The sequence below is a fragment of the Enhydra lutris genome, unplaced genomic scaffold, assembly GCF_002288905.1.
Source record: "Enhydra lutris kenyoni isolate GAN:26980312 unplaced genomic scaffold, ASM228890v2 scaffoldscaffold12, whole genome shotgun sequence".
Classification (NCBI taxonomy): domain Eukaryota; kingdom Metazoa; phylum Chordata; class Mammalia; order Carnivora; family Mustelidae; genus Enhydra; species Enhydra lutris.
Genome location: NW_019154096.1, coordinates 32,807,083 through 32,877,982, shown reverse-complemented (window position 1 = coordinate 32,877,982; position 70,900 = coordinate 32,807,083). Strand labels below are relative to the sequence as shown.

Genomic DNA, 70,900 nt, shown 5'->3' with positions numbered 1-70,900 from the left:
TCTGGGTAAGGTGTGTGGGTGCTCGGTCACGGACAAAAGGGTCCACAAGGGGCCCTGAGCTGGGCCCCAGAGAGACTGTCCAGCTGCTAATGTGCTCCGCCCCCTTCCCTACCCCACTCCCCGCCCAGCCCCCAACCCACCACCCCACCACACTCCCCCCCCTACCCACCACCTCAACCCTAGTCACCATTACAATGCTCCATTGTAATTGTAATCCTGGAATCATCTCAACCATTTACTCATTCAAGTTATAACTGTGAAGCAAAGCCATTAAGAAGACTCTGGAGCCAGACGGCCTGGATTCAAACCCTAACCCTACCCCCTTGCGGCTGTGTCACCCTGGGCAAGTCACACACATCCCATACTGGAGGTCCCTTCTCCGTAAAGCTGGGATAACAATTGTGGCCCTTCATGGGGTTGTTTGTTCCCACTGCTGTGGTGATGATCACAACACCAGGTCCCTCACCCCCGCTGTCCCAGGGCCCCAGGAAAGGACTGGAAATCGCACCCGCAGTCAGTGGCGGTTGAGTGAGCAAATGAGTGACTGGATTTCAGTCCTGCCTCAAAACATGGGACCCGACCGCCTTCTCGGGAACTTGACTCAGCTTCAAGCTGGACTCCAGAGAGAAACAGCCAAATTTTCTTTGAAATATGCCAATGGGCACAGCCTGTGGCCTTGATCGCCGAGCCGTGGCCTCCTGCTGCCCTCTGCTGGCTGTCTCTAGGATCAGGCTAGCAAACTCCAAGAGATAGCAGGGGGAGCAAAAGGGGGGTTCCCAGGGGGAGCAAAGAGGGGGAGCTTCTCAGGAGCCCTTTGCTACTTCCGAAGCTCCTGCCTTCTTCCTCTCCTCTTTTGCCCTGGGGCTACACCCCCTTGGAATGTCTTTCCTAAACGCCTCTACCTCTCAGGCCAGACCCAGATGCACACTCTCTCTGCGTGACAAGTGTCCAGCAAGCCCTCAGCACTAGTGGGATTCTCCGCTCCTTGTCTGCGTGTCTGTCTCATTTCCGAACCTGAGTTCTTCAGGTTTGGACCCACGTGTCACCGCCACCCTCCTCCTCTGCATCCAGGGCAATTTCAGAATCCCCTCAGGGACAGGACCTCAGGGCTCACCCTTTGGAGGCTGGGTTTGTGGGCTTCCAACTGGGCTCCCCGTGGACATTCTGGGTACCTCTCTCTCAAGGTCAATCAGAATCAGGCCCTGGGCTTTTTAGACCCCATTCCTTGCTCCCCTGCCCAGCAAGGAGGTTTATCTGTGGTCTTGGTAGTGACCTCTCATCCTCTCAAAAGTACTGAGGAGTGCAGGCTGAGGACCTGCAAGTAAGGAGACTTGGGAGAGCGCCTGGGCACCCCTTGGGCACTGGCAGAGGGCCCAGCACACAGAGGGATGGGGGATCCCCTGCGGGTCTCGAAGACAGAAGACCATGCTGTCCACCCGTCGGACAATCTACGGGGTGATGGCTGTCCTCCTAAAGCTGGCCACCCAGCTGGTGGGAGCACCAGGAGTCCTGCAGAAGTTCAGAAAGGGCCTTCGCTTGGCTCCCCGGTGAAACTCAGGGGCACCTGCCTTGCGGGGCTCCCTCAGGTCCTGCAGAGCAGTGCCCCCCACTAAGGTAAGAATGGCAAACATCAGCACCCTAGGCTCTCCTCCCCTATGTCTGGGCAGACAAAACGCATCAAGTATCTGCTACTCAGCCTGAATGAGACCCAGAAAGCCATTTAACCCTGCCATTCTCACCAAGGGATCTGGATGGTGTGTGCAAAGTGACTTCCTGTCCACTCCGGTCTGGTGCACCTGCCAAGTCCAGCTTCCTGTTCACCTAAGACCCCACAGCCTCAGTAATCACAGAAGGACTATCCAGTGCCTTGTGTGGGGTTGCACGTGTGACCCTCATCCCCAGCAAGAATGGCCTCTGGGGAGCTGACCTTGCCTGGCTGGGCTGAGCCCTTCCCGAGCTCTGTCTGGAAGCCATTCCTGGGCCATCATCGCCTCCCCCTGCCTTCCACCGATGAGATCTGGTTGCCAAGCACTCCAAGGACTGGCATCAGAAAAGGTAGTGTGCATTTTGGCCTCACTGCGGAAAGGAGGTGTGGGGAGTCTGGAGGTGGAGGGCAGCTGGTTTCGTCACAGATGGCTTAACATCGCACTTGCTGCTGCTGGTCATTGTCAACCAATGCGCCAAGGTGATGTGCTAAGTTCCCGGTCAGAGAAAGAGCAGTCTCGTCTTCCCCCTCCCTAGCTGGGATGCTGTTAACTGCCGCAGCCTCGGGGCCACCCTTGTGGATCTGGACCCCAAGCCACAGAGTCCAAGGGAGGGAGGGCTGTGGAGGGATGGCCATGTCCATTTGTCTTAGCTGCCTTTAAGCCGGGTCAACACCGAAAAGAGTGAATAGATTGCCTTCAAAGTTCTTTTAGTCTTTTTCGTATCTATGGTTATAGTGCCTTTCTTACTGCTGGAGAGCTGACCCTTGACTAGCAGACCTTAGGGACACTGACCTCCCAAGAAGTTGAACCCCCATGTGTAACTTTTGTCTTCCCAAATCTTGACTAATAGCCTACCGCAGACCGAAAGCCATACGCATAACACGAAGGCTCAAGGAACACACGTTTTGTATTGTTACACATATTATACACTGTATTCTTGTAACAGAGTAAACTACAGAAAAGAAAATGTAATTCAGCCATCAGGAAGAGAGGGAACATTTATAGTACTATCCTGTATTTATAAAAAGAGAATCCGCATATAAGTGGACCCACACAGTCTAAACCTGTGTGGTTCAAAGGTCAACTATATGGTGCATATTGGTGTTTTGTTGTGTTTTTTTTCTTATATAGATTTATCAAGATGTGTGTTTCCCATTTGGCTTATTAAAAATCTGATTTCTGGGTTAATTTATCATCTCTATCATTTTTATGTACTTTATATTTTATCAGTTTCACTTTGTTTTGTCCTTCCTTTGCTTTTTGTTGCTTGAGAAATTTGTTTTAAATAGATGAATACTTAGTTCAATTATTTTCAGTTCTTGCTTTAAAAAAACTTTTTGTGGGGCGCCTACTTGGCTTAGTCAGTTAAGCATCTGCTTTCAGCTCACATCTTGATTCCAGGGTCCTGGAATCAAGTCCTGCATCAGGCTCCCTACTCACTGGGGAGTCTGCTTCTCCCTCTACCCTTTCCCTACCCTGCTCCTGATCTCTCTCATGCTCTCTCCCTCTCTCAAATAAATAAATAAAATCTTAAAAAAAATTTTTTTTGTAATAATGAAAATAAAGCATATGTCCCTTGAATATAGATTTAACTCTATTCTGTAGATTTTGGGACACGTGGTGTTGCTGAATTTAGTTGTTTTTTTTTTTAATTACTGCTAAGATTGCATTTTTTCATGTTTCAATACTACTGGACATAAGTATTCCTTCTTTTATGAATTTTTTCTTCTCATTCTAATCCCATTTTTCCTTATTCATCAGTTTCTTACTGTTTTTTCTCTTATGTGCTTTACAAATAAATCAACGTCTTAGTTTTCATTTATGTTGGGTTTTACTTTTTTTTTTTAAAGATTTTATTTATTTATTTGACAGACAGAGATCACAAGTAGGCTGAGAGGCAGGCAGAGAGAGAGAGGCAGAAGCAGGCTCCCCGTGGAGCAGAGAGCCCAATGCAGGGCTCGATCCCGGGACCCTGGGTTCATGACCTGAGCCAAAGGCAGAGGCTTTAACCCACTGAGCCACACCAGGCGCCCCGGGTTTTACTTTTTGACAGAGAAGTTTTATATATTTTTTGTGTTGTCTGACGTATCAGTAGTATCGTTTTGGATTTTCTTCTCTGTTATCACCCTTAGATAGCTTTTTACCCCTCCAAGACTATAGAATCATCACTTCTATTTTCTTCTGATTTTGATTTTTATATGTAACTAAAAGCATCTGACTTAATTTTTTCTCTAAATGCTTAACCATTATTAGCTGAGCTATCATCATTTTCCTACAATTTTGGTATTCTATTTTTATCATGTATAGATGATACAAATGTGTACATACCCATCCTTGGACCCGGGTTGTACTTGTGGGTTTTCACATCATTGTCTCTATCCCAGCATCACTAATATACTAATTTGGTTAGCTTTATAAAACCTTTTAACATAAGATGGCCAAGTCCATTCTCATTATTTTTTGTTTATTTATTTATTTTAAAGATTGTGTTTATTTGAAAGAGAGAAAGCATGTGTGAGTGGGGGGAGGCGAGAGGGAGAGAGAGAGAAGCAAACTCCATGTTGAGCATAGAGCCAGACTCGGGGCTCGATCCCAGGACCTGGAGACCATGACCTGAGCTGACATCAGGAGTCAGATGCCCAACCGACTGAGCCACCCGTGCATCCCCATTCTCATTATTTTTTAAAAATTTTCTCACTGTTCTAGGATGTTTATTCTTTCCTAAGAGCTTAGGAATCACTTGATGAGGTCCTTAAAGGACTTGGGATGGAGTCTCCGGCAAACTCAGGCATCCAGAAGGCCAGGCATCAGGCTGGCTGAAAACCCAGCCCCGGTTGTTCCCTCCTCTTCTTGTCCTGACCCAGCCCTCTGGTCACAGGCTGCCCGTGCTTGGCCCCAGGCTGCCACCTGACCTCTCAACCCTGGCCTGGGCCCAGCCACACACACCCGAAACGCAGTGTTCAGGGATCTCAAAAAAAGGGCAGAAAACCTGGTGGTGAAGACGCAGCGCTCTTTCCTCAGATCAAAGTGCCTGGAAACATCTTGAAAGCACTTTATTGAGCCCTACAAACAGACTTGCAAGTAGGAATTGAGGATTTCATTCACTCAACTCTTTCATGTATTTACTCCATTCATTCTGCCGACGTACTAAAAACAATAAAAGTACCATTTTGCTCAGGCAGGGCCCGCATGCGTCCCTCTGGGCTCAAAGGGATTTGAGGCAGATGGTCTGAAAGATTACACTGCTCAAATAAAGGGAGGGCACGGAGGCTACTATCTGGTGTGCCGTGGTTAAGGATGGGCTATGGATGCTACCGTTACAACCCGCAAATCTCACTGGAGCCCAAGCGGATGCAGTGATCACCTCGGATGCACAAGGACAGCTGTGCTCCGTGAATCTGCTCGGGTTTCCAGAATGCTGGATTGTACAGTGACCGGCTAGCCACTGATGCCTTCTGTGATCACAGTGGCAGCAGAAAAGAGGGGACTTGAGGGGTGTGCACTGTTCCTCATCTGCGTCCTCCCAGAGGTGACACATGTCACAAGCCTTCCTAAGGCCTCCCTCATTGAAATATTGGTGGAAAACGGTAGAATCTACAAAACATGACTGAAAGGCCTCAGTCACAGACAATTCCCCTGAACAATAGCGAGAGTCTGAGGAGCCTAGAGATTGCGCATGGAGACAGCTCCCTATTCTCCCCCTTAAAGAGTTTTAGACTCGCCCACTCATTCTGATTCAGTTAGATTCTAATGTAATTCTAATTGTTGAGCATCTTGATTGCCCATTGCTGGAACACAGTCTGTGGCTTACCTCTAATGTTAGGGATGTGCAGAGCTGCGGCATCTATGAGAGTGGGACCCACCATTTCCACCTTGTATCCAGTGCCTGGACAAATATTTGATAAATAAATTCCTATTTTACTCCTCCTGATAGAAACCTGGTTTCTCTGCTCTTGTATAGAAGACACGGGTGACTTGAAAAGCCAAGCACACTCTACCCTTGGGTAGACTTGGGACTTGCAAAAGATAAGAGTGATAGAGAATGCCCTCAACATAAGCTATTCTCTTTTATATCAAGGGAATTCGGAAGGAAGCTAGGATTCTGGAAGAGCAAACGTCAGAGGTCTCCCCGCTGGCTCTTCATTGTGGGTCGTGGGCTAGTTTGGCACCAGGAGGGTTGAGAACCGGGAAGTGACTTGAGAATCTTCTGTTAAACTGAGCAGGGCCTTCCCTATGAAACTGCTGTGGTTGTCCCCCATCCAGATGAGGAAGGATCCCAGCCTGCTCCCATGATGTCACCTGGCACTGTGAGGGTCACAACATCTCCTGAGAACCCAAGAATCACACAGCCCTGGCTTTACTTGGCACCTAGGCTACTAAACCAGGGACCAGGGCTTCTGTGGTTGGGATGGGGCTGGTAAGGTTTAAGATCTGTGTTGACTTTTGCCCTTGATAGAAGTACTTGCAAGGGAAGCCTCTACACTCAGAAATGGGCTCGGGCCTGAATTCTCTGAAATACTTGCCTCAGTCCTCTGCATGAGTCAGGCTGTGTCTACAGACCCCGAATAACCCTCCTTGCTTGTTCTCGAAGCTGGAGAGCAAACCAGCACCCTGTGGTCTCGTGGTGCTGGTAGATCTGCCACCTGTTTCTAGTGTCTGGGGTCTTGGCATTCCTAGCCTTCAACACCACAGGAGATTTCTTTCCTTCAGACTGAGTCACATAGTGCTGCACTCTTTCCTTCTCTCTTGTCAAGAAATAGCCTCGGCTTGAGTGTTGGGATGGGTACTGATCCCTTTTAGAGGGTCTGCCCAAACCACCATTTCCTTACATGGATCCCAGTGGCCATATTGTTCCATGCAGACCTACCCTCCAGGTTTAGGTGATTGGACCAGAGGCGGGCATCTGAGACAGACTCATTTCGAATTGCTATCAAGCGAGAGCTTCTCATCTCTGCATGGCAATCTCTGGGACACACGTTTCCCCCTACATGGGCAGTGGCGAGAGTGGGAAGAGGAAGCTGGGGTGGAAAGGAGGACGAGGAGAGGATGCAGAAGCCAGGGAGACAGCACGACGTTGTCTCCCATCTCCCTGTCCTCCTTGGCCAACTCAGAACTCTCTGTTCTTAGAAGAAATGCTCCTATGTCGCTTAAAATTCAATTTCAGTTGCTCTCATTTGCAATTAAAAAAACCCAGAAAGACCTTTCTAAGCCCCCTTAGCGAGTGTGTCCAGGTGTGGCCTGTGTGCTGTCAAGTTGTTTGCTCTTACTCTGGAGCTGACTTATATTTCCGAAGCTGCCAGGAATTGGGGATTTTTTTTTTTTTTAGTAACAGGAGAAAGATCATGGCACAGAGCCTGAGCCATGTGCTCGTGGGAGATGAGGTTTTTGTTTTCAGACATGCTGTCCTATGTACGAGACGTGGCTGCAGGAGTGTTGGGCCCCAACTGGGGAACCCACTGAGGAAGGGTCTGAAAGGGCAGAGCTTGTGATGTCTGGGAATAAGGGACAGAGCGGTTGGCTTTCTGTCTAGGGGAAGGGGATCGCCTCCTAGGAGCCTGTGCTTCCCTCAGGTGTCATTCCAATTTCTTAAGCATGGGTGTCATTTACTTCTTTTTTTTTTTTAATGCCAAAGAGAGAGAGAGAGAGAGCACAAGTAGGAGGAGCAGCAGAGGCAGAGAAAGAAGCAGGCTCCCCGCTGAGCAGAGAGCCCGATGCGGGACTCAATCCCAGGACCTTGAGATCATGACCAGAACTGAAGGCAGACGCTTAACCCGCTGAGCCACCCAGGCATCTCTTGTTTACATTCTTTGTGGTGCTCATCCTGATGAGCACAGGGTGATGTACCGAACTGCTGAATCACTCCATTCTACACGTGAAACTAATGTAACATCGTATGCTAACTAATTGTAATTAAAAAAACTAAATTTGAAAAAAAAAAGAAAATACCAAGAAAAAAATTTTTTGGACTACCATGTCAATAAAATCAACTAAATTTATACAGAGGCCTTTGACCTAAACATTTACTGGCCCAAAGTCTAAGCTCTGAGGTCCGATGACCTTTTTCACGGGACTGAGCTGTAGTGCTGATCCTGCCTGTGGCCTGGCGTGCTGCCCTGCCCGCTCTGCGTCCTGGTTTCCATAGCTGTAAAATGAGGAGCCTTTGACGAGATCACCTCTGAGGTGGAGTGGGGAAAGAACCTTCCTGGCATTGCCAGGCCAGAGGTGGGCTGGGGGGATAAACGTGAGCTCGGCTGGACACTGTCCATGCCTGAGATTGTGGATGGGTCTAGGGTTGTGTGGCTGGAACGCCCTCCTGTGGACCAAGAGGCGGTCGTATGACCTGAAGAGAGAGAAAGATCCGGAGCTGTGTAAGGATGAGGCCCAGTCTACTGGGCATAGGGCCATACAGTCGGGGAAGCAGACACTCACTGACAGGTGAGTCCTCTGCCTGTCCCCTGTCCTCTGCCACTTCCTGGGCTCCGGCCTTGAACTAAGAGGCCCACCAGCCCTGGCACTCCAGCTTGAATTGGCTAGAGGGGCCTGGGGTTCAGGGAGAGGTCCCCAACAGGGATATGCATACGGGAGCCATCAGGAGAAGGAATTGGAAGCCTTGGACAGAATGAGTCCCACCCGGAGTGAGAGTCAGGCCAGAAGAGAACGGAGGGAAAACAGAGGCCAGCACGGCATCATGAAGCCGTCAAGAAGTGGGAGGGAAGAGAAAACATGGCTGATGAGGCTGGGACGAAAGTCAGCAAGAGTGCGGCTCTGGAAGCCCCAAGAGGCAAGAGGGAAGGGCAGGGCCGGTCAGCTGGTCGAACGTGGCTGACAGCTCGAGGAGGAGGAGAACAGCCGAGGAGAAGCCACTGGACTTTGCCATGGGGAGGTCTTGGGGACCCAATTTTATTCCTTGCAACTGGGAAAGCAGCCGGCCCCTTCTTCCTCTGACAGGTCTTCCGTGTGCAAAACTGTTTGACTCTGAGAGAGGCATTGTGCGGGGACCTGCCTTCATGCCTCTGCCCACAGCTCTGTGGAGAAGCCCTGGCCAGCAGGGGCTGCCCCATCTGACCACGACATTGGCAGCACACAGGCCTGGGCCCCCACTCGCTGGCCAGGCTCCCCGGTGCAGCCCGCATCCCGGCGGCTCAGAACTCGCAGACCACCAGGCGCTGCTCCCCGCAGGACTTGTCATTCCACTTGCCGTTGGTGAAGATCTCCACACAGTCCTCTGAGTCACCATTGTTGTTGGGCTCCCCAGGGGCCCAGTTGGAATAGGCCAGGGGCTCCCCGCTGGGATAGATGAACTTGCCCTCTGTCTTGATGTCGGTCATGCTCAGGAAAGCAGCCTTGTTGTGAGCAGTGGCCAGCTGCTGCACGGCCTCATTCTCGGCTGCAGAGCGTGGGGAGGCCATCTGTCCCCCGGCCTGTATACACACCAGCTGTGCGTCCTCAAAATTCTTTTCAAAACCTCCCGTCTTGAAGATCTTCTCCCCGACAGCTCGGCCATTGGGGAAGAGGTCTACTAAGAGAAGAGGAGAGCCAGGTTGGGGTTATGGCAACACCTGGCCTGAGCTCAGGGGCTCCAAGAACTTTGTGCTCCAACTGGAGCTCCCCACCAACCCCAGGCCGCCCCTATGGGGTATCAGGGCACCAGATAGGATAAAAGTGAGGCACTTGGGTCCAGAGCACCCCTGACTTCACAGTGCATGGTAGGAGAAGGTCTTGTGGTCTGTACTTATAGGTGAGGACCCTGGAGGTCTGGGAGGTTAAGTAAGGGGCCCAAGGTCACAGGCCCGCCAAATGTAGGGTTGGGATTAAACCTTGTTTGCTGGGACCCTAGAGCTGGAACATGCCCTTTCTACTTCACCCCACGTCGTGTGCTGTGGCCAGTGGGGATTGGATCGACTTTGGCCTGGGAGATGAGTGTGGCGGCTGGTGCACTTTCTGAGAGTGTGAAAAACGGACCCCGCCTAGGAACGTGTCTGGGGGTTGCCGTGTGATGGGTGGGGGGCAACAGGGGGCATATGAGAGATGCTCTCATCTCTGCACTCACCACAACCCCATGTTGGCCCCTTGGTACGCATGTGGGTGAGGGTGATGCCCCAGCCAACCAGCCTTCCCGGGGTACTGGGTGGGAGGATGAAAGCACCTGAGCGGAGGCAGGGGGAGGGACTCGGGAGAGCTCTGTCTGGGAATCTGAAGCCAGGTGTTTTGCCCCAACCTGGCACTGGCTGTCTAGACGGGCAAAGGAAAGTCACCCCCCCCCCTTTTCACGGTTTCTAATTCCTTATTTCTAAAGTGGGCGTACACCTCATTAAAGCATCACCCACGTGACTTACCAAGCATCTCTCTTTAGTCCATCCCATCCTCATCCCTTTGGCTTTTGGGCTCAGGGATGAAAGTCCTCTGGGCTCCCTAGAGGGCTGTGCCTTGTCCTCCCTGGGCCTCCCTCCTCAGTAGCTTCAGCCTGGGCTCGGGGAACGGATGCTCCCCAAGGATGGATTGGAGCAGTGTGGCCCCTGGCGCTGGCCTGCACAGGGCCCGCATGAGGGTTCACGTTACATTCCTGCCTCTGGGCACATAGCCCAGATCTGGATGGTAGCACGCACCATCCAGATAGGTGTGCACGCCTCTGCTCGTGCTCATGAATGTCACGGTGCGGGCTGAGCGATGAGTACACACACATGGCGGGGGCCTGCGGACATGTTCTGCTTGGTGTGCAGCGGTGGGCATAGGAGTGAGTGAACACATGTGCATGTTTGTGGAGGGAGGAAGACATACCCAGTGTCTGAAACTCTCGTCCTTGCTACTTAGGTACTTAGGGGCCGACCCTGTGTCTTACCCAGCCAGGACCCTTTATGCTTTACTCCTTCAGAAAACGTCTCTCTCTCTCTCTTTTTTTTTTGGATCAGGGAGATTGGATGAATGATGCAGACTTAGAGCTGAAGTAAGGTCGAGCAGATGAGAACTGGGGCAGTCAAGGACTGAGGTGGAGGTTCCGAAGGGCACAGGGCACTAGGGTGTGTGTTCCTGGGGGCCCCGACTCAGCAGCATTCCAGAGTGGCTGAAACACCCGGACAGGTGCAGGCAGAGCACTGGCTGGAGCCCAGAGGTGGCCAGCCCCCTGCCAGGACCATAGGCATGTCCAGGTGAGGCACCTGATGGCCACATGGCAAGGCCAAACCCCCACCAGCCTTGTACCCCAAGGACAGCATCCCAGCCCCAGCTATCAGAACAGCGTCTGGATTCTCTGCTGCCTTGGGCTGTGAAGCAACGCCCCTGGGCACGCGCACACAGGGTCCTGCAGACATAAGAAATGCACCCTACGTTGGGTGTCCACAGTCTATCACAGGGACCGACATAGGGTAAGCAGGGTTCAGGGCATTGGCCACGCCACAGGTGGCTGTGATGCTGGGGGGCATCTTGGCACCTGATAACGTCCATCCTACTTCAGTCACCCTGTTGAACTGGTGATATGGCCACATCCTCTTAACTGTCTCTTGTGTCCACTTGCAGACCCCGGGATATGCTCTGTCCCAGTCCTATTCTCTGCCCCAGACCCCGCCCCAGAGCCAGGTCGAGCCCTAAATATGGTCCCAACCCATTCCAATCCTAGACCCAAGCCCAGCCAATGCCAAAGCAAGGCCCAGACCCAGTCAGGGGCCTAGTCTCAGTGTCTGGCTCCATTCAGGTCCGGGAACTTACCTTTCCTGTACTGAGAGAAGGCGTTCTGGAGGTGCTGTACCTGTCCACGTAAGGCCTCCACCTGCTGCCTCAGAGCAGTGATGTCTGCCGAAGATAGAGGCCGAGGGAAGGTGAGCCCAACAGAGTTTGGGATCAGCCCAGATCCTAGGCCTCCGGAAAGGGTGACCAGCTGCAGGCACATCCTGGGGGTGGGTTCTCAGAAGCCCACATCTGCTGACATAACTGGCCCCTGTTGCCCCCAGATTTCCCGTGGTTCTACTATGAACAAACTGTCCCACAAGCAGGTCCCTGCACCTTACGGACACTAACCGCATGACATTTGAACTCCAAATTCTGGGGGTCCCATCGCACCTCCTTTTGGGGGTATGGGAATATTTCCCATCCATTGGGTTATTTGATACTCTGAGCTATCCTTTGAATTGGGAAGCAGGATATGCTTTCCCCCGGTGATCAGATGGAAAATCGCTCAGGGTTGCCCTCCAGGAAGTAAGTCTAGAACCAGAGCCTAATTCTCCTGCCTTTGTGTCTGCTAGCTTTCCTGCTTCCCACCACTCCCCATGATTAATGCGGCCGAAGTCCGAGAGGATAAGTTATCCTGATAGAAAAAGCACCACCTCCCTCCCCTGCCCCCACCCCGTGGGAATCCCAAAACCGACAGATACCACCTTACCCTGAATCCCACTCTCTCCCTTCGCGCCTTTGTCCCCAGGAGCACCTCTGTCCCCCTTCAGTCCTGGGGGTCCTTTGGCACCTGGAGGTCCCGGCGGACCCATGGCTCCAGCAGGTCCTGGGATCACAGAAAAAGAGCTGAGTGAGCTCTGTACACATTTTCCAGAATTTTCAGCCTCCCAGGACATGGACCGTCCAACTAGCCTATGGCCCCCCTTCCCCTGTATGGACTCTTCCCAGAACCCAGCCATGCCCTCCCTCCATACACTGACTGTCCCATCAACAAATGACCCACCCCTCTGGCACCCAGACTAGCCCTGTTGCTCCAGTGTCATTCTCCCTGGGTGCAGACAGCTCCCAGAGCCCAGCAGTCACCCTCCTTGGACATAGATCTCTGCGCTCCCCCCTCCACCCCTACCCGGCCCAGTCATGTCAGCTCTGATGTGAGGAGTGGTGGTGGGGGGTGGGGGGTGGTCGTCAACAGCCCCAGGGGGACACAAGGGAACTGGAGCCCGGCCCTAGCTCCTTCCATCACTCACCTGCCGCCCCAGCATTCCCTGGGGCTCCTCGCTCACCGGGGGCCCCTCTCTCTCCTTTAACACCCGTGGGGCCTCGTGTCCCCGCAGAGCCCGGCTTGCCTGCCACACCCACTTCTCCTGAGGAAGGAACCAGTTGGGACAAATGCTGCTGAGAACGTGATCAGTAGAGGAGTTTTCACCCACCGCTCCAGGACGAGAGAGAGAACTGGGGACAAGGTGTTCCTTACTGGGCTTCCTCCATGGAGGCGACCGGGAAGATGCCGTCAGTGTGGCAATGGGAGGGTGGGGCAGTGGGAAGGGGCCACAACGATGCAGTCCACCCAGCGCTGACCCTCTGGCATTTCAAGCTTGTCCCGGAATGCCACCGAACTCCTCATTGCGCCCTCCCAGACCGCCTATATACCAACCACCTACCTTTGGGCCCGGCCTCTCCTTTTGGGCCAGGTGGGCCTTGAGGTCCTATGCTCCCCTGCTTCCCTGATGGACCCTCTCTGCCGGCTGAACCAGGCACACCTCGAGGTCCTGGAGGTCCTGGGGGAAAGCACCAGCCTAGTCAGTGACACTAAATCTTGTTGGAGGTGGGAGCACATGAAAAGACGAGAGCAGCAGCAGCAATTCCAGTCTTCCCTGAAAGAACCCAGTGCCACCTTCCAACAACCTTCCTCCTTCTTCCTGGGATGGGATCTGTGCACATCTACCGGCCTATCCCAGGGGAGGCAGCTCCTGCAGACTGCCGCATTCCATGCCCAGCTGCTCACCAGATGGTCCGGAGTCTCCCTTTGGTCCAGGCTCTCCATCAGAGCCATTGTCCCCTTTGGGCCCAACTGGGCCAGCTGGGCCAGGCGTCCCGGCTCTCCCTACAGCTCCTGGTAAACCTGTAGTGGCAGAAGAGATGGGTATAAACCTGGCCTTGGGCCCAGGAGGAACCAGCTGCGTGTACCATCAGGCCCCTTGCATGCCTTCAAGATTCTACAGGGTGTAGATGTTCCATCTCCACACTCTTGGTCCTGTGGTAATCCAGGAAATGGGCATCTTACAGATGAGAAAACGGGCTTGCCAGAGTTGGCTGCGGGTTCAAACCAAGACCCACATGACTTGGCTTGTCCAAAGTATTTATAGCAGGCAATCTGTCAGCATTTACCCTTTATCATGGATTGCTTGTTCTCCCCTTCTCAGAACCCAAGTTTCTATCAGAAAGGACACCTGGCATTCATTACCAGGGAACTGCAAATCAAAGCCACAATGAGATAGCACCTCACACCTGTTGGAAAGGTTATGATCAGAAAAGACAAGAGATAACGAGTGTTGGCCCGGATGTGGAAAAAGGGAGCCCTTGTGCACTGTTGGAACATAAATCGGTGCAGCCGCTGCGGGAAACAGAACGAATGTTTCTCAAAAAATTAAAAGTAGAATTACTATATGACCCGTCAATTCCCCTTCTGGGTATTTATCTAAAGGAAACAAGAATACTAATTCAAAAAGATGGGGACCGCCATGTTCACTGCAGCATTGTTTACAGTAGCCAAGACATGGAGAGAGCTTAGAGCCTAGGTGTCCATCGATGGATGAATGGATGGAGAAAATGCAGGTGTATATATGATGGAATATTCCTCAGCCCCAAAAAAGAACAAAATCTTGCCATTTGCAACAACATGGATGGACTTTGGGGGCCTTATGCTAGATGAAATAAGTCAGACAGAAAGGCAAATACCATGTGATCCCATTTATATATGGAATCCAAACAGATAAGCCAACAAACAAACGAAAACAATAAACTCATAGATGCAGAGGACAGATTGATGGTTGCCAGAGGTGGGGTTGGGAAGTGGGTAGAATGGCTCGCAGGGGTCAAAAGATACTAATGTCCAGTTATAAAATAAGTTCTGGGGGTGTCATGTGCCGCATGGCCACTAGACTTAAGAATACAGGATCGCATATGTGAAAGTTGCTCAGAGAGTAGGTATTTCTTTTCTTTTCTTTTTCTTTTCTTTCTTTCTCTGTGTGTGTGTGTGTGTGTGTGTGTGTGTGTGTGTGTGTGTGCAAAGCGATAGAAGTTTATTAAGCAAGGATACAGTAAAAAGCTCTCAGGAATGAGAGGGATCCCAACAGGGTTGTCCCTGAGGGCCTTTAGTGTTGGTCTTTTCTATAAAGCTAACCAGGGAACTTAAATCCTTTTAACCTCTCTATCACCATTGAGCAGGACTAGTGACGATACCTTCGATGGCTTACTTCTTTATTAAGGTCTGGTTATTTTTGTTGGTCACAAGTGATTATCTTAAAAAAATACACCACCCCACATGCTTAGGGCCGGGTGGTCTGGTTTGTTCCCTTATCTCTGGTTTCCCCACACCCCCACATTTTGGGGATTTCTGTGAGTCTGATCACATAGCCCCTTATCTAATTTCTCCCTAACTAGCCCTGCCTATCCCTTACTCATTCCTCCTCCTGGAATAGTAACCCTTACTGCCATCAGGGAATGGGACGATGGCCACTCTGGCTGCTTCTGGCTGAAATGAGGTGGTGGACTGTGCGACAGTTAGAATCTATCCAGGGTTTGGTCCGGGGGCCCGCGGTATGGCTCCCAGGGGTCCTGATGGGCAGTAATCGGTACATGCATCAGCACATGCAAAAGGATGAACATAAAATAAGAATTAGGCCCAGAATTTTGATCACATCCTTTAGCTAAGATCCCCAATTACCAATTTTGTCATAAATGAGTGGATATCTTGATCTTATTTAATGGATCACAAATATCCCCTATCAATAGGGACAACTTGCAGGAATTAACTGAAATAGTAAAACAACATGTGAGGAAGTTCCTCATACCCCAAATGGTGTAGCAATAGCAGGCAGTTAATAGTGGCACGGTTCTGGAAAAGTCCCTCTCTGACTTCACTTAATGATTGGCTGAGTGTATCAGAGCCTGGGAAGTATCACTTGGAGTCCTGGTGAGCAAGTACAATGTTTTGCTTATTTTATATTGCAGTCCTATGTAAGTCCTGGAAGTCCCATAGTGAGTTTTGAGGCTCTTTTTCCCAGGAGGACTGTCGTATGTTGTATGTTTGGCTAAATAAAGCCTTCGTTTGCAATTGTATATCAACAGAGGTGGTTTCTAGGATAAACAACTATGAGATAAAACCATCAAGAAGTTCTTTTTGTTCAAGGTCTAGCCTTAACTATATCCTAATTACAAGGAATCCCTGGCAAATGGGAGAAGGCTTGTCACAGGAGATAAGGGCATCCCCAAGTACATTATCCAATTGAGTCATCAAGAAAGTGGGATTACCCAGGGGTGCCTGGGTGGCTCGGTGGGTTAAGCCTCTGCCTTCAGCTCAGGTCATGATCTCGGGGTCCTGGGATCGAGTCCCGCATCGGGCTCTCTGCTAGGCAGGGATCCTGCTTCCTCCTCCCTCTATCTCTCTCTCTCTCTGTCTCTCTCTCTGCCTGCCTCTCTGCCTACTTGTGATCTCTCTCTGTCAAATAAATTAAAAATCTTAAAAAAAAAAAAAAGAAAGAAAGAAAGTGGGATCACCAATTGTCTCTGTAGGCCCATAGTTAACCCCATGCAGTGGGGTACGCTCTGGCTTTAAAGGAGCAATTTTTGTTACCCCAGCCACATAGAATTGGTCAAGGTGCTGACAGAGTTACATAATCACTGGGGAATCACATCCATTTTTTTTTGCTGTTTGAATAATCATATGCCCATGGGGTCCTGTTATTATCCCCACAGAATAACAAGAAAGATTGCTGATACATGAGCTTTGTGGCAATTTCTCTGAAGTTTACCACAAGTCAGGGAGTAGATCTTAAAAGTTCTCATCACAATAACAAAGAAATTGTATGTACTATGCGTTTTGATGGAAGCCGATGAGACTTCTTCGGTGATCATCTCACCGTACATGCAAATATTGAATCATCATGTCATGCATTGGAAACAAAGACAATGTTATATGTCATTTACACCTCAAATAAAAAAGGCAAAAGCAACGGAATATGCTCTTGAAACTTTAGAAAAGAGACCAGATTGTTACCTGTGTTATCAGTATGTGCAACGAGATCCTGTTTCACAAGTGCGTACATGCGTGTGTAGGGCACGTGCACAAGCAGGAAAAGACACAGGAGAAGCACATACAGAAGTGGGACCAGTTGTTCCTTCCTCGTGACACGAGGTAATGTTAACTTTCTTCTCGTTTCTTCAGTGGCCGCAAATTATTTTTGTATTGGAAAAATGATCAAGTTTATTCTTAGAAAGACGTGTTACTCTGGAAAGGCTGTCTAGTCCTGACATTACTCAAGATTTACCTCCAGAAGACTAACGGGAGTAGATGACTTATCTAAGAGTTTTACACTCTTAGTTCTGTTCATTTGGTTATTTATTTCTTTACTTTTTTACTGAGGCAAAATTCATATCACATTAACCTTTTCCAAGCACACAGTTCCGTGTTAGTGGTCTGTGACTACCTCCTCTACTGAGTTCAAAATCATTTCATCACCCCTCAAAAAAAAAACCATAGCCACTAAGCCATCGTCCCTCCACGCCCCCTCCTCCCAGCTCCTGGACACCACTGGTCTGCCTTCTGTCTCTATTTCCTACTTTGGACATTCCGTATACATGGATTCCCACAACCTTCGACGTCTGGTATTTTTTTAACTTAGAGTGATGTCCTTGAGGGCCATCCACTTGGCAGTGTGTCTCGGGGCTTCATTCCATTGTATGGCTGAGCAGTGTCCCACCGCGTGGACAGAACACGTCTTGTTCGTCCATTCACCTGTCACCTGGCATTTGGGTTGTTGTGACTAAAGCCACTGTCTACATTCACATGCAAAAAGAAATGACACCTGACAGGTGGTGCTGACTCATTCATTCAGTTACTTGCTCACTAAGAAACCATCTATGGAAGACCACCGTAGGCTTGGCACTGGGCAACACGCAAATGTTAGCACCAGGTCCTTGTCCGCACGGGATTTGTAATAGGATTTTCAAATGTGAGGCACAGTTCAGGAGTGAAGAAGACAATTCACAAGATGTGCCTCATCCTGTCTCATCATCACCTCAACCCCAGCACACACATGTGCCCAGAGCTCTCTTCCTAGAGGAAGAAATGAAACTTCAGGGCAAGGAGGACTTAGAGAGACTTGCAGAGGGAAGGTGACATTTCAGACTTGGAAACTGTGCTCCCAAGGGAGGAGAGACCAGGACTGCCTGGGCCAGAGCGAGCCGGTGGCGGGCAGCTGATGCCTGGGATGGGTGGCTGAGAAGCTCTGTGCTCGGCATGGATACGATCCTCACTGGGAATGCAATGGAAGCACAGAGAGTTACAGCTTGGGCCCCAGGTCCCATACAGTATGGGCCCCAGGTCCCATACTCACATACCCCAGGCCCTGTGCTGGGGCGGAGATGTCCTGCCCCTAGGCGGAGCCTGTCTTGGGCTCCTCCCTGGCTGGGCTGGTGGCCAGTAAAAGGAGTGGTGGAAGTGTCCCATCCATCATGCACAAGCCCTAGAGGCCAGGAGAGGGGACATCCTCTTCAACAGCAAGCACCCATGCCTCCAAAAACACTAATTATGTGGCACCTGGGTGGCTTAGTCTTTAAGCGTCTATCTTCAGCTCAGGTCATGATCTCAGGGTCCCGGGATCGAGACCCATGTGGGTCTCCCTGCTAGTGGAGAACCTGCTTCTCCCTCTTCTCCTCCCCGCTGCTTGTGCTCTCTCGTGTTGTCTCTTTCTCTCAAATAAATAAAGTCTTTAAAAAAAAAAACACTAATTTTGCATCCTAGTGTCCCCCAAAGGCCATCCCTGTCCCTTAGTGCAGCCTGAAGTGAAGCTTTATGGACCAGCAATGTGGCCGGTCTTCACCACAGCAGACCCCTCCTCCCGCTGCATTTCACCTCCCTTCATTCCACAAGTACTCGCTGAAACTACTACTGTGCAGGAGACAGCATCCTCAGTGCCGGGACGCGGCAGGGAGAGAAGCAGAACAAAATCAGATCCCTTCCTCATGGAGCTTAATGCCAACTGCCGAGAAATGGATCCTAAAAGTTAAAATGTACCACCTAGGTAATAAACCTAGGTTTATTAGATAATAAACCTAGGTAATAAACCTAGGGTTTATTAGATCAGAGTAAGTGCCACAGAGGAAAAATAAAGCACAGAGAGTGTCTTCCGAGTAGGGTGGTCAGGGACAGACCCGTGGAGAAGGTGATCTGTGAGGAAAGCCGGGAGGAAGGCGAGTGACCCACAGGGACGGCTACGGGGAGAGCAGTGAAAAGGTCCCGAGTAGGTGGGGGAAGGGTTGGGGGTGGCAAGTGTGGTTAGGGATCAGCAAGGAGCCAGTGGCCAGAGTAGAAGGAGGCAAGGTCAGAGGAGTAGGCAGGGCAGAACGTCCTTGTGGGCTGCAGAGGGGTGTGTGGCTTTATTTCGAGGGAGATGCATGCCCTTGGAGGGACTCTCTTGCTGAATCCTTCTGGGCAGGGATCTTAGAGATGCTGAGGAGTAAGGGGACTGTCCCTGGAAATACAGCCCCCAAAACAGGGTGGGGTCTTACTGACCCTCCATGATATGCCTGAAGCATCAGCACAGTGACCCTACTCCACGCTCCACCTCTGCTCAAGGCTTTCTTCACTCTGGCCTATCTGGAACCCTGTGTGTCAGCATCTGCAAGGGACACGGTCATAAGTGCAGACTCTGGCCCCAGCCAGATGAACTTGCGTCGGGATTCTGAGGTGCTCGAAGCTTTCTAGGAAATTCTCAGACCCATAGTGGTTGAGTGTCTAGTGTGTCTGCAGTCCAGGAGCCAGACGGCAGCCTGGTCCCCTGGCCCAACGGGATACGGTTCTCTCTCCAAGCACCGACCCGAGGCCAGGCTCGGAATGTGCATGGGGCTGGGGGGCGGGGTGGGAAGGGAAGGCATCTGCACAAAACGGAGAGAGCTCAGACACACTGGATGCTGCAAGGTCACAGGGTGACCATAGAAAAGGGTTCTCTAGGATTTAATTCAGGGCCCCTTTGAGAGCTGGAGAGAGTGGGGATTCTCTAAGATGCTGACACCTTCTTCTAAGTTCCCTTCCAGGGGGCCTTCCCCAAGCACCAGATCATTCATGTTGGAAGGAACTTTGTCTGCAAAGGATGGACAGATACACAGAGATACTCACTCATCCCTTACCCTACAAAGTTTGGGAATGTTATCCATTCTTTCCAGCTTAAATGCTGTTAGTTTCCCTCCTCCCCAACCAAAATGCAAACTCCTGAAAGATAAAGACATCCGTGGATCCCACCATTGCCCTAGCCCAGTGCCTGTGGGTCCCTTGTCCTAGTTACTGGTTCACTGAACTCTGACACCTTGCCACCAAGACCCAGATCCTCCCCTAGAGGGAAGTACTTCTTGGATAATTCCCTTAATAATCAGTACCTTTGGGAACCTCATGAGAATTCACCTGACTGGTCTAGCAGGAAGATGCACCTTGATTCTGAGGACTTAATAAAAAGCAAAGCCTTGGCTCAGTTGCCACTATGCAGTTGATATTATTCCCACTCATAGATGAGTAAACTGAGACTCGGGGACACCGGCTTGTCCCAGGGTGGGTCCCTGCTGTGGAGATGGACCTAGCTCTGTAGCCCAGATCTGTTTGATGCACAAGCCCATGTCTTTCCCCCTCCACAATGGGTGTCATTTGGCCTTTCTGCGTCACAATGTTCTCAGCCAAATAGAGTTCCTTGTGAAATGTTTGGTAGGGTTAAATGAATTACTCAGGGAATGCCCGAGCACAAGGCTGGACAAAGAAATGTGGGCTTCCTTCCATTTTCTCTGTAATGTACTAGGGCAAATCCTTCCGATCAGACCTGAGTCTGGGGCCACCAAACCTTCTTCTTTCCCATTCTCCATGCAGTATTAAAAATATTTCACACCCCGCACAGACACCATTTAATCTGGACGAAAAACTGTTAATCCCTGGGGCCAGGTTCTGGAGAGCCACAAATTCCAAGTCCCCACTATTTCCTCATTCTTGGGGTAGGAGGACTCAGAAGACTCCAGGGGAGGAGTCAGGGCAGCTGGTCGTGGAGGGAGGCACCTGGGGCTCAGAATGGCTGGTCAGTTTTCAACTGGTAAAGCAGTGTTTCAGAAAGACCAAATGTCTTAGGGAAACCCACCCCTGGGGAGGAAGAAGTCCGCCTCTGAGCCTTCCACAGCAGCACATCCAACGTTCCCGGCTGGTTACAATTCCAATGCCCACCCCTTTCCACCAGGACGAGCCCATGGCCCCAGCTCTACCTGGATCCCCCTTCTCGCCCCGGGGGCCCTCTCTCCCATCCCGTCCATCACGACCGGGCAGGCCATTCTCCGTGGGGCTACACATGACCAGGGTGCAGGTGCTGGCCGCTGTTCTCCGGGAATAGGTCTTCATTTCTGCTTCCAGGGAGCTCAGGGGCTGTGTGAGCAGCATCAGCACGGAGAGAGGGAGGAGAAGCATGGCCTAGGCAGATGAACAGAAAGAGAAAGGACATGCTCTTGGTCCTAGGACATAGGTTAGGGCTTGGTCCAGCTCCTGAAAGTCAGGAGAAGCACCTTTCCACCTCCCCCCATCCTACGGAGCTGAGAACAACAGGGCTTCCAAAGCCATGTAAGGCCCAGGTGAGCATTTGGTCTGGCCTGGGAGAGCATGAGTTACCCAGATGGAACCCAGGACATGGGTTGACTGCAGTATCCACCTATCAGATGCCCCATGTTGTCCTTTCTCAGGTCTTCCCTTGGACACTGCCATTGGCACAGGGACTAGGATGTAGAATTCCTCACTGAAGCCATATGTCCCATCGGGAAAGATTCACTGGGTAGTTCTAGAAAGGACCTTTCCCCTTTCTGGACCTCCTTCTCCCTGCCTATACTATTAAGGTGGGTGGCTTAGCTCTGACCGGGCAAACCCATTTCCTCTCATTTGCTGTCTTGGATGGACTAGCATTTGTGTTATTGGCAGCGCTGTTCTAAAAAGGAGTCAGAGTCCTGGATGCTTAGTGATGTCTATCCTGAGCACAGGAGTGTACGTGGTTGCTTGTTTTCCAGGTGATTTGCCATCCCTGGACTAGACACTGTCTCCGTAAGGAAATTCCCATAGAGAACTCAGGTGAAAGTTCTCAGAGATACTAAATTAGCAACTGGAGAGCCCCTGGGACACGTTGCGTTCTGCTTGGATGACCTAAGAGAATTTGAAAGAAAGGCCTCGTGGCAGAAAGGGACGTGTGAGATGGGTTCAGTCTAGGGAAGGCTAGTTTGGGGATAAGAAACAGCAGATGTCCCATGGCATGGGGCATCCAGTTACCCTCTGACTGGGTCCTGGGGACTAAATGAGACCTGGGCAGGTACAGGGCCTGAGTCACCTGCAATCCTGGGCTTTTACCTCTCTCAGACAGAAACTGTAAAGTTATGAGCAGGGAAAAAGCCTGTGGGAGTGGCAGAGGCTCGGAACAAAGCCCGAGGGACATGTGCAAAGGAGGAGGGGATCACCAGGCCTTGTGGCAGAAGCTCAGTCATGAGCACCCAAGGACCCAAGCTGGAATAAGGGCATCGGCCACTGGTCTGCAGTTACCTCAGCTCTGGGGCTCCACACCCCAAATCTGGGGAAGAACAAAAAGCAACAGGCATTCTTCCCGGCTGCTCAAGATGCCACAGAAGGCCGCATGGTCCACAGTAGGAGGAAGGGGCCTCGGAAAGAGCTAACTCACAGGTTTTCAGACGTACGATTCAGAAGAGGCATTTTAGCGGGGGCGACAGAGAGAGTGGGCCGAGCCACAGGCGCCTCAACCCAGAGTGCTCATGTCAAGCATTCAGATTCAGATTTTATTGAGAAAAATGTCTCCTCTGAAAATTGGTTGGAAAATTAGTGACCCAGTCCAGTAAGTCTATTTTTTAAAGTAAACATTTGAGTCTAAGAGAGAAGCATGAATGTCCATGTCCCACAGGCAGCTGGTACGTGGATGGGCTTAGAACCCAGGCCCCTGAAGGCCTGGTCTGTTTTTCTCCTCTACCACCCTTCTTCCTGAGGAAATCAGCAACGGGGTGGAACTAAGAGAGAAGTTGAAATTGCTTTTTCCACTGGGGCTTCCAGACAGTGGTGTCTGGGGTCCGACTGGATGTCAGCCAAGTGATCCACCCTCCCCCGGCCCAGAGAACTTAGGGAGCAGTGAGGGGCAGAAGAACACCCCTCGCTACCCCAATCTGCCCCCCACCCATCACACCTCCTAGACCAGAACAGCATCCCAGACCCTGCCTCCACAGCCCCAGTGGGATAAAGCAGCCATTATGGGCAGGGAGATATTCGCCAGGCATTGGGAAAATCAAAAGGTGGCAAAGGACAGAAACACTCACAGTTGCTTCTTCTGGGCCTCCAGGATCTCCAGGCCAACTAGGCTTTCCTTGGCAGGCACCGGCTATTTATGCCGGTCTTGTAGCCTGAGCAGCCCAGCCCCGTTCTGTTAAGAGCTCTTCCCACCAAGTGGGGCAATTTCTTCCTTGTTGACTCACTCGCACCTCCACCTGGGTTCTGGGAACCTGCCACTGACATTCATAACAATACACGTGTATCTCCCTAGAGTATGTAGAGCACCCTCAGGCTGTGATCTCACCGGGAACCCCCTGAAGCCCCACGTGAGTGATACGGCATCATCTGTGTCTGTATTTTACAGATGTCCAAAAATCTGAGCTCCAGAGAAGTCTGGCAAGTTGCACAATGATCTACCCTATCGCCAGTGCGACCTGCATCTGCCGATTCCAAAGTCCAGGACCTGCTGTGCCCACTTCTCTTCCTCCTTCACCTCAACATTACTGCCCAGATATTGGGAAAGAGCGGGGAGCTCCTTGGCATATCAGGGCAGGGGCGGGGCAAGTGGAGGAACTGTAGAGGCTGCAGCTTGGGGGTAGGGGGGCAGTGGCTGGGGGAACTGCCACGTGGCGGGTCGTCTTTTACTTCCTGCTTTAGATCTCAGAGAGACCCCTTCTTGCCTTTTATGGGCTGGCCTTCCCTTAACTTCCTTGCCCTCATCTCCCACCTTTTTAGCTGAAGTTTGCCCTGTGCATTACTCAGGTGACTGGTTTGGACCCCTGAGCAGCTGATACGCCACTGCAGTCCTCCCCAAGGGGAATCTAACTTCCAATCACTGTAAGACAGTTGCCTACCCTCTTGCCTTTGCTATCAAAGGCAATCTCTGGGGCACCTGGGTGGCTCAGTGGGTTAAAGCCTCTGCCTTCAGCTCAGGTCATAATCCCAGGGTCCTGGGATCGAGCCCCACATCGGACTCTCTACTCAGCGGAAAGCCTGCTTCCCTTCCTCTCTCTCTGCCTGCCTCTCTGCCTCCTTGTGATCTCTGTCTGTCAAATAAATAAATAAAATCTTTAAAAAAAAAAAGGCAATCTCTGCTTGCTTCTAGATTCTTGTGGCTTTATCTCTTGCATCTTATTCTCTGCCTAGTTCCACGTACCAGGGGACCCGTGTCTCCAAGCTTCTCCTTTGGCCACTGCATTGATGGTGCCAACTCCTTCCTGTACTTTGATGTTCCCTGTGGGATCCCCTTGTATATTGTAGAATCTATAATGACTCAATTCATAGGCAAAGGTCTTCTGTTTCCCTTAGGGCAATTTTTTTTTTGGAAGCAGGATCCGTAGTAGGGCCACCTGTGCCCCTAATGACAGAGCTCTTTCATCATTAACACACAGCCCTCCTCATTCTAGGATGTTCATGTTTCTCCTATTTCTCTCCCCAAATTTGGGAAGTTTTTCATCATTATTTCTTTAAATAGACTTTTTTCCCCTACATCTCTTCTCCTTCTGGGATTCCCCCAATGCATATATTATTTCTTTTGATGATGTCCCATAAATCCTAGAGGCTTATTTCACTTTTTTTTTTTCCTTCTCTGACTGGCTAATTTCAAAAGCTCCACCTTCAAGTTCACTGATCTATTCCTCTGCTCGGTCAAGTCTTTTGTTGAATCTCTCTTGAATTTTTCAGATTGGCTAGTGTATTCTTCAGCTCTAGGTTTTGGTTGTTGTTATTGTTGTGATCTGACTCCAAATCAAGGGCAACAAAAGCAAAAATAAACAATCAGGACTACATCAAACTAAAAAGCTTCTGCATAGAGAGAGAAACCATCAACAAAATTAAGACAACTGACTGAATGGGAAAGGATATTTGTATATGATGTATCCAAATAAGGGGTTAATATCCAAACTAAATAAAGAACTCCTACAACTCACTAACAAAAAAAAAAAACAACAAACCAATAATCCAATTAAAAAATGGGCAGAGGATCTGAATAGACATTTTTCCAAAGATGAAGTACAGATGGCCAACAAGCACATGAAAAGATGCTCAACATCACTAATTGTTGGGAAGATGCAAATCAAAACCACAGTGAGATACCAGCTCATCCCAGTCGAATGGCTAAAATTAACAAGTTTGGAAATGATAGATGTTGCCAAGGATTCAGAGAAAGGGGAACCCTCTTACACTGTCGGTGGGAATGCAAGCTGGTGCAGCCACTCTGGAAAACAGTATGGAGGTTCCTCAAAACGTTGAAAATAGAGCTACCCTATGACCCAGCAATCGCACTACTGGGTATTTACCCTAAAGATACAAATGTAGTGATCTGAAGGGGCACGTGCACCCGAATGTTTATAGCAGCAATGTCCACAATAGCCAAACTATGGAAAGAGCCCAGATGTCCATTGGCAGATGAATAGATAAAGAAGATGTGGTGTACACATACAATGGAATATGACTCAGCCAAAAAAAAAAAAGACATCTTGTCATTTGCAACAATGTTATGTTATGCTAAGTGAAATATGTCAATCAGAGAAAGACAATTACCATATAATCTCACTGATATGTGGAATTTAAGAAAGAAAACATGATCATAGGGAGAGAGAGCTTAAAGTAAAACAAGATGAAATCAGAGAGAAAGAGAAACCATAAGAGACTCTTAAGCATAGGAAACAAACTAAGGATTGCTGGAGGGAAAGTAAGTGGGAGGATGTGGAAACTTTGTGATGGACATTAAGGAGGGCACGTGACGTAATGAGCACTGGGTATTATATAAGACTGATGAATCACTGACCTCTACCTCTGAAACAAATAACATTATATGTTAATTGAATTTAAATTTAAAAAAAGAAACAAACACACAAAAAGCATTGAAAAGGAATTTACTAATATTTTTCAAAGAGAAACTGGACTCCAGAAGAGAACCAAAGTAACCAATTATTCATGACTGCAAATATTTATTCTTTGGAATTCTGTGTTTTCTCATTGTTGAAATAGGAGAATTGTTTCTTGTTTCACAGCAACATAACTGACTCAGAAGTGAAAACCTCATATAATCCTAAATCTAAGAAGTTTAGTAATTCATCTTCAGGGCTTGTACAAGTAATCTATTTTCTGGAATTATGCTATTACTTTACTGCTTTTTTTTATTCCTTATGTTTAATGGGTCCAGGTGTATAATTTGTCTCCTTATGTATATGACATTTTCAGTGATGGAGCAGAGACTTATAGTCAGTTGTCAAGACCTGGCAATATTATTTAGTCAATTTACTCAATCTCTATAAGCCTAAATTTCCTCATCTGTAATGTGAAATTAAAGATTATGCCTGGGACGCCTGGGTGGCTCAGTTGGTTAGGCGGCTGCCTTCGGCTCAGGTCATGATCCCAGCGTCCTGGGATCGAGTCCCACATCGGGCTCCTTGCTCAGCGGGGAGCCTGCTTCTCCCTCTGCCTCTGCCTGCCATTCTGTCTGCCTGTGCTCATGCTTTCTCTCTCTCTCTCTAACAAATAAAAAAAAAAAAAGATTATGCCTTCTTTGGGGCACGTGAGTGGCTCAGTCGGTTAAAGCATCTGCCTTTGGCTCCAGGTCCTGGGATTGAGCCCCACGTCAGGCTTCCTGATCAGTGGGGAGTCTGCTTCTCCCTCTCCCTCTGCCCCTCCTGCCAACTCATGCTCTCTCTCTCTCTCTCTCAATCTCAAATAAATAAGATCTTTTAAAAAAAAATTATGCTTTCTTCTTGACATAATAAGTGTAAGTCAAAATCTGGCAATATAAAAACACTAAATCAATTTTAAACAACAACAACAACAATAATAATAATTTAAAAAGAAAGTCCATGTGCAACTCTGTAAGTGACCATCACTGCTTTACATCCGACACCATCCAGAAAATACTTAATTCCGAAAGAAAACACCATTCTGGGATGTCTCTAGAAATTATGACATCATATTACGAAGAGTCAGATGGGTGAGAATATTATCTGTGGTCTTCTTCGGACATGTGTTGATTAGGGAAATGCAAACATATACCATGAGCAACAGTGAGAAAGGAACAAAATTCTAAAGATCACCTTACTCAGGGGCGCCTGGGTGGCTCAGTGGGTTAAAGCCTCTGCCTTCAGCTCAGGTCATGATCCCAGAGTCCTGGGATTGAGACCCGCATCAGGCTCTCTGCCCAGCAGGGAGCCTGCTTCTCTTCCTCTCTCTGCCTGCCTACTTGTGATCTCTGTCTGTCAAATAAATAAATAAAATCTTTATAAAATAAAAAAAGATCACCTTACTCAAAAACATCTTTTGTGTCTTTGTTAAAATTAGAAACAATGCCCAGCAAAGCGCAAATACCAAGAAGCCCAATACCGAGAAGTAGAATTAGAAATCAGTTGATAAAATCAATTGGTACACAGAAAATAAAATAGCACTGGAAAATTCTACTGGGGGCAAAACAAAAAACTACCCCAGATCTTGAAACACTATATGGAACATAGTGAAATATTCTTTTTGGCATTTATGAGATTACTACAGAGACAGATTATAAAATAGAAAGAATTTTATCTGTAAGTATCACACAATTTCACTTGCTTCCTCAAGAAAGTAGGCTATAGAGAAAAGCAAAAATTCACAGTTGAAGATAGTGTTAAGTATGTTATGCTTAAAAGATAGGAGTGTCTTCATAAGACTTATAATTGCAGAAATTTGGGAAAAAGAATTATAATGCAATGTTTTAAAATATCCATAATCATAAACATGTAGAGATAAACACACTTATTTACACATTTGATACACTTTACTGAGGTTTTTTACATTATAATTTTTAAAGGATTGATAACATATACAGAATTTGGCATCATGTTTGCAACTGATAACATAACATAAGCATTTACCATGTAAACCACAGTGTTTTGTAAGCATAATTTTAATTATCATAATATTTAATATTATTTATTGTATTCTAATATTTAACAATTTCTGAAAGCATTTTCATATTTGTTACTTCCACATTTTTCTTCCTAGAAATACCTCTCTGCTCTTTAGGAACAAAGCTTTATGTACAATAGGAAATAACTGCCAAATTATTTCCGGAAAAGTTATACCACAATAAATCTTCATCTCTAACAAATTGTTATATCTAACTATCGTTAACAAAACCAGCATAAAATGTAATAATTTTAATCAACTTTACCAGTTTTGGAGAAAGAAATTAACATCACCTTGCAGTTGTAATTTTGGTTTGATTAATTTTGTATTATGTTGAACATTTAAAATAAACTTGATGATCTACCTTGCATCTTTTGTTAAGTTATTAATTCAAAGTGGGGTTCTTAATGATTTGCACATGCTTCTTTTGGCTGACATTAAATTTTAGGTAGTCAGTAAATGTTTCTCAAGTTGTATGTTGCCATTGAGTTGTGGTCTTATGTTTTTTCTAGTTTAGTGAGGAATCTAATTTACCATACACAAAATTATTTTGTCCTTTGGTGCTGCTTCTGTTTATTTTAAGATAAGAAAATTGTCCTCCAACTTTTAAGATTTGCTTCCAATATTTTTATTAATCATTTAGTAACAATTAACTTGATTTCATCTGGAATTTATTAGTGTGTATATACATGTATATACACATATATAACACATTTGTATGTATTTTACATGTATATGTGTGTATACATGCATGTAATATATCCCACACCAAATCCAATAAAGTTATGCAACAGAAAACAAAAAACAGGAGACATAGAGATAATATTTGCAATGTATACAACTGGAAATGTGTTATTCGTGTCTCTTATATACATCAAAATCTCCTTAAAAACCACAAGAGAAAGACAGGGACCCCAAAAGACATTTGGACAATTTCTGGAACAATAATTCACAGAAGGGGATACCCCATGGTTAGATAGCCTTTGTAAATACACTTGACTTCACTAGCAATTACAAAAATGTGTATCAGAAGACCAGGAAGATGCTGTACTTCACCATGATGCTGACTAAAGATATCAACCGGATCATCTCAAGGGCTGGTGAAGATGTAGGAGAATAGAAAATGCCAGACACTACTGGTGGCGTGGTAAACAAGTATGTTAATGCCAGAGTATAATTTGGAAATGTTATTGCATTGAACATGTATATGCCCTCTGACATCTCAGCTTTTTGCCTGATGATAAACAGCACAGACAGCTTTATGGGGAAACATACAAAGTATTTCATCAATTAAGATATAAGGTGAATATAAATGTGAATGAGGCAAATGAAAAAAAAAATAAGGCAAAAGTTACTAAGAATCATTTAGATTTAAATCATTAACATGCAGAGATCGGAAAAAATAGCACTGGGTGCCAAGATCAGAATCAGAACAGAACACCACCCAACAATTCATGCATATTAAGTACAAACCTGTAAATGACTGTGCAAGAGAGAAGAGGATTTGCGGAATGGGTTTGAGGGAATGGGCTGTATATTAATGTGTAGACGTACACACACATTCCTAGAGTCCTGGGCTGATGAAGGCAGTGTGCTTGAAAGGAGGCATATAAGGGGCGCCTGGCTGGCCCAGCTGGTAGAGCATATGACTCTTGATCTTGGGGTTGTGAGTTTGAGCCCCATGCTGGGTGTAGAGCTTACTTAAAAATAAAATCTTAAAGGAAAAGAAAAATAAAAAAAGAGGGACACCTGGGTGGTTCAGTGGGTTAAGCCTCTGCCTTCGGCTCAGGTCATGATCCTGGGGTCCTGGGATCGAGCCCTGCATCAGGCTCTCTGCTCAGCAGGGAGCCTGCTTCTCCCTCTCCCTCTGCCTGCCACTGTCCTTGCTGGTGAGCTCTTTCTCTCTCTCAAATAAATAAGTAAAATCTTTTAAGAGAGAGAGAGAAGTTTAGGAAAAAAATATAGTAAATGATAAATAAGAAGAAAACATATATTTGAGGGAAATAAAGAGGCTAGAAGTAAGTCATACATAAACAGATTGCAAGGTAAATAAATGAGAGGAGGAGAGGAAGAAGAAAATCAAGAAAATGTAAAAAGCACTATAAAGGTATGAAAAATCAACAAAACAAAATAAGATGATATATCACATTATAAGATCATAAAGCGAGAAGACGTCAAAGTAGAGAGTAGAAAGGAAATGTAAAAGAAAGAAAGAAATGTGAAAAACTGTGAGCTGTAAGGGTCACCAAGCCAAATGACTAGATGAAGAAGAGACAGACAAGCAACAATAAAAGAAGAGGTGGTAAAGGAAACAGAATAAATGGAAAAACTAGACAAGACCTCATCCCAACGATGAATTAGATAAATGCAAAGGCCTTAAAGAAAAGTGAGGTAGGGGCACCTGGGTGGCTCAGTAGGTTGAGCCTCTGCCTTCAGCTCAGGTCACGATCTCAGGGTCCTGGGATCGAGCCCCGCATCTGCCTCTCTGCTCAGCAGGGAGCCTGCTTCCTCCTCTCTCTCTGCCTGCCTCTCCGCCTACTTGTGATCTCTGCCCGTCAAATAAATAAATAAAATCTTAAAAAAAAAAAAAAAGAAAAGAGAGGTAAAGAATTGAGAGACTTGAAAGGAAATTATAACTGGAAAGTTTTCTGAGCACAGGAAAATACAGAAATGAGCTAAAGCAGCAAAACGAGTGGAAGAAGGGGCACCTGAGTGTTTGGATTGGCTAAGGGTCCCACTCTTGATCTCAGCTCTGGTCTCGATCTCAAGATTTTGAGTTCAAGCCCTGCATTGGGCTCCATGCTGGGTGTGGAGCCTACTAAGGAAGAAAGAAAGAAAAGAAAGGAAGGAAGGAAAGAAAGAAAGAAGGAAGGAAGGAAGGAAGGAAGGAAGGAAGGAAGGAAAAAAGAAAGAAAGAAAGAAAGAAAGAAAGAAAGAAAGAAAGAAAGAAAGAAAGAAAGAAAATACAAGTAGAAACAAAGCTGTGATAATAAGACCACACAGGCTGTCGACAAAGGAAAAGAGAGCCACTCATGAAAACGACAGGTGCCGAAGAGCAGTGAAAGTGAGCTACAGATAAAGGATGGAAAGCAGCGAGAATATTAATAGTAGAATATTAAATTCGTAGGCCCCTTTATGGGCCATGCAGACTCCTAAACAACTTACCTGTGATAATTCGTTGAATCTTCAAGAGAAAGTTGCCGTTTTTGTTCCCACTTTACAGGTGAGGACGTGGAAACGCAGGTGGTCCAAACATAATGCCCAAGGTCATCCATCTAGTAAGGGACAGAGCTGAGATTCAGCCCAGGAAGCCCGGACTCCAGATTCAGCTCTCCTAACATTGTGCCGTGACACCTCATAAGGAGGAGCGACTGTGGGATAAAATCGGAAAAATCAAAATTTAAAAAAGCCCAGAAGATGTTGGAGAAATGTGGGTGAGAAAAGGAAACATGAAAGAGATGAAGACAAGATATGCAATGAGGAAAGAAGAGAAAGCAAGGAAGAAAAAGAATGAGAGAAAAAAGAAAACCAGAAGGCAAACAAATGATGAAAAACGGAGAGGACGCATACGGGAAAGAGGAGAACAACACGGGCGGTGAGCCTCAGGGAGAGACGGGAAGTCTTTTCATTCCATGTGGGAGCCGAGGTGGAAGCGACCTACCTGAAGAAGTTGGCCGCCTCTCCCCCACATGCAGGTGGGATGCAAACCTTGGAAAAGGAAGAAATAAAAATATCCTCAACGGGGGTGCCTGGGTGGCTCAGTGAGTTAAAGCCTCTGCCTTCAGCTCAGGTCATGATCTTGGGGTCCTGGGATGGAGCCCCGCATCGGCCTCTCTGCTCAGCAGGGCGCCTACTCCCTGCCCCCTCTCTCTGCCTGCCTCTCTGCCTACTTGTGATCTCTATCAAATAAATAAATAAAATATTTTAAAAAGAAAAAAAAATATCCTCAATGAGGAGATGACTAAGTTGACTGGCATTACCCTTCCTTTTCAAACAAAAGCAGAAAGCATGAGATAGAACATATGTACATCAGATAGAACAAAGCTTGTTAATTCATTTAAATGCCTAACATGTCACTGATACTTGATTCTACAAAGAATTATTATGTGAGAATTTGCAAAAGGCAAATGAAAAGCGTTTTGAAGATGCCTACTTTACGGTGAATGACTACAGACCACAGTCAGCAGATCACTTACCTCCTAAGCCTCCTTGTTTCCAGCATGACAGCACGTAAGTCACAATTCAAAGACCAGGATTTGTTCATCTTTATTTATAGACTATGATTTTTGATTGCCAGACACTTAGATCTAGTGGTGTACTGGTAAACCAGCTCTTTGAAGTAAAAAGTACTCATTGGTAGTGTTTGCTGATTTCCATGATTTTAAACTGCAAATGGTTTAACAACGGAATTGCAAAATTCCTGAATATGTTCTCAAGAGCTACTATGAGCCAACTCCCTAAAACACCGCTGCGTTAAAAAAAATAATAGTATCATGAATTTCCAGCTTTTTTTTTCCTTTCTGAGCTCATGGAAAAGCATTTGTGGCAGAGATGTTGTGACACCAACCACTTTAATGTACAAATACGCTCAAGAGTGACTACGTGATTATTGAATGTTTGAGTACATTTAAAAAAGAAATCATCTGACCTAAAAGCATTCTTCAAAGTCTTCATCTATGAGGGCAAAGACTTTTTCAGGCTAAGTGTATGCTACTCATATGCATGATAGCTCCAAAAATATGCACTGACTTTCACTAATGTGAGAAAAATAATGTATTAAGAGGGGGCTACTTCTTTGCGCTAGTTACCGGAAGTTGTGTGGCCTCAGCAAAGCCATTAAGCCAAGTAGCCTCCCTATAAAGTTAAACTCACCTGACAAATTGTTGAGAGAATTACCCACACCAGGTGAAGACCTCATCCTCCCTGTAGAAGATACTGAGGCCTCAAAACTTAATCCCATCTGCTCATAACACCAGCCTCTAGTCACATAATATATACTTGAGTTTTGCTCTCAGATAGAAAATATCTTTGATCGATACTTTGATCTAACCCACTGTATCCTCCCTCACAGTTTAACCAATTAATAGGTGTCCTGATGCTTCTTCCTCTCCCTCCCCATCTATACCCTTTGGTTTTGTAAATGTCTGCATGTCTTCCCTCCACCTGTGTTATCTCCTCCTGGTGATAGGATTACAAAATAGGAAGTGTGTTTCAAAGTCTTCTCTGATAAGATCTCTAGAAACAGGGAGGCAGTAATGAACAATACACCTGACAGGGCACATATTCATTCCATTTTCCCCTCTCTGCATTTAGAGTCAACTCTTAACAAGGAAGCTCTTGGGAACCCAATACCTATCTTTGAAACAATGGTCCACAACATAATTGTTGACAAACAATGAAATGCTATCATTGCTTCCTCAATCCTGGAGTCAGTCTAGGGATGCATTTCTGGGTGTTTTCTATGGAAAATCTGATAACTCATGATAAGGCTTCTATGCTAAAGACACCAATATCTGTGGATCTGCTGTTATGTCCTGGGCATTGTGCACAAATGCACATCTGTTCTCTAGACTGACTACTGCAGATATTATCAGAAAAGAAGCTTTAAACACAGGTGGAAACTTGGAAGCAATGAATACATTGGAGAGTACCATTACAGAGTAAATGTCATCCCACACTGCTTCCTGGACATTCTTTCCTCAACATCAATTCAAATGAACCCAGTGCCACTCAGCCCACCAATCACCACATGTTCCCACAGAATACACTTTTATTACTAGGATTTAAGTAAATGTCTCTGTCATCTGGAACATGAGCGTAAAGAGAAAGAAATATTGTTCTTCCCTGTATGCCCTCAAACTGAGGTCCCCATAGTCAAAGGCATATTGATATTATAACATTGAATACAACATCCTGATCTCAGAATTTTCCCCTAGAAAGTTGCTTTGAGATATTCATTGGCAGTTGGAACACAGCCTCTCTGATATAATTGTGCTTTTTCCAGGTATCTCTTTGAAAACTGGATAAATGCAGATTATTTCCACTTCCATGTTGATCTTGCCATTCAAAATATTTCAGTATGGGATTTGGGCTATTTGTCCTCTGATAGCTACACCATTCTAGCAGTTCTGTCCAATTAATGCTTGGGGGCAGCCTTTCATTCTTAGGTATGATATAAACTGTGGGCTTGTCATATATGGTCTTTATTATGTTGAGGTAAATTCCTTCTGCATATAATTTGTTGAGAGTCTTTATCATGAAATGATGTTGCATTTTGTCAAGGGTAACATGTATTGTCAAAAAAACCCACAAAAACATTTATTGTCAAATTTTTGTCAAATGCGTTTATTGAGATGATCATTTGATTTTTTTTCTTAATTCTGTAGTGTACTACATGACACTTACTGATTTGGTACATTGAACCATCCTTGCATCCCAAGAATAAATCTCAACTGATTGTGGCATATGATCTTTTAATATGCTGTTCAACTGGGTCTGCTGGTATTTTGTTGAGGGGCACCACAATATCATGAGACTTATCGCTGGAAGCTTGACGAAATTCTGACAATAAATATTATAGACAAATTACCTTGTGCTTCTGCCAGGAGGAGGACAAAAGAAACCATTTTTTTTTTAAAGATTTTATTTATTTATTTATTTGACAGGCAGAGATCACAAGTAGGCAGAGAGGCAGGCACAGAGAGAGAGGGGAGGAAGCAGGCTCCCTGCTGAGCAGAGAGCTCGACGTGGGGCTCGATCCCAGGACCCTGGGACCATGACCTCAGCCGAAGGCAGAGGCTTTAACCCACTGAGCCACCCAGGCACCCCAAAAGAAACCATTTTTTAAATACAACAGAGTATCCTGTTCTTCTTAACAAAACCTACACTCAGGAAGAACTAGTTAATCAGACCTAGCCTGCTGAGATCCTATCAGAACTGAACCTGACCTGGTAAGAGGTGAACACCTAACTCCCGCCAGCTCTAGCCCTCCATGTGAGAGAAGCCTACCCATCTTCTCCCACCTACAAGTGGACAAAAGAATCCAAGAAACAATTGTGAATCCGACAGTCCAGAGGCATAGACTTATAAAAAGATTAAATCCTACTACGTGGATGGAACTAGAGGGTATTATGCTCAGTGAAATAAGTCAATTGGAGAAAGACAACTATCATATGATCTCCCTGATATGAGGAAGTGGAGATGCAACATGGGGGGTTTGGAGGGTAGGAAAAGAATAAATGAAACAAGATGGGATCGGGAGGGCCATAAGAGACTCTTAAGACAAGAGACTCACCAAACAAACTGAGGATTGCTGGGGGTCGGGGGTTCGGGAGAGGGTGGTGGGGTTATGGACATTGGGGAGGGTATGTGCTATGGTGAGTGCTGTGAAATATGTAAACCTGGCGATTTACAGACCTGTACCCCTGGGGCTAATAATACATTATACGTTTATTAAAAAAATAAAATTTTTTAAAAAAGATTAAGTCCTAATCATAGAATGATAGAATGCTTCCCCTCGGCCCATACCTCACTACCACATTACTAAAAGTCTAGTAAAGCAGTTCCTTTTACCCAGCACACGGTGCCTGGCTACCAAGAAAAACTTACATATTGTATGTTCTTTTGTGGAATCTTAAAAAGACGAACTCATGGAAAGAGAGAGGATATTGGTAGTTGCCCAGGACTAGAGTCGGTGGTGGGCTTGGGGGCAATGAGGAGATACCCATCAAAAGGAATAAATTTCAATTATAAGGTGAGTATGTTCTAGGCATCTAAAGTACAGCATGCTGACTACAATAATACTGTATTGTATACATGAAATTTGCTAAAACAGTATCTTAAATGTTCTCATCACAACAAAAAATGGTAATTACGTGAGGTGATGGATGTGTTAACTAACTGTATTCTGATAATCATTTCCCAATGAATATATATATATAGACTCATCACATTATACACTATAAATTTACACAATGTCTTATGTCAATTACATCTCAATAAAGCTGGGAAAAATGACAAGGCATACAACATAAAAAAAGAGAGAAAACATAATTTGAAGAGACAGAGTAAACATCAAAACTAGACTTGACAGGGATAATCGGAATATCAGACCCAGACTTTAAAACAACTGTGATTAATATTATAAGGACTTTAACTGATATAGTAGATAGCATGCCAGAACAGATGGGTAAAGTAAACAGAGACAGGGAAAAACTAAAAAGAACCAAAAATAAATGCTACTGATGAAAAAAACTATAATGAAAATGAAGAATGCTTTTGATCAATGCTTATTGGTAGACCGAAAATAGTAAGTATCTCTGAGCTAGAGGATAACTCGAAAGCTAATAAAGGAATACTTTTTAAAAAAAGTCTGCCTACAGGGGCACCTGGGTGGCTCAGTCAGTTAAGCTTCTGCCTTCAGCTCTCAGGTCATGATCCCAGGGTCCTGGGATCAAGCCCCACATCGGCCTCTCAGCTCAGTGGGGAGCCTGCTTCTGCCTCTCCCACTCCCCTCTGCTTGCTCTCTCTCTCTCTCTCTCTCTGCCAAGTAAATAAATAAAATATTTAAAATAAATTAAATAAATAAACATTTTAATTAATTAATTAATTGGATTAATAAGTTTAATTCAAATTAAAAATAATTTAATAAAAATAAATTAATTAATACATTAATAATTAATAAATAAAATGTTTAAAAATAAATTAATTAAATTTAAAAATTAAAACTCTGCCTACAAATTTGATAACCTAGATGAAGTTGACAAATTTCTTTAAAGACACCATGCGCTAAAACTCCCATAAGAAGAAATGGACCAAAAAAGGTAGAGGAGGACATCAGTAAGATAGTGAGCTAGGAAGTCTCAATGTGCATCTCTCCCCCAACAACAATAAACTTTTTAATAAAATAACTAACTGAGGGGCATCTGGGTGGCTCAGTGGGTTAAAGCCTCTGCCTTTGGCTCAGGTCATGATTTTAGGGTCCAGGGGTCGAGCCCCACATCAGGCTCTCTGCTCAGAGGAGAGCCTGCTTCTCCCTCCCTCTGCCTGCCTCTCTGCCTACTTGTGATCGCTGTCTGTCAAATATATAAATAAAATATTTTTAAAAAAATAACTGAGATAAGTCAGTTGGAGAAAGACAAGTGCCATATGATTTCATTCATATGTGGAATTTAAGAAACAAAACAAAGGAAAAAAGAGACAAACAAAAGACAGATTTTTAACTATAGAGAACAAACTGGTGGTTCCCAGACAGTTGGTGGGTGGGGGATGGGTGACATGGTTCGTAAAAGGGAACTAAGAGCACACCTATCATGATGTGCACTGAGTAATGTATAAGATTGTACATCTGAATGTATATTATACACCTGAAACTAATATAATTCTGTATCTTAATTATACTGGAACTAAAATTTTTCTTTATTTTAATAAATAAAATGAGGAAAAATAAAAATAAATAAATGTCCCCAAAAACAGCTCAGAGAAAGCTCTGGACTTTAAAAAGCAGCCAAAAGCCTGGAGACCTCAAAAGTTGAAAAGAGACACATCGAAGACTATGGGAAGTGCATTAACATGTATCTTCCCATTCGCCAGTCAAGAGCAGCTTGGAACCACAAGGGATCCCCTAAGAGGAGTGTCAATGCAGGGGGAGAAAGAGAGCAGGAGAACCCCAGAGAGCCTCACTGCTGTGGACACGTGCAGGCTTTGTTATCCAGGTATCCCACAGTCTGCAGCAGTGCTGCTCCCAGCTGGTGGAGCGGCCTGAGTCCCCGCCACTGTGTCTACTTCCACATGCTGGGGCTGTCACTTGGGGTGAGGCTTACTCCCAGAAGTCCCAGTTGCCACTGTGCCCCACTCTCTGGGATCAGGATACCACAGCCCCTCAGACGGGAGTGGCCTCTGGCCTGCGCCCCACCCACTGGATCTCAGGTTGCAGCTCTGAACCGTCATTGTGAGGACTGGCCAGCTGTTGCCCTGAGCCCTTTCCCCTGGGTCCCAGGTCACGGCTCCGAGTTATCATTGCCACTGTTCCCCTGAGCTCCATGATGCACTCAGCTTGCCTCCCTGACAGGTCATCATCCAGGAGCAATGCCACTGCCCTGAGCCTGCAGAACCCCAGGTGACGACTGAACCATCACTGCCTGAGAGCATTGCCAGCACTGAGCCCAAATCCCCAGGTCTCCGCTCATGGCCCTGACGCCTCATTGCTGGGGCCAGAGTCCCAGGACATGGCTCTGAACTGTCCTTGCCTTCCTGTGTGGCCACTGCTGAGTCCTACCCACATGTCGACTCATGGTTCTGAACTGTTACTGCTCTGATACCAGGTTCCCATACATGGCTTTAGTGAACAACCTACCATCAGAGCATACTGCCGCTGACTCATGACTACCCCTTGGGGCCAGATTTGAGACTTTGACCTACCAGCCCCAGGCTGTGCTGCCAGGGTACTCTGCCCCCTGGGTCCAAGCCATGACTACAGCTCGTCAGGCCAGGGCCAATGCTGCTGCCTTCCCCCCAGCCCCACCAGCCGGAGCCACTTCATCCTGCAGATAAAAGAAGAACAGGAGAACCCAAGAAGCCTTCACCTCTGAGGACCCCAGCAGCTCTACTTACCAAGGCCACCTGCATGACCTCTGCAATGTCAGCGCCAGGAGATTCCCGCTCTCTGTCCAACAGCAAGTGCCGCTGATGAAGCCACCACGATGCCTTCCCAGGAGCCAGAGATGCTGCATCCCACCAGCATCCACAGAACCACCTCCGGATGGAAGTTTTTCCCCACAGAAACCAGTCTGAAAAGACCGAAGGACATGACTGTGCAGAGCCATCAGTGCAAAACCAGCAGAGACATGAAATGCAAGGAAACATGATGCCACCACATCACCGAAATTGTCAAGTAACTGACCCCAAAGAAACGGAGAGCTTTAAGTTATCTGAAAATTTTTTTTGTTAATAATTATTTTAAGAAACTCCATGAGATTCAAGAGAACACAAACAACTCAGTGAACTCAGGGAAACAATAACATGGTTGGCGGGACCCTCGTGCACCCTTGGTGGCAATATAAACTGGCCCGCCACTGCAGGGGGATGGGACAGATGGGGGCATAAGGATCCACATCTGAAACTAATAGATGCATAAGTCCTGGCGAACTAATAGGGTACAGAGACCACAGACAACACAGCTCCACTGCAAACACTCAACTTGCTAAGAGATTTCATTTCAGCTGCTCCCACCACTAGAGGAAATGCCGATGATGTGACGTGAGAGAGGTGTGAGCTAATGTGACAACGCAGTCACACCACAGTATAAATGTATCAACTCTATGTGTTGTACACTTAAACTTACATAATGTTACATGTCAATTTTATCTCAATTTTAAAAATTATCCTTATTTTTCTATTTTCTCCTTCCTTTTGAAGTGATCGTTTCTAGACTATGTTAGTGTATAGCAAGGTGTGTGTGGTTCTACTTTTGTACAACAAAAATATCCTTGAAAAAATAAATATTACTTCATTGTGTTATCGAATTGCATTCTGCTCCATTGTATAGCTTTTCAGTCTTTCACTTTCTCTTTTTTTGCACTGGAAGGTGTTAGAATGAGGTCAGGACACATAGATCTAATTCATAGCTTATATCTGCAAACACACCTGTGTCACACTACTACTAACAGCCACGCAGTGGATATCCTTTATGGTGTGTCTAGGTACCTATTAGACACTAAAACACAAGGGTCAGACTATTCCAACCCCAGTATTTATCATCAAAGTACAACCAGCATAAGTTATTGTGCCTAATATGAACTGTACATTCATTAATCATCTGGAAATCAAAACAGACACGCATGTGTGTATGCATACACACCCACATATTAGTGGTACAAATGTGTCTGAAAAGGTTCTGATACAACAATTTGACAACATTGATACCATGCCATTAGTTTTATTTTTAAATCATTTCCCAGGATGATTCTGTTTCCCTTCTGTGATTCTCAGGATTTGTCAGAGATGGGAGCTCTTAGGATCACTAGTCACCTTCCCAGATTTGCAACATACATGTAGAAGGAGTTCTACAGGTTACGAAAATGGACCTGATATTTGCCAACTGAAATAATTTAAGTTTTGTATAGAGTGTGAGATAGGTGTCTCCTTTATTCTTTTCCATGTAGTTGTCTAAAGTCTTCTAATACCATTTCTTGTAAAGCCTATACTTTTTCTTCTTCTTTTTTTAATGAAACTGCCTTTGCTTTTTTTTTTTTTTTTAAGATTTCATCTATTTATTTATTTGACAAAGTGAGGGAGAAAGGGGGGGCGAGGGAGAGAGAGAGAGAGAGAAAGAGAGAGAGCATGACTAGGTGAGGGGCAGAGGGATTTAGCAGGCTCTCCGTTAAGCAGGGAGCCTGATGCAGGACTTAATCCTATTCTAAGCATTCTTTGCAGAAAATGTGAAAAACATTCGTAAATAAATTGTTTACCCTCCCAAGGAGATCTGTATGAACCACAGTATGGCTGGTGGGTTCTTACCCAGGCCTGGGGGGTGAGTCCCAACTCTCCCGCCAAACCGAAAGGATGCTCTGACTTTCTTCCCCCAACACTAAGATCCAACTAGATCACTAACCGGTAAATCCAGTTCCTGCTCCAGAGGCAAAACAGGGGCTTCTGGCACCCAAGTCTCCGCCCCACTTCAACAGACATTCACGGGAGGTGCCTGACAACCCAAGAGACCTGGACCTGACCCAGAGCCAGAACTTGACACCTCTGGTCCCCAGCTCTCAGGCTCAGCGATCAGAGGGGCAGGACTCCCTTGTTGAGTCCCCGTGCTACACTCCACACACCGGCTGGATGTAGTGTCCTTGCAGAAGAAAGCCCCAGAAGCCCCAGCCTGGAGTCTGACCCCAAACTTGCACCAGCTCCTGGCTGGACGCTTTTGTCGCAAGCACGCAAACATGCATGCATGCACGTGGGAGTCTGAGAAGGGCAGCGGGACCTCAGGGGAGCAGGTGCCTTTTGACAGCCCTGTGGGGAATGGGATCCACCGCTCAAGGCTGAATCGAGAGGTTCCTCTGAGGTGGTCCACAGGGACATCCACCCACCCAGACCCGACTCCTGGAGCCCTCCTTGGCCTGGGTAAGTCCTGTCCACAGGGAAATACAAGCTCCATAGATACTACCTGGGTTTTTCCAAACCTCTGACAAAGACGAAAAATAAAAGTACAAATTCGAACTGCAAAATGCAAAATACATTACTACATATGCTCTAGGCATAAAGAGGATGTTTCCAATGACTTTATGGCAATAAATTTGAAAATTCAGGTGAGATGGATATTGAGTGGAAAATTCAACTTGCCAAAAATAGCTCAAGGAGAAATGGTTGTCCTATAATCATTTAAACACTTAATTAGTAGACCAAATTCTTCTGATAAAGAAAACATCAGACCAAACTGATTCATTAGGAAATTCATTTAATAAACGGATAAATTTTTACACAAGATTTTAAATGGTAAGTGGTGGCCTACATAATTCATTCCAGAGCTATCTTAACATGATCTAAACCCCTAGTGTCACTAAAGAAAATTATTAGAGGCCTTCTCCTTCATGAACAGATATCATGATCTTACTAAAAATATTAGCAACGAAAAAAAATATTAGCAACTTTAATTCAGAAATACATAAGGATACCTCATAACCTAACTGGGTTATTCCAAGAACACAAACATTTTTAATATAAGAAAAATCTATCTAAATCCCTACATGAACAGGTTACAGGATTAGAAACTATATTATGGTAATCAAAGAAAAAAGGGAATTGAAATTTTCAAAATCTGTACAGAAGGAAATAAACTGAGCCAATCAGAAGTAAATGGATTCCTTCGGCAGAAACTGATAATACATAATATAGTAAATATCATACTGAGTGTGAAATGGGAAATGTAGACAATGATGCTGGCTATAACTCAGTATATATAGGCCATGCATCATAATATAAAAGGTATTTTCTTTTCCTCCTCGCCTGCTGCAACTCTCCATGATTCAGTGAATATAAACCTAGCCCATGTTTTTGTTCTTGCTGCATATTTTATGTGTACCCAAGAATAACCAATGTTATTTATTGCTGAAGCTCTTATTTCATTTTTATAAACATAATGCTATAAAAATTAGGCAACTTGAGTTTTCACTGAACATTGTATACCAGAACTCTCAACTAGACAGTTCTGGTCTATTATTTTGAATTGTGCAGGATTATTACTTTAAGTGATATTTATTCGGGGGCTATGTTGTGTAAGTACGTGCAAGTTTCTTTAAAGGATACATCCTGTAGCAGACTTGCCAAACATCTACAACTTCAAGAGGAATATTAACTAGGAATATTTCCTAGTGGTTGTGCAAAATGACTATGCAAATCATACTCCTCACAGCTGCTAATTCCCCACCTACTCTCAGTCTGATCTGTAGTAACAGATGGGAGATATTTGCAAAATGAAATAGATCTGCATGTCAAATTGCCTTGGAAAAGACGTGGGAGACATGCTTTATTCTGCAATTAATAGGACACGATTTGGGTTAAAAATCTAAAATATGTTAAAACACATTACACAGTGTAGGGGAAAGCATACGAGACTGACGGCAAATGCTCCAAAATGTTTGAGAAATGATTCTGTACCCTAACGCTAAAATTATGAAAACCATTTTAAAGTTGGAGGTTCACAGACACCAGGCTAGTCCTCAAAAACACTGGTTTAACAACACAGCTTTTAGATGCTCAACTGGGTACTCTCAGATCTTGTGAGATCACACTCTAAATCGACTCCCAGGAAGCAGCTCTCAGCCAAGAGGACCGGTGAGGGCTGCCCGCCAGCTCAGGTACAGGATCACCCTGGGGCTCTTCGGAGCTCTGCTTCCAGTGCCTGCCTCAATTAGTCTCACCCGAGGGGCTGCCTCCTGGTTGACCAAGCTGACATTGCTGGGATGGCCCTTGCAGTCAGGGCTCCAGCAAAGACATGTGGCTGCTGCCCTGCTTCTGCGAGTAGAGAGATTTGCTGCAGCAGCCTTGCAGGCTAATCCAAGGGCAACCTCCACCCCTACAACCCTCCCCGCCCCAGCAAAGTGCAGGGGAGGGTCCTTTGTATCCTCATAATTCTTGTAGGCTATCTTGTCTCTGAGGTGGGGGGAGGGGACGATATCTAGGGCAGATGCTGTGTAAGAGCCTCTTTTTTCTGAAGCCCAAACTGTTGCTCATTGACACCTGTGTTCTCCCTGTTGGCTGGTTTTCTACTCTAGACTCTAGTCCAGCTTTTCTCCAAGGCACTATGAACTGCACAGCCAGGGGCTGAGCCCTGGGGGACACTGCCACCCTACTAGGAGGACCATCAGCTCATGGAGCTTTCCTGAACACAGGGCTTAGGCTCAGGCTCTAGAGAGACCTTTGCCTTCAGCTGCTGTGTGGATGACCACGGGATGATGACCTATGGCTGTTTTTTTCCGAAGCTTAGAACCATTTTCTGGAGCCACATCCTTAGTCCCAGTGGTGGACCTTTGCAGACCCCTCAGCCCAAAGCTGCTGCCTTCTCCTGCTCAACCTGTGTTAGCAGAGACCTGACCACTACTGGTTTGAAAGCCTCCGCCCTGCTGTTGTGACTGAAGGGATGGCACCTGCTGCCCTGAATCCCCAGGATTCAGATGCATAATCAGCTGATCCTGAAACACAATTTGTCTTGATTCCTCTGAAGCCGAGGCTGCTGTAGAGGACAGCAAGTAGCCATTCTGCTGCTGACCTTGATAGAGTGGGTAAGGACAGCAGGCCTGCTCCTGCTGCCACCCCTCCTCTTGCTGACTATGAACTTGCGGCAGAATGGAGGCCCTCGCGTTCCAGCTCTGCCCGGTGTTGGGCTCATGCTTCTCAAAATACTGCATGGAAGCAGAAGGATGAAGACAGATTGCTGATCCGTAGCTATAAGATGAATAACTGGGATACAATCTATTCCCTGTGTCACCCGGATACTCCGAAGCACAGCTCAGTTCTTTTTTAATGCCTGGGACCCCAGTGTCCCCCGAGCCATCCTGTTGACTGGGAACCCATTGTGTCTCAGGAGAGAAATAGTCCGTGCCTTCTAGAAGAGCCTTCAGGGTAGAGGAGCAAGTCTGCTCCGGGGCCCCGATGGGAGACTCTGCCTGGGAGTTCTGGAGGCTTCCATGTGAATGATCCTGGATAGGGAATGCACGCAGTTTCCTAGCAGCGGATATTCTCTGTCTCTCTTTCAGTGGCAGGCGGGCTCTTCTGTTCTGGAACCAGTTCTAAAGAGAAAAGAGACTCATGATTTATCAGGTTGGTTTATCTGGTATCATTGCACAGTGCATTTCCATAAGGTGGGAGAGATCATAGTTTGGCCTCATCTCAGTGTCTCATCAGTGACTCTCCTCCTGACCTTAAGTGAGAGGTGGGAAATAAAGGCCTTCTTTCCTGGGGCTGCACGTGTAGTGATGAAGCCACGCGGCGTAACTCCAAACGCTCAACCGCCTCACTCCTGTCCGTGTAAACCTTTCCAAATCCGCCGCCAACCTGCTGGCAGCCTCCTCTGCCTTTAGACAGAACTCATTCCCAGCTGTTCCCCAAGCACACTGAATCTTCCCCACACCACAAGTGTTTGGGGATTTTTTTTGGTTTTTTGGTTTTGTTTTTCAAGTAGGCTCCATGCCCAGGGGTGAAGCCCAATGTGCAACTCAAACTCTCGATTCTGAGATCAAGACCTGAGCTGAGACCAAGAGTCGAATGCTTAACCAAGCCACCCAGGTGCTGCCCCCACACAACTTACTTTTTTACTCAAGCTGCCACACCAGAATGAACTCATGACTCCACGTGATCTAAATCGTATTTCAAAATTTGTTTTCTGAGTCTACACATAGGCAAGAGCTTGACTCATAACTTGACTGTGTGATGTGACCCTATGTATTCTACTTAGGACTTCCAGTCTCCCATTTTCTTCCTCCCTAAAGTAAGTTATACACGCCAACCATAATCCTAGGACTTTGTGGGGGTGGGTTGGAAATGATGCAATGCTTTCTGAGACAATCCATTCTAATAAGCCACGGTTGTGGTCGGTTAGTTAGTCCTACAGCATAGGTAACAGTGTCTGAGGGGGGCCTTTGGCCATTTACACTCTCCTGGAATCCCCTGTCTCCAAGTTCGGGAATGCTTGCGGCCATTAGTAGCACTGAAGCTGGAAGGATCTTTGATTCACTCGTGATGATTGCTTAAAACAAAACTCTATGCCCAGTGAATCTGACATCTCCAAACACTCATTCTGACAATTGCCCAACATCGATAATTTTACAGAAAGCAGAGCTGCAAGGGTCAGTTTGTCAGATGTCGTAGGCCATTAGAAGATCATCTCATGAAGCAAGTGATCAACCAAAAAGCAAGTGTGCTCACTTCCTCGGGTGTAACAGCCTCCTAGGATCCTCCCCCAAGCCATGCTTGCTTCCTGATCACATCACAGGCATTCTTCTCTAAGCATGTGCATCCAACTCTAACTTGAACAGTCATGTGTGAACTTCCTATTATGGATCCTCTTATAAAACTATCCCTCTGCCAAGTATGGACAATGAAAACATTTTTTTTTTTAAAGATTTTATTTATTTATTTGAGAGAGAGACAGTGAGAGAGAGCATGAGCGAGAAGGTCAGAGGGAGAAGCAGACTCCCCATGGAGCTGGGAGCCCAACGCGGGACTCGATCCCGGGACTCCGGGATCATGACCTGAGCCGAAGGCAGTCGTCCAACCAACTGAGCCACCCAGGCGTCCCGAAAACATTTTTAAAATAAAGATTAAAAAGCAGTTTCAGGGCATCTGGGTGGCTCAGTGGGTTACAGCCTCTGCCTTTGGCTTAGGTCATGATCTCAGGGTCCTGGGATCGAGCCCTGCATCAGGCTCTCTGCTCAGTGGGGAGCCTGTTTCCTCCTCTCTCTCTGCCTGCCTCTCTGCCTACTTGTGATCTCTGTCTGTCAGATAAATAAATAAAATCTTAAAAAAAAAAAGAAAAAAGGCAGTTTGAACTTGAGAAACCCAAGTCATGGATCCAGAAATGTAAAGAAAACACAGTACTAAAAAAAAAAAAAAAAAAAAAAAAAAAGAGGAAAACACGGCCTAAGAATGTTTATGTATCTGACCACCCAGTTCTTTCCTGGTTATTAACTTGTCCAGATTTTCTACTTATTTGTATGGAATCGCTGATTCGTATTTTCCTCACAATGTTTCTAGTTCATGAAACTTTTACAACTGAACATCATTACTCCATTGTATTTGCCTATACTTTGTATCCTTCAAAGCTACTTAGGTCTTCCTGTTGTCGAGCAACCAATCAATCGAGTGATTTATGGACAATAACGGAAGAGAAATATGATAATTGTGTGTATAAAAATATCACAATTCTAATAATTTCATACAGCTGATGATTCACCAATTGTTTCCAAAATTGTAGCTGAGATTTGGTTCATGATGGGGCACATGGCAGGCTCAGTCAGATGAGCACGTGACTCTTGATGTGGGAGTTCTGAGTTTGAGCCCCATGTTGGGTGTAGAGCCTATTTAAATAAATAAAACTTATAAAGATATTGGCTCATGCAACAAACAGTTGTGAAGCAACCACTAAAGCTGTGAGGTATTGTGTCAGTTGGAGGGACCCTATCAAGTCATTTTCCTGCACTTCAGACCTGTATGTCCAAACTGTTCACTTCCTATCTCTGGTGGTTTAATTGGCAAACCAAACATCGTGTGTCCATAGTGAAACTCCTAGTGCTTCTGTCTGTCATAAAACCTCCATCATAAAACCTCCATTCCCAGGCCTTCCCTATATTAAATGCAACTTCAATCTTCCATTTGCTTAAGCCAACATTTTGCAGCCCTCTTTATTGCATATGCTATGAGACAGAATGCAGAGCTCTCTTAGCAAACAATCACGAGTCTTTCCATCTTGTCTGTACTACAACCAGTGGCCTGATCCAAACCACCATTGTCCTCCTGATTTGAGATAATTGCAATATGTTCTTGACTGGTCTCTGCTTCCAAACTTGCCTCACTGGTGTCAGATTTTTCCAGGAAACACAGAACATATTCATACCCACATTGAGATGAACAAAAAAAGTGACCCAGATGTCAATACTTTGTCCCATGTGATGAAATACTATTAAGCTTTTTCTTAATTTCTTGCATTCTCCATATTGTCTACTAAAGCCTCTGCCTTCGGCTCAGGTCATGATCCCAGGGTCTGGGATTGAGCCCCGCGTCGGGCTCTCTGCTCAGTGGGGAGCCTGCTTCCCCACCTCTCTCTCTGCCTGCCTCTCTGCTTATTTGTGATCTCTGTCTGTCAAGTAAATAAATAAAATCTTAAAAAAAAAAAAGATATAGCAAAACTTTGAAAATTTCACTTACATCAATCGCATATATTTGACAATACAGTCGTTCAGCCAGTTTTTTTCGAATGATAAAATCAGGGTAAGGAGTTTCTTCAAATACGTGATTAAGTAGGCACAATTCATCCTGAGTGAATTTACGTCTTGGTTTTCTGTTTACTCTTCTCCCTGTTGTTTCTTTTACTTTGTTATGACCATCTTTGTTCGGGAATCCTGAAAAACCTGTAAATGGAAAAACAAAAGCATTGGGGGAATACTGATAGTATCTAGAGGGGAGAAAAAGGATCATTGACTGGCTAACCATTCATAAAATAAAATTTTAGAAAGTAAAGCCCTACCTCATACCTATTTATAAGATTGCTAATGAGTTAAATGCTTATCTTCGAGCCAGGATACAGAAGAGTTTCTTTAGCCCAAGAGTCACACACTATAGGGGAAAAGACAGATGAGAAAATGTTCAGCCTCATTAGTAACTGAAGAAATACAAAATAAGCCAGCTCACACCCATGCAATCACGGGTGTGATATAATAATCTACCTATAATATAGATGTATGAGGACGGGGTGGGGGAAGGAAAATAAAGATTAAATAGGAAATCTGCATTCCCATGTTGGTACACTTTATTGAAAACTGTTCTAAGAGACACGGAGGACGTTATATAATGATAAAGGGTCAATTCACCAAGGAGCTAAAATAATTTTAAATATTTATGAACCAAACCTCAGAGCTTCCAAATATACATAGTGAACATTGACAAAAATTGAAGGAAGAAACAGGAAACACAATAACAACAGACTCCGATGTCCCAGTTTCAATAATGGATAAAACAACCAAACAAAAGGACAACAAAGAAACAGGGGACTTGAACACCACTATAAGCTAGTGGGACATGACAATCCAGAACACTCTATCTAACAGCAGAACGTACGTCCTTCTCAAGCACACAAATAGCATTCTCTGGACCACATGTCAGACAAAATAAGTCTTAAATTCAATGACATTGGAATCACACTCCTCTCCACTCCCAATCATAATGGAATGAAACTAGAAATCAATCTCAGAACATAAACTGGAAAATCCACAAATCTGAAAACTAATCAATACATTCAAACAACCAAAGGATTAAAGAAGCCACAGTGAAATGAGAAAATACCTTAAGACAAATGAAAAATGTAACACCAAAATTTATGGGATGAAATGATAGCATTGCTAAAAGTTTACAGTTCTAAACAAGCACATTTAAAAAGATTTGAAATCAACAATCTAGCTTTATACCTCAAGAGACTAGAAGAACTAAATCCAAACTCAGAAGATAAAGGATCTAAAGAAGATGAGAGCAGAGATAATGAAATAGAAAAAAAAAATTGAAAAGCAACAAAACAGTTGTTTTTCTTTTGAAAGGATCAACAAAGTTGATAAATGTTTCCCTAGATTAACTAAGGAAAAAAAAAATAAACTCAGAAATGAGGCCACTACAATCAATGTCATGAAAATAAAAATGTCTGTAAGAGAATACCATGAACAAATGTTTACACCAACAAATTGGATAACCTAGAAGACATGGATAGACTTCTGGAAACACACAACTTACTGAGACTGAGAAACACTGCTGAAGCAAATGAAACAAGATACAACAAATAAACAGGTATATCTATGTTCATGGATTGGACACCTAACTACTGGTAAAACGTCTGTACTACCGAAAGTGATTTTTTTTTTTAAGATTTTATTTATTTATTTGGTAGAGAACATGAGAGCACCAGCAAGGGGGAGTGGCAGAGGGAGAAGCAGTCTCCCTGCTGACCAGGGAGCCCTATTCAGGGCTCGATCCCAGGACCCTGGGAATTATGACCCAAGCTAAAGGCAGATGCTTACCTGACAGAACCTTCCAGGTGCTCCTACCCAAAGTGATTTACAGATTCAATGAAACCCCTCTCAAAACTCCAATAGCATTTTTTTTGTGGAAATAGAAAAATTCATCCTAAGATTCATTTGGAATCTTAGGAGACCCTGAATAGCCAAAACAGCCTTGAAAAAGAGCAATTTGGAGATCTCACACCTTCTGATTTCAGAACTTACCACGAAGCTATGGTAATAAGAACTGTGGTACAAACATCAAGACGGAGAGGTAGACCAGTGGAATCGAAATGAGAGCCCAAAAATAAACCTCACATATATGGTGAAATGATTTTTGACAAGGGTGCCCAGACCATTCAAGGGGAAGGGATAGTCTCTTCAACAAATGGGGTTGGGAAATTGGATATCCACCTGACAAAAAATGAACTTGGACTCTTACCTTACATCATATACAAACATTCAAAAACAGATTAAGCACCCCAACAGAACTAAAATAGAAAACTCCTAGGAGAAAACAGGGGCAAAATCTCATGACACTGGATTTGGCAATCATTTGTTAGGACATCAGAAGCACAGGCAACAAGAGGAAAAAAAATCAGACTACATCAAAAATTTAAATTATGTATCAAAAGACAGTCAACAGATTGAAAAGGCAACCTAAGGAATGGGAGGAAATATCTGCAGATCATATCTAATAAAGGGTTAATATCCAGCATACATAAATAACTCCTACAACTCAAGATTAAAACAAATGTGATTTAAACGGGCAAAGGACTTGAATAAATATTTCTCCAAAGATACTCAAAGGCTGCAAGCATATGAAAAGATGTTTAATTTTACTAATCACTAGAGAAACACAAATCAAACCCTTAAAAGAAAACTTTCATCATAGTTTGTCTCTGCCCAACATATGTCCTTCATTTTTTTTTTTAAAGATTTTATTTCTTTGACAGAGAGAGATCACAAGTAGACAGAGAGGCAGGCAGAGAGAGAGGGAGGGAAGCAGGCTCCCTGCTGAGCAGAGAGCCCGATGCGGGACTCGATCCCAGGACCCTGAGATCATGACCTGAGCCGAAGGCAGCGGCTTAACCCACTGAGCAACCCAGGCGCCCCTGTCCTTCATTTTTTTTAAGGATTTATTTATTTAAGAGAAAGTGTGCGTGAGTGAGCAGGGGGAGGGCAGAGGCAGTGGGAGACAAGTAGACTCCCCACTGAGCAGGGAGCCCAAGGCAGGGCTGGTTCACAGGACTCTGAGATCATGACCTGAGCCAAACTCAAGGCCAGAGGCTTAAACGACTGAGCCAGCCAGGCGCCCCGCAAAATGTGCCCTTTAAACTGTTGAGCACAGTTTCTACTTTCTACCAGAGCCAGTTTCTGCTTCTGAATTCCTGAACTCACCAGAAAGTTCTTTTTCTTCCTTCTCACCTTCATTGTTTCTCCTTTCCCAGGTGAAAACATGGCACATGTATTATTAAGAGCAAGGCTAATTTGCGACATGGATGGAACTAGAGGGTATTATGCTCAGTGAAATAAGTCAATCAGAGAAAGACAATTATTATATGATCTCCCTGATATGAGGAAGTAGAGATGCAACGTGGGGGGTTTGGGGGGTAGGAAAAGAATAAATGAAACAAGATGGGATCGGGAGGGAGACAAACCATAAGAGACTCTTAATCTCACAAAACAAACTGAGGGTTTCGGGGGGAGGGGAGTAGGGAGAAGGTGGTTGGGTTATGGACATTGGGGAAGGTTATGTGCTATGGTGAGTGCTGTGAAATGTGTAAACCTGGCGATTCACAGACCTGTACCCCTGGGGCTAATAATACATTATATGTTAATGTAATATTTTTTAAAAATTATTTAAAAAGGGACGCATGGGTGGCTCAGTTGGTTAAGCAGCTGCCTTCGGCTCAGGTCATGATCCCGGCGTCCTGGGATCGAGTCCCACATCGGGCTCCTTGCTCATCAGGGAGCCTGCTTCTCCCTCTGCCTCTGCCTGCCATTCTGTCTGCCTGTGCTTGCTCTCTCTCCCTCTCTCTCTCTGACAGATGAATAAATAAAATCTTAAAAAAAAAAAATTATTTAAAAAAAAAGAGCAAGGCTAATTCTCAGAGAAGCCCCTGGCATTTAGGATCAATGCTTTCTGAAAAAGTGACTCATCCCCGGCCTCATGGAAGCACTGTCTCCCACCTACAAGGTTGCCAGTGGCTCCCTCTAGTCAGAGGACGAAAAAACTGCCCCCACACATTTCCAAATACTGGCCCTAGGGACTCAAGTCCTTCCTAACTGCTGCTGGATGAGTTACTGGACCTCTTTTGTGTCTCCATTTCTCCACGTCACAGGGCGTAAGCAGATCTATAGCATGGAGCCATGAAGAAAAAATTAGATGTACAATTCATCTAAAGCATTTTGAATAAATCCCGGCTCATATTAAGAACACAATAACTGTTGGTCCTTTTCTTCCAGAAACTCATATAGACTATAGGGGAATGGTGTGACCATGTTGAATTCCAGACCACCCATAACCCAGAGCCAATGTTAGCTAACTGGAAGCAGGAGAGGAAGGAAGGCCACAATAGAGCATTCTGGAGACTGATTCCTAGCCCTGGGTCTCCATCCCTATCAACACGGCAGATGTCAAAAAAGCCCCCGGCTTCCCAAACCTGGTCTGAAATAATCCCGAAAAGGCCTACAAAGGCCACGGATGGCTTAAAGAGAAAAATTACCCTGGAATTTCCAAATCCAACCTTCTTCGTTAAGAGAACGAAGAGACTCCCTGCTGTGCAAATGAAGAGACAGATGCAGAGTCTGTCTGCAGGGAGGGCATCGTCCAGGGAGAACAACTCACAGCCCGCGTGTAACACGCAGACACGTCCACTTGTGGGAGTGAAGACTAGATTGGCGGCTATAGGAAAAAAAAAAAATCCAGGGAACAAAGCAGGTCTTGAAAACACTATTAATGATGGTAATTTTCTTCCTGTTTCCTGTGTTTCCTCAGAAGAGTATTAAAAGGAGGGCAGTACGGAGTGACCCCTGCAAAACCTGGAAGCTAATGAACCCCCAGCAATGTTGTTTATCTCCTCTGTGCTGAGCCCAATCCTACAAATCAACAGAAAGGGCCAGAGGGAATCAGGGAAAGAAGCCCCCATTTCTCCGTTTTTCATAAAATCCATCTCTCTGGGCCAAACCTTTCCTGGTTTTGGGTGACAATGAGTATATCATTTCACCCCCTTGAGACAGTGCTCTCCCAAGAATTAATTGCTCCCGGGGTCGTAATTATTCCCATTTAGGGTGCTAGGGAAGTTATCATGCACCTCTTTTACCTTGGGAAGTAACAGAAGTTGGAAGACGGTAAGGGCGTTGCCCAAGGGCAGGAGCAGAAAGAGGCAGAAGCTGAAGGTCGAATCTGGCTTTCACAGCAGACACACAGGGCTGGGCTCCGCAAACCCCAGGGCCTCGCAAACCCCAGGGCCTCGGATGATAAGGAGCAGGATGGATTCCCTCATTAACCCGGTCCAAGTTGGCCTAAGCCCAAAGGGCAATTTCCTTCATGGGAAATATAAGCAAAATAGTTGAGCTCCGAAATTTTATTTAAATCTTTGATCCACGGCTGCTGGGAGGAAGAAGCAATGTTTTTTAAAAACTCCATCACTTTCCTACCCACTGCCCTTGAGACGAGTCAAGGATCTTCAGCCTGAGGGCTTGTTCGGAGCTTCTAGCAGAGGAGCCCACCTACCGGTACAGCCTTCACCGAAGAAGGGTCCTCCTCCATCGGGGAAAGCGGACCTCTCCAACGGAATGCGCAGCTTAGGGAGGGAGGCAGATGAGTGTTTAAGGGAGGAAGGGGCACATGCCTGGCAGCCAGATCAGCCAAGAATCAAGCCTGGTGAACAGTGGGGTGAGAAGATGTCACAGCCGGATCACTCTCACATCCATTATCTTCCGCCTGAGCCTCTGGTGTGAGGCTCCAAGTTCTGCAGGGTTTAGGAACACACGACACTAACAACGGACCAAGAGAGCACTCTGTTCACGGCAAAATGGTACTCAGGGCCTTTGGTTAGGGAGACCATCTGGAGATGGCCAAGACTGGGGGCAGTGGGTAGGGGTAGATCTGGTTTGAGGTTTGACCACATTCCCTACCCCCTGCCGCTCACCACCAATCTATATAAAGACTTCCTAGTGTCTCTGAAAGGCAAATGGGCACATTCATTAAAAATAAAAACTCAGGGAGCACCTGGGTGGCTCAGTTGGTTAAGTGACTGCCTTCGGCTCAGGTCATGATCCCAGAGTCCGAAGCCTGCTTCTCCCTCTGACCCTCTCCCCTCTCATAGTCTCTGCTCTCTCTCACATAAATAAATAAAATCTTTTAAAAAAATAAGCAAAAAATAAAAACTCAGTAAAAGTAGCAAGCAAGCAGACTTTTTTTGTATCATCACAGACCCTTAGAAGCAGGGCTCTGGAGTCCACTTACCTGTGCTCTGAGGCTGATGGCCCATGGGGCAGGGCTGAAGGCTACCGTCCTCCCAGTCCACACTCTGCATCTTTGGCTGCTCTCCTGACGCTGGGCTGAGGGCCATTTCTACAGCAGTTTCATGGAAGGCTCCACATCCTACTGGCATTGCGGCTGGGCCACCACTGCTTCAGGATCACTCTGATGCAGTTTTGCCTCTGAGACAGAGATGATGATGGGACCCGTGGACTCCTGGGTCCACCAATGGGTATCTGAGTGGCCTCTGACAGATAAGTCATACGTCACTCACTAGAGTACCACGCAAAAGACACAAGGTGCAGCTGAACAGAACACAGAGCCTTCTCGCCTCCTGTAAGTGTTCATCTAGAAAAAGAAATCAAAGTCAAGATCCCCATATTTTCTGAGGCTACTTTCTCAAAGAAAAGGAGGGTCAATCAAGTCTCTCCTACATCCCAAGCTTGCAAACTTCCCAATGATTTCTGAACTTCACAGAATATCAAATGCTTTCTTTGTGAAGTAGGAAAAACTAAAATCCCAGTGCCACTTCATTTCTTCCAGGATAGCTCTTTGGGCTTGGGCCATTTTTTTAACTCTTTATCCCATTAACTTTTCACCATACATGAAAATTGAGAGAGAAGAGTCTGATGAACCTGGCGATCCCGTCACTCAACTCTGCGATCCAGCAACACGGCCTATCTCATTTCATGAAACTACCCTTTCCACTCATCTCAACAGCCCCTCCTTATTCCGAAGTGAAGCCTAAACATACTGTTCCACCCTGAAATACTTCTGTACACCTAAAATATAAGAAATCTTTCTCCAAGACCAGTTCCTTATTGTCTGTTATTTATTAAGGTTGGGTCTCCTTTTCCTAAATCTCCCCCCCCAAGTTTTGTTGAGATATAATTGACAAGAAATCCCTTTTATGTGACCAAAGTTTCATCTTTAAATACCCAAGCATCTCAGAATGTCCCACGCCCGAATCCAGCGCAGAGCACCACAGTCACATCAGTGACAGGAGCTGTCCCCAGCCTCTAGGCCTGCACTATGAAAAAAGGAAAGCTCAAAGCCCTACAACACACTAGAACATCAAGGAGGCTGCCTCCCCTCAGAGAAACTCACCACTGGGAGCCTCATCCAGCCTCTACTCTGGAGCCTTTCCGAATGATAAAGTGACAAGAGCAGCAGAGCTGTGCTAATAAACCCCTGACGTGCCCACCCTAGACCCACCTTACAACACAGCCCCTCCCCGGACACGCCTCTTGATCACATCCCCAAATCCGCCTTTTCAAAACCTGATTTCCATTCTTTAAAGCACCAACTGAAACTAATTTTATTTAATCCTCATAATACCCTGACAAAATAGGTCTCCCCCCCCCCCCCCCCCACCCGCCGGCTTAGACCTGAGGACACTGGGGGCAAAGAGAAGTTTAGACCCCAGGGTGAGCCTCTGACAGTCAGGGGCAGTCTGACCTCTGACCTCCTGGTTGTCACTATCACCCGATTATGTGACAGAGTGCCGGCTACGTGAGGACAGAGCGTCGTATGGTTCACAGATGATCCACGGTGCTTGATCTAACCCTGACGCAGGTGCGACTGGAGACAGGAGACACCAGAGATCAATGCCGAATAAGGATTACGGGCGTTAGATCATTTGCTAATTCCTCTTAATCCCCAAGACAGTCCTTTGAGATAACAGAAACCTCCATTTTACAGATGAGGAAACTGCAGACCATTGGCATTTTCTGTACAACTGTACAACTTTCCCAAATGTGTGGGAGAAAGTTTTCTATGCTCTAGGTGTGGGCAACGCAAGGTCTGTTTGACAGCTGTTTCAGATTCTTTTGTCAAAATTCAGAGGGGCCCCCATGGACCCCTGTCTATTTAACCAATCTGCTACAAATTTACACGGCAGGCCCAAAGAACAGATTTTTCATACATTAACTTAAATTGTAGAGCCCACTGTTTATAGAGATTACTTATACCCGATATACATATGAGGAACCTGAAGCACAGAGAGGTCAAACTCTAAAAATAGGGAAATGCCTAGAGAACCATAAAGTAGATAATAGTAAGGGTTTTAATTGGGCAAATTAAGTCCATAGAATGTGACACTCTTGATCTTAGGGTCATGAGTTCAAGCCTCACAATCAGCAGTTCTGCTCAGAGTTTAGTTAAAAAAAAAAAAAAGCATTAATTGGGTGTGTTAATGGCTGAGGTGGAACTGGAGCTCCATGTTTCTGACTTGATCCCAAAGCAGATCATGCCTCACCAACCAAAGCAAAGAAAGCATGAGGACCAACAGACTTGAAGGGCAGATGAAATCATGGGAGGTCATGTCAGCGAGCTATGGCTGTAGATGGGTCCTCTGCTGGCTTTGATAGCTCCCCCAGTCTGTTGGGGTAGTAAGCAGGTGCTCTGAGGTGGTTGAGGGTACTATGTGGGGAGCAGGAAGGGTTGGAGGAGTCTGGAGACTATGAGAACAGAGCAAACCAAAATAAGGTTGTACCTAAACTGATTTTTCTGGACTTTTTTTTCTTCCCAGTAATTCAAAGTTCAGTTCCAAACTGTTTTTTGTTTTATATTTTCTCTCAGAACCTTGCGTTCACAGGTGTCCCCTCCCTAAAGCTGCTTCCCAAAAGCATTTTTTTTTTTTTTTAAGATTTTAGTTATTTGTTTGACAGAGAGATAGAGAGAGAGCACAAGTAGGCAGATCAGCAGGCAGAGTGAAAGGGAGAAGCAGGCTCTCGGTCTAGCCCGGAGCCTGATATGGGGCTCAATCCCAGGACCCCAGGATCATGACCCGAGCTGAAGGCAGCCGTTTAACCAACTTAGCCACCCAGGTGCCCCACCCCAAAAGCATTTTTACCAGATACCTCACTTCCTTGTATTACTCGCCTTACATTCTTTCTCACCTCCAGTCCATCTGGCCTCTGCTCCCACTCCATTTTTGAACGTCACTGGCAAAGTTCAACAAGTCAACCCTTACATTGCCCAATCTTATGGTTAATCCTCCTCCTGAAGTCATCAAACATTATTGGCCAACCTTTTTTTTTCTTTTTGCTAAAAACTCTCTTGCTTCCAATTCTTTATAATAAGCTTGGCCTCAAGGGATAGCCACTGAGTCCTTTGAACTTTTTAAAAATATCGCAAAACGGTAAGAGCCCAACACACAGCAGGTGCTCTGCATGGAGGCCCATGATATGGCTGTGAACTTGCACATATCCAGTCTTTGTGCTCAGAAAACCAGCATTCAGGTGAACTTTTAGTACTTAACTCACAATTATCACTGGCAAGGCAACGTTAGAACTTACCAGATTGCCTAACAGGGAGTTTCATGACCTGGCCACTACTTCTTTCAGCCTGGTCTTAAAGACTCCGTGGCCTCCTGCAAACTCTTAGCTCCAACCAAGCCAAGTCACTTCCAGCCACTGTGATACTCTCTGCCTTCCTGGCCTATAGATCTGCCTCCTGAGCTACAAAAGTAAGTTTCAGGCAACTTTAAAAGAAAATAACCAAGGGCAAGGGCTCCTGGGTGTCTTAGTCTGTTGAGCATCCAACTCTTGATTTTGGCTTAAGTCATGATCTCATGGGTCTTGAGATGGAGCCCCACATCTGGCTCTCTGCTCAGCAAGGTGTCTCTTGGAAATCCCCTCTCCCTCTGCCCCTTCCCCTGTGTTCTCTCTCTCTCTAAAATCAATCTTTTTTTAAAAAGTTAAACTTAAATGTCCCCAAAATATGGTGAGTCCTCAGTTTGCTTACACCAACGATGCAAGATTTTCCCTCTACACAGATATGTGAAACAGAGTATTTCATTCATTCATTTACTCCATACAGATTTCTGAACCCCTACCCTGTGCCACAGTCTTCTTTGCAGATATCAGCAACAATGTATTCATTATATCCAAGGCTGGGTCATTTTTTCTTTGTTTTTTGTTTGTTTGTTTGTTTTCATTTTTACAAAGACATTACATTTGCCCTTAGGTGATACTCTTTTCTTTTTCTTTCTCAATGTATGTGCTCAAAGTGAGATTATTAGGTATTTTCACTTCCTTCTATCCCCTTCCCCATACTGAAATATTGGCTGCTCACGAGAACTTGATCTCTGCAAATTGTATACAACGTGCAGCAGTATTCATAAGAAAGAGTAAAATTATTTACAGGTGTGAAGTACCTGCAAAGGCTAACCAGCCCTGGAAATCAACACCTGGATTTGTGGAATAAAAAATAAACATTTGCAAGATGCCAGGGTGGCTCAGTGGGTTAAACGCCTGCCTTCAGTTCAGGTCATGATCCCCGGAGGAGTCCTGGGATGCAGTTCCGTGTCAGGTCCCCTGCTCAGAGGGGAGTCTGCTTCTCCCTCTACCCTTGCCCCTGCTTGTGATCTCTCTCTCTCAAATAAATAAATAAAATCTTATAAAAAAAATAATAAGTTCCTTATTTAAGTACTAAAGCCGCAGTCCATAAACTTGGTGAATTTGGCAAACTGATGATTCAGCAAATTGGCTTTGAGCATTTTGGGTCTTGTTGACTTTATGTAAATTGCCCAATCAATGAACTGAATTTTCTCAAACTGAGTTTTAGCCATTTGCTCTCCTCTTCCTCTCATAACACAGCACTTAGCTGACTGACGTGTAACAACAATAAGAAGACTAACCAGGAAACATTTATTGAATTTTTACTTTATGCCACCTTTAAACTAACCACTTCCCAAGCACATATAAAAAAAAGATCAGAGTCCCTGTAATGAGCATGGGGTATTATGTAAGACTGATGAATCACTGACCTCTACTTCTGAAACCAACAATACATGTTAATTAATTGAATTTAAATTTTAAAAAAATGCATCAATATTAATTCATTAATTCTAATGAATGGACCACACAATTGTAAGATATTAATAATAAGGGAACTATGTAGGAGGGTGGGGGATGGGGGGTGAATATGAGAAACTCTAAGAACTATCTGCTGGGCTCTTCTATAAACCTAAAATGGAATTTAAAAAAATAAATAAAGAGATAATAAATAATAAAAAAATTTTAAAACACCAAAAGAGTAAAAATCAAAAATAATTATTTGGAAAAAAAAAAATAGAAGACTCGGGGTCCCATAGGCCAAGATCCTGCACAAAATCTAATCAACAGCAATTAACAGCATCCTCTGAAGAGCTGTGCGCAGGTCAAACACACCCTCCTATCCGTTTGCCTTCACCACACCCTACCTGTTAACTCCGCCCACTTCATTCATTTGTTAATTTCATGGCCTGAGGACTTCTCTGTTTGCCACACCTGAATGCCGGATATCAAAGTTTAAGGCAAATGGTCAGTTGGTATTAAAAGATTAAGTTATGCTGCCCGGAGTAGTCTTTATTGATTTGCCTGTTGTCCGAGAACTACACCGTCCCCACTTGGACTGCATTTGTCTTGTTCACCGTTGTATCCAGGGCCTAGCACTGTGCTTGAACACCAGAAGGGTCCTCAGAAATATTTACTATTTGAATGAATGATGGAACATTTTCTCCATCCCCATACTACTACTTCATCTATCTTTCAACTTCCCTGCTTCCCCTGCTTCCAATTTTACTTCCATCCAACGTATACCATTTTCACTCCACAGATTTAAAAAAAATTTAAAAAATCTTCACTGACTCATCTTGCCGAAGGGATCAAACTCCTCAGTTTGACACCCAATGACATTCACGGGACCCTACCCGCCTTTCCAGCCTCCCCTTCACATTGTTCCTTCTTGCAACAAAATTGCTTCTAATTCTCAGGACACACAATACTCTATCTGATCCTGGATGTTTGTTTGGATTCCCCTCCCGATTGTGATCCTAGGAGGCGAGGGGGGACAGGCTTTATCAGCCCCTGCTCACCCATCTCATCAGCACTCCCCCGGGGGTACTATTATGTCTGTACTTCATGATCCTGCAGTCGTTGCATATTTGTGTAGGGAGGAGAGTAGAGTTAAAAAAAAAAAAATCCCCAAATAGATCATAATTCCCCAGTCATCATAATTTAAGGACTAGTTCATTTTTTTCTTCCTTAATTTTAAATGTTATCTTTAACATAAAGTAAATGATTTGATATATGTCAGATCTATCTCTGAAGTATCATTTTCATTGATTTATTTGATTTGGGTTTTAAATATCAGATGTTTTAGATTGTTATAGTTCTTAATAGTGTGTCTTAATACGTGGTAGGCCAATCTTATGGGGAAAAAATAGTATCTTATTTGGGCTTCATTTTGCACTCCCAATTGCCACAAAGGTTGAACATCTTTTCATGTTTCTTGGCCAGTCGAGTTTTCTCTTTTAAAGATATTTAATTCATGCTCTTGACTCATTTATTGATGATATACATTGAAGCATTCCTTCTTCCAAGTCTTTCAACTTTATGATGCCATTCATAAGAATGAAGTTTTTAATTTAGATGCAGTTAAAATTTCTATCTTTCCCTTTATAGTTTTTAATTTTAATATTTTGCTAAGAAGTTTCCTTCCCCATATTTTCTTACTTGTCTTCAATGTGTAGGTCCTAACCCATCCAAAGGAGAGAGAGACACTGTAAACGGTGAGAGATTTCTTTGCCAACCCAGAGGGGATGGCAACATAGGACAAATGGAGGATGAAAACTTTAACTACTTGTGTCTCTTGTGAAGAGGGTGAATTAGAAAAGACAAAGTCCTTTTTTTTTTAAAGAAATATTTGTCTTTTTCATAGTTTTTTTTTTTTAAGATTTTATTTATTTATTTGACAGGCAGAGATCATAAGCAGGCAGAGAGGCAGGTGGGAGGGGAGCAGGCTTACTGAGTGGAGAGCCAGATGTGGGGTTCGATCCCAGGACCCTGGGATCATGACCTGAGCTGAAGGCAGAAGCTTTAACCCATTGAGCCACCCAGGCACCCAAGGACAAAAACCTTTTGAATCTCCAGCTGACATCTCCAGTTGACTGTGGGTTCTTTATGGATTGACATAAACAACTCACGTCTGACTGCTGGTCTCCTGGTAACTTCATCTGGATTCCTTTTGTGCACATGATGGTGAGAACTGTACTTTGTAGAGAACTGTAGGTCAGATTTGATAGAGATTGCCTGTGGGTAGAAGTGGTAGTGATGAGGGAGCAGGAGGCTGGCTGAGGACAAAGCAAAAGCTGGCACCTTGCACCCCCTCTCCACTCGCTCCCCTGGCACCTTGCACCCCCTCTCCACTCGCTCCCCTCGGTAATGTGTGTGACATTCCTCAGGCACCCCTGACTGCCATAATCGAGAAACAAATAGTTAACTTGCAGAAATCACAATCCTACAAGACAGGAGTCTCCCTTGGTTTACAAATGTCCTAGAGATCTACAGACAAAGAAGTTACCTTATCAATAGTACAATTTCCAGAAGCAAATAACTCAGTTCCTCAAGCCCTAAATAAAGTTAAATTTCTTCTAAACCTAAATCTCACTAACAAGGACATTTGATAGGAGAAATGTGAAACTTTATCTCTAGATCTCCAAGATAGTGTCGAGAATCATTCCCAAGCATATGGCCCACTGATACACATCTAAAGGGTCTGACAAGAAGATTTTTACTACTAGTAATAAATAACCTTTCTCCCAACAATAGCTAGCCCCTCAAGGTCCTGGAGACCTTGCTTCCAAAATTCCTTAGAGACTAACATCACCCCCTTTGTTCTCACCTACCCAACTCCTGTGTATATAATCAGCACTCCTCAGGATAACAGGGCAGCAGCTCTTCCTGCCCACGGGTCCTGTTCCCATGCTTTAATAAACCACCATTTTGCACTAAAGATGTCTCAAGAATTCTTTTTTGGTCATTGGCTCCGGACCTCAGCCCACCGAACCTCTCCTAGGTTTTAGAACTTCATCAGTAGTGGTGTAGAAAATGGTTGGGGTCTGGTGCTGATGACCAAGAAAGAATTCTTTTTTTTTTTTTTTTTTAAGATTGTGTTTATTTATTTGACAGAGAGAGAGAGAGAGAGAGATCACAAGTAGGCAGAGAGAGAGGCAGAGAGAGAGGAAGGGAAGCAGGCTCCCCGCTGAGCAGAGAGCCCGATGTGGGGCTCGATCCCAGGACTCTGGGATCATGACCTGAGCCGAAGGCAGAGGCTTTAACCTACTGAGCCACCCAGGTGCCCCAAGAAAGAATTCTTAAGACATGTTTGGTGCAAAATGCAGTTTTATTAAAGCATGGGGACAGGACCCTTGGGCAGAAAGAGCTGCAGTGGGGTCAAGAGGGTGGCTCATTATATACTTTCAAGCTGGGAGGTGGTCAGGGACAGCACAAGCCTCCAAGGACCCTGAAGGGGCTAGTTAGTTAGGAAAAGGTTGTTTATTACTATTTAGTAAAAACTCTGTCAGGAGACCCTTCAGCTGTACATCAGTGGGCCCTAAGTTTACAGGATGATTGTTAACCTGTATCTTGGGAGGCTGAGATAAAAAAGTTTCCAAAGGAATTTTTGTATGTTCAAGTAGACTCACAGAATCCTGGAGGTCGGGCTAAGATTACCTTTTGCTCTTAGTGAAGGATCAACATGGAGGCAGCTGAGTCCCTAGAGGAATGTCACTCTGCCTGTTTCAAGCACTTGTCCATGGGTTCTAAGTAGTGAGGAAATTTTATAATTTCTCTTCTGCCTTTGTTTCCCACATCAGTAGAGCATAGGAGGGAATGGCCCAAGGAGAGCAGAAATTAAGCCATGGTTTAATCCAAAGGATAAGAAGTGATGTTAATCAATAGAACCCTTGGCGGCTGAGTAGATATGAGGGCAACCAAAGGCGGGGGTTGGGGGGCCGGTCAGGGTTCCTGGAAGAAGGAACTCAATATTAACATGATCAGGGGAGCCTTGGTGAGGACTGACTCTGAGGATAATAGTGGAGTTGTCTTTGGAGTGTGTGTGACACCTTGTAGAGATGACCAGCAGGCAAGTGGAGGGAGGGATGCTAAGCCCGGAGACATTGCTTTAGTCATCCAGATGGAGGCCAAAATTGAATCGCAAAGGCTCTATAAACACAGGGAGAAGATCATATAGAAAAGTCTGTATCAAGGGGACAAGAAGTAAAAGAAAAGCTGAGAAAGCAGAGAACCATGAAGGTGGTGTGATGGGAAGAAATTAGGACTGAGAAAAACTGTTTAGGATTGTAACCCAAATACTGACAGGCATTGCAGTTTATCTGTGAAATGGACTGTCTCACCTATTCTGGAATTCATTCCATAAAACATAATACCCAACACACTCTTGTAAAAAAAAATGAGGAAAGAGAACATTCCCCTGTCAGTGTCTCAGTCGTTAAGCATCCACCTTCGACTCAGTTCATGATCTAGGGTCTGGGATTGAGCCCTAGGTTGGGCTCCCTGCTCAGTGGGAGGCCTGTTTCTCCCTCTCCCACTCCCCCTACTTGTGTTCCCTCTCTCGCTGTCTCTCTCTCTCTGTCAAATAAATAAATAAAATCTTTTTTAAAAGGTTATGGAAATACTCCACAACTGATCCATTCCACAGCATGGTCCTGAAGAGTGCCAGAACACTCCACTGTCGCTTGATTTCCAGTATTCCACTTACATGACTTCTGACATTTCTCTGTGCTGTTTCCTCTTCTTTCACATAAAGGGCAATAATCTACTACCTAGACTTGTTTTCATAATTAAACAAGCTAATCCTTTTTTTTTTTTAGGATTTTTTTTATTTATTTGACAAACAGAGATCACAAGTGGGGGGGGGGGGGGGGGGGGGGGGGGGGGGGGGAAGCAAGCTCCCTGCTGAGCAGAGAGCCCAATGCAGGGCTCGATCCCAGGACCGTGAGATCATGACCCAAGCCAAAGGCAGAGGCTTAACTCACTGAGCCACCCAGGCGCCCTTAACGAGCTAATCTTCTAAATACAGTACTTAGAACAATTTTTCCAGCATAGTAAGCACTCAGTAAATACTACCTATTTTTTTGTTGTTTGTGTTTTTGCTTTTTTTAATCAGCTATTGTTTCTACCTGCTTTTAAGGTCCAAGAGAAACAGCATTTTTTTCATGAAGCCTTATCAGAGCACACTTGGGTTTGCTATGCCTCCTGGCTCACATAGATGCTATAGTATTTAGCACAGGGCCTGACAGAAAGGTTCAGTAATTATAACCAAAACTCAGAAAATACTATAGGCCAGACACTTTTGTGAGTGCTGTTATTATAGGTATTGACTTGTTTAATCCACCAAAAGCGCTGAGGTAGGAACGGATAGGATATATCCCCATCTTACAGAGGGAGAAACTAAGGCCCCATATCAAGACTTAATACTTAAGCGAACTGCAGTTTCATTCTCCACTGCCCTCCACTCCCCTTATGTAACCTTTAACCAATCAAGGGAATTTCTTGGACAACACCGGGAGGTAATCCCTCTTACCTTTTAGCTGGGCGATACTCCCTAAAACAACGCAATCTTTGCTAATAAATTCCATTTCTTATACCCTCTCTCTGCCTTTATTAAAAAACAAAACACTTTCCCTTTCCGCAGCTCAGCAGAGCTCCTTTCTACTTGCTAAATGGTTGCTGCCCCATTCATGAATCCTTCTCTAAAGCCAATTCGATCTTTCAAATTAGTCGGTTTAATTTTTATTAACAGTGACTGGTGTACGCTTAGGCCCAAAATGCGTAGCAGAGCTAGGACTTAGACCCAGGTCGTCTGTCCCACAGCCCCTGCTCCTAAGTCCTGCGCAGTGCGGTTCCACACATCTTCATTAACGGAGAGGCAGAGCATCACTTCTCTCAGACTCGCGGTTATTGGAGGCGGAAGCATCATCTATTCCAACACCTTTCTGCTAAATGCAGGAAAGTGCCACTCATAGAGGAGGGATCTCCCAGCCCCGCCGGCCAGAGCCCAGCGAGCCCCGCTGCCGGGGTTCCCTAACCCGCAGGGGTCTTAGGGTCCCGGGAAGGAGGTGGGAGCAGGGAGCGAGGAGCGAGGAGGAGCGCCCGCCCGAGCCCCGCCCCGCCTGCCCCACCCCCGCGCCGCGGAGCGCCCAGTCTCGCGTTCTCGGGGATGTGCCGCAACAATGGGGACGGCGGCGGGCGGTAAGGCGTACTTCCAGAGAGGCAGTCTGTTCTGGTTCACCGTCATCACGCTCTCCTTCGGGTATTACACGGTAAGGGCAGCTCCGGCGGAGCGCAGGCCAAGAGCAGCGGGCGGTGTCCCCAGCGTGGGACCCGCGTCAGCCGGCCGAGGGGTCGCGCAGGCGCAATCCGGCTCTGCGCGCCCGGAGCCCAGGGGGAAAGGGGACCAGGCCCGGGAAGAAGACGCCCGCGCACTGGTCCGCGCCTTCCGCCTCTTGCCGCCGTCCCGCGAAACCAGTTGTTCAGGCTTTCTCGGTAAGGGAGTGGGGGCGGGCACTGCTACTCCCCATCCCAAGACTCAGTAGGTCTTTCAAGATGGTGGTGACGAGGTCCAAGGTCGGCAGGCCTGCTGCCGCCTACTTCCGTCCGGCGAGACGTTTGCCTTCGCTGGTCACCGTCCTGGCACTGGGCTATTTCGCGGTGAGGCGTGCGGCTGGGGCGGCGCATCTCTTTTGGCCCGCCGGACCCTCGTAGGTCGAGAGGCGCCCTAGTGGCGAGGTCTTGCGCTTGCGTCGGCGCCCCCGGCGGTTGCCTAGGTTACTAGCGTGAGCGGGAGGTCGGTGGGCTCGCGGGATGGTTTCTGCTCTATCGTCCTTTCCGTGGCGTCTTCGTCCCTCCGCGGTCACTACGACTCAACCGAGAGAGAGCGGAGTTCAGCGAGGGGGAAGTCACGCTGACAGGCTGCCGTGGGCCGGGTCGGGCAGGATAGGGCTTCCGAAGCAGAGTGCTCGAGGCAGTTGGGATTGTTTGGAAAACGCGGTTAGACCTAACGGAGGGATAGGGCGTTTGTCAGGGTCCTGGCGTAGATGTGGAATTAAGAAGACGGGATCTCTGCTGAGAGAAGAGGCGACTTTTGTCCGGCTGACAGAGTTCGTTTAAAGGATGATAGGGAAGACACCTGGAAAAGTAGGTTGGGAACTAAGTTGGGGAAGTGAGCTAAGTGAAGAGAGGCTCATCTGTTTAGATCTTGACCAGGAGATCCTGGACACTGGGGCTTAGAAATGTGTTGTCGTGTCCACAGTGGTGTTTGCTGTCAGATCTGCTCTCCTTGGCTCTGATTTCCTCACACGTAAAAGGGTGTTGAACTCAAGTGTTTCAAAGGTGCGTTTCTGTTCTACGATTCTGTGTTCCTGACTAGAAAATAGATGGAGGAAAGCTTTGGGGACTGCAAATTGGGATACCATGGAGCTGGCATTATTGGGACATTATGGAACTGGGTAGCATTCAATTTAGGATATTATGAGCTGGCACGTGCTGCCCATTCCATTCCTTTTGGTTTTGGAGGGTGCAGTGATATTTTATGCTTTCTTTAAATTTGAGATGCATAAGACATAATGGGAGGAGGAGTACAGCTCTTGGCTGAGATCTGAATGGGACAATACATTTTGGACCTGTTGGCACTTAATTCTCAGAAAAACCTCAGCTGGCAGAGATTACAATATAGAGACTAAGGGAAAGTTGCTCCGATGACAAAAACCTAATGTGATGAAGTATTTGCTATTAGCACTTCACAAGCTTGACGTTCTTATTTTCCAACTCTGTGAAGTGGATCATTCCCAATTTTATTTTTTATTTTATTTTTTTAAAAGATTATTTATTTATTTATTTGACAGAGTGATCACAAGTAGGCAGAGAGGCAGGCAGAGAGACAGGAGGAAGCAGGCTCCCTGCTGAGCAGAGAGCCCGACGTGGGCCTCCATCCCAGGACCCTGAGATCATGACCTGAGCCGAAGACAGAGGCCACTGAGCCACCCAGGCGCCCTCATTCCCAGTTTTAGATGTAGAAGTGAAAGAAGGAAAAAGGATTCGAAATTAAATTGGTGTTTGGCTCAAGCCATAGTTTCTGCAATGAAGAAACTATCCAGGGCACAGAAACCTAAAGTTTACAATATGTACAAAATAATATTTTGGGTGGAATTCACCAAGTATAGAAGTCATCCAGCCTGGGCACTGAGTCTAATAACCATATAGCTTCCTCCCCATAAATCTGCCCCTGGAATAGCTTTTAGAAAACAGCAGAAGTGGAGAATGGAAGCACAGATGACTTAGTTCAGAGATTTTCATCTCTAGTTTTTTCTTATAGAATCAGGATTATTTCATAGTCTCTCAAAAATAAACATTTGCCAATTTAAGTGACTTAATAGGTATTTTGTGTTTCTGGTTCTCTTGCAGTGGGTTGTTTTCTGGCCCCGGAGTATCCCTTATCAGAGCCTCGGGCCCGTGGGCCTCTTCACTCAATACTTGGTGGACCATCATCATACCTTCCTGCGCAATGGGTAAGAGGGCTCTGGAAATGGGATGTGCACCCTGCAGCTCAGTCCTGCTGTAGATCTAGAAGGCCTACACTTGCCTTAAGCTATGTGAGAGTGTTGCTGGTTCACAGTAAGGCACCTTTTTGAAGTTTCTGTGTTAGATTTCATCAGCAGATAACCATCACCTTAAACCAGGCTGACTTTGTTTCAGGTATTGGCTTGCCTGGCTGATTCACGTGGGAGAGTCCCTGTACGCCATGGTTTTGTGCAAGTAGGTGTTTTTAATAGCGCTTTATCGTTTTTCTCTTGGTATCTAATATAAGTTGAGAGTAGCCACATTTAAATAATTCATGCGTTTGTAGGCCGAGAGCATTCTCAGGGTAGAGTTGAATCTCCACACCTAATACTGAGCCTAGCCCCGAAGGAGTACTCAGTAACTATTTAATGAATGGATTCATTTTGTTTGTGTTAGTTAATTAGCTACTTAATTTAGATTATTTTTTTCTCATTAAAAACAAAATTCTCTGTATATTCTCCACCTATAACAAAAGATTTGGAGGTTGCCTTCTAGTTTGAAAAAGAGCCAGTGTATTGACATAGGCCAGTGATTCTCAATCCTAGTTTCACAACTGACTCACCTGAGTAGGTGAGTCCGTTTTTGAAATATACATGTCTGGTGTCCAGACCCAGAGATCCTGATTGGGGAGGCCTTGCCTCTGAAACGGGAATCTGTCATTTTTTCCCAGCTTCACAAATAACTCTGGGATGCACTGCAAGTTAGAAAAGCCTCCCAGCTCAACCCTGTTTGCAGGTGCCAATATAAGTTAATACTGTGTGAGGGTCCTAGGAAAGATTCTCTTGACATTAGTACTTCATGTAAGCCTGTGCAGACGGTCTAGTGACGTGAAGAGGTGGTTATAGTAATGCCGGTTACTTTGCAGTTAACTTCTGGTCAATATGAACTGTGACCTCTATTACAGTTGTATTGCTTCTAAAAGGGAGAGATAAGATACTTCAGAACAGGGCACCTGGCCTGGGTGGCTCAGTTGGTTGAGCGACTGCATTTGGCTCCGGTCACGATCCCAGAGTCCTGGGATCGAGTCCTGCATTGGGCTCCCAGCTCCATGGGGAGTCTGCTTCACCCTCTGACCTTCTCCCCTCTCATGCCCTCTCTCTCTCTCAAATAAATTTAAAAAAAAAAAGATACTTCAGAACAATCATGTTTTAATAATAAAAGTAATATTTTTTGAGTGCACACTATGCCAGACACTTGCTAAGTGCTTTTAAAAGATGATGTTACTCTATCTTCCCATTTATCTCCCTAGGAGAGGAGCAGAAAGCAGCTTTGCTCCCTCTCAGGCCTCTCCAGGTCCTCTCACCCTGTTGTCTGCCTCCCACCCTAGCCCGGTTACTAATATTGCCAGTCACTGTTGGATACCCTCCAGTCTAGTCCAGTCTATTTATTAAAAGCATAAACTAGTATGTAAGTCACAGTGCCTTTTCTCATCCAGCTGGGGCTCAGGAGCCTGCTGTGGGGAAGAGAGTATAGTTGGTGGCTTCTCTCTCAGGCCCCTTCTTTTTCCTATTTGCTAGCAACAGCACTTGTGGCCCCATGGGGTGGGAGCAGTTAGAGGAAACAGGGTCAGGCAGCTGGGAGCTATGGATGTTGCATACCTGGGGTGGCTTTTTTTTCTCCAGGGGTCCTGGTGGAGTTTTGAGAAGCCAGCCATCATTAGAGATCCCCCTTCTTTAGTTCCCTTGATGGTTCCTTCAGATGCTTCCTCCAGCCTGCCACGGGCTCTTTCCTCTCAGGATCTCTGATTGGGGGGAGTTTTTCCCTCCCTCCCTCCCTCCCTCTTTCCTTCCTTCCTTCCTCCCTCCCTCCCACCCTTCCTTCCTTCCTTCCTCCCTCCCTCCCATCCTTCCTTCCTTCCTTCCTTCCTTCGTCAGAGAGCAAGAGAGCACAAGCATGGGGAGCAGCAGAGGGAGAGGGGGAAGCAGGCTCCCTGCTGAGCAGGAAGCCCTCTTTTTCCTTGTCTGGACCAGTGAGTTTACCTCATTCATTTTCTTGGTGTGCAGTATTCTATGATGTGGATGTGCCTTAGTGCATTTCACAAATCCCCCCCCCCCCAATAGACTTTTAGGTCTCTCATTTTTATTATTATAGTACTGCAAGAACATGAATTTCTCATACTCATGGCCCTTCAGTTGTTGCTGATTAAAGGAAAAGCTTTCAACATTTTGCCTCGTGTTTTTTCTAGGCTCATGCAGACCACCTCTGTCAGAATAAGGAGGTTCCATCCTGTTTCTGAGTTTGCTGAGAACTTATATTCAGAATGGAAGCATTTTTCAAATGCTTCTGCATTTATCAGGATGATCCTATGATTTTTCTTCTTTAATCTGTTAGTATAGAAAATTGTATCATTTCTGCATGCATTGTTTTTAAATTTTGTTTTAGAAGTCATCCACATGAGACTTTATATACAGATGAGACTAGCAAGCCATTGACTGTAGTTGGGTCATTTTCTTTTGAGCTTTGTTTTAAGTGGTTTAGCTTGAATGACTGCAACAAGATGTTTATTATTATTATTATTACTACGTGCCAGCCTTTTACTAAGTACTTTGTGTATGTTATTTCATAAATCATCTCAAAACTTGCTGAGATAAATACTGACATTCCTATTTTTTTTTTTTTAAGATTTTTATTTATTTATTTGAAAGAGAGAGCACAAGGGGCGGGGAGGGGGAGAATCAGACTCCCATCTGAATGGGGAGCCTGATGAGGAACTTAGTCCCAGGACTCTGGGATCATGATCTGAGCTGAAGGCAGACGCTTAACTGACTGAGCCCTGATACTCGTGTGTTTCAGAGGAGGAAACAGATGCTGAGAGAGAATGAGTGACTTTCCCAGCGTCGCAGCCAGTTGTTGACACGCTAGAATTTACACTGGCTCTACCTTCAAAACACTTCCTCTAAAGCCATCCTGGTTCTGGAGCTTTTTAACCTTATCTGCTCTTCAGAATCTCATGAGAAATGGTTTAATAATATCGTGCCCTAGGCAGTAGCCACACTGCATCCGAGGGAAGCGTGTACCATCCTAAATGCACAAGAAAAATGAAAATAAACTGTGCGAGTTTAGAAGCTGGAGGAGAATGGCAAAATAAACCTAATGAAAGTACATAGAAGGAATACTTTTTTTTTTTTTTTAATGGAAGACAGTAACTCTTATGAAACCGCAGCATTAAAATTCTGGTGGCTAAGTTCTTTTTAAGTTCTTTTTTTTTTTTTTTTTTAGGTCTAAAGGCATCACAGATGGTCGGGCTCAACTACTCTGGTTCCTACAAACTTTCCTCTTTGGGATAGCATCTCTCTCCATCTTGATAGCTTACAGACCAAAACGCCAAAAACAGACTTAAAGAAGATACTCAGAAGCTTTCTTTACACTTTTGACGTTCAGCCTCAGTGTTTTGGGGTGAGGAGAGGGATGCTGAGTTACTCATCTTTCTACTTTTCCAGAAATTTAAGACCCTCTAGTTATTCATTATTCTTTCATATGCTCTGGTTGAGCTTGACTAAATGATAGGAAAGGATTTAAACTTCGCAGTTCTGTAGACTCACCTGTTTGGCCAAGGGCTTCCAGCTACCTTCTTGAGGTTCCTAGCCATGTTCGTGCTCCTTATGTCATCTGGTTTAAGCTTGTACTAAAACAGCTTCTTGGTATAACTTTGCTCCCACCTTCTGACCAAGACACCATACCCTTACTGCCCCATCTTAGCTCTCCTTTCTCCCAATTTTTTTCCACCTTTCTGAACCAAAACAGAGTGACATTTCCACAGCACATCAATTCCACACGCACTAGGCACCTGGGAAGCAGGATCTTATCCTCTCAAACTTCCATTTCTCACACACCAAGAAAGATAAGGAAGATAAGCAAGTGCATGGAATGGGCCAGGCCCAGCAGTAACCTGGAGGCACAGAGGACATGCTGGGTACCTA

At 45.5% G+C, this 70,900-nt stretch overlaps 3 protein-coding genes across 4 annotated transcripts in view; 1 reads left to right on the top strand and 2 right to left on the bottom strand.

The window, feature by feature from the left end:
* Positions 1 to 8,590: 8,590 nt before the first annotated feature.
* On the bottom strand, positions 8,591 to 23,008 carry LOC111145329 (surfactant protein D). The gene is made up of 8 exons (XM_022500168.1): positions 22,974 to 23,008; positions 20,886 to 21,087; positions 13,375 to 13,491; positions 13,031 to 13,147; positions 12,617 to 12,733; positions 12,079 to 12,195; positions 11,409 to 11,492; positions 8,591 to 9,225 (listed from the first exon to the last, which is right to left on the bottom strand). The coding sequence occupies exons 2-8, from the start codon at positions 21,082 to 21,084 to the stop codon at positions 8,849 to 8,851; spliced, it is 1,128 nt and encodes a 375-aa protein (XP_022355876.1). The 5' UTR covers positions 21,085 to 21,087; positions 22,974 to 23,008; the 3' UTR covers positions 8,591 to 8,848.
* An 11,362-nt stretch (positions 23,009 to 34,370) lies between these two features.
* LOC111144750 (homeobox protein OTX1 B-like) lies at positions 34,371 to 53,665 on the bottom strand. The gene is made up of 5 exons (XM_022499188.1): positions 53,560 to 53,665; positions 47,251 to 47,453; positions 43,598 to 44,117; positions 42,750 to 42,843; positions 34,371 to 34,395 (listed from the first exon to the last, which is right to left on the bottom strand). Exons 1-5 carry the CDS (start codon positions 53,663 to 53,665, stop codon positions 34,371 to 34,373), a joined length of 948 nt encoding a protein of 315 aa, XP_022354896.1.
* A 10,905-nt stretch (positions 53,666 to 64,570) lies between these two features.
* LOC111145081 (transmembrane protein 254) overlaps positions 64,571 to 70,900 on the top strand; it is a 14,203-nt gene continuing 7,873 nt past the window's right edge. The window contains exons 1-4 of one of the 2 annotated variants that reach the window (XM_022499706.1): positions 64,571 to 64,684; positions 66,825 to 66,928; positions 67,116 to 67,175; positions 70,200 to 70,900. The exon at positions 70,200 to 70,900 is cut by the window's right edge and continues 880 nt beyond it. In XM_022499706.1, coding sequence (XP_022355414.1) covers positions 64,595 to 64,684; positions 66,825 to 66,928; positions 67,116 to 67,175; positions 70,200 to 70,320 — 375 coding nt within the window. In that variant the 5' untranslated portion in view covers positions 64,571 to 64,594 and the 3' untranslated portion in view covers positions 70,321 to 70,900. The remainder of the gene's footprint in view (positions 64,685 to 66,824; positions 66,929 to 67,115; positions 67,176 to 70,199) is intronic. The other variant, XM_022499708.1, reaches the window with a different exon arrangement.

Bases quoted from the DNA above. Each gene is read 5' to 3' on its own strand.
- LOC111145329 (XM_022500168.1), bottom strand. From the start codon at position 21,084: ATGCTTCTCCTCCCTCTCTCCGTGCTGATGCTGCTCACACAGCCCCTG. The intron at 11,493-12,078 runs GTAAGGTGGTAT...TATCTTCGGCAG, and splicing joins GGGAGAGAGTGGGATTCAGG to ACATCACTGCTCTGAGGCAG. The intron at 9,226-11,408 runs GTAAGTTCCCGG...CTCTTCTCTTAG, and splicing joins CTTCTCTCAGTACAGGAAAG to TAGACCTCTTCCCCAATGGC.
- LOC111144750 (XM_022499188.1), bottom strand. From the start codon at position 53,665: ATGGCCCTCAGCCCAGCGTCAGGAGAGCAGCCAAAGATGCAGAGTGTG. The intron at 47,454-53,559 runs GTAAGTGGACTC...TTCCATTTACAG, and splicing joins CCATCAGCCTCAGAGCACAG to GTTTTTCAGGATTCCCGAAC. The intron at 44,118-47,250 runs GTAAGTGAAATT...TTTTCTCTTTAG, and splicing joins GTCAAATATATGCGATTGAT to AACTGGTTCCAGAACAGAAG.